This window comes from Poecilia mexicana, unplaced genomic scaffold (genome assembly GCF_051168715.1).
Source record: "Poecilia mexicana isolate PSO_F unplaced genomic scaffold, ASM5116871v1 scaffold_13, whole genome shotgun sequence".
NCBI classification, from domain to species: Eukaryota; Metazoa; Chordata; class Actinopteri; order Cyprinodontiformes; family Poeciliidae; genus Poecilia; species Poecilia mexicana.
Genome location: NW_028263382.1, coordinates 3,619,569 through 3,691,382, shown reverse-complemented (window position 1 = coordinate 3,691,382; position 71,814 = coordinate 3,619,569). Strand labels below are relative to the sequence as shown.

At 39.9% G+C, this 71,814-nt stretch overlaps 1 protein-coding gene across 1 annotated transcript; it reads right to left on the bottom strand.

The window, feature by feature from the left end:
- Positions 1-11,276: 11,276 nt before the first annotated feature.
- pou2af1 (POU class 2 homeobox associating factor 1) lies at positions 11,277-41,792 on the bottom strand. The gene is made up of 5 exons (XM_088011478.1): positions 41,640-41,792; positions 32,144-32,271; positions 16,571-16,610; positions 16,168-16,445; positions 11,277-12,738 (listed from the first exon to the last, which is right to left on the bottom strand). Exons 1-5 carry the CDS (start codon positions 41,653-41,655, stop codon positions 12,304-12,306), a joined length of 897 nt encoding a protein of 298 aa, XP_087867604.1. The 5' UTR covers positions 41,656-41,792; the 3' UTR covers positions 11,277-12,303.
- Between the last annotated feature and the right edge of the window lie 30,022 nt (positions 41,793-71,814).

Genomic DNA, 71,814 nt, shown 5'->3' with positions numbered 1-71,814 from the left:
ACACATTAATGAGTGAAAGTAAAACAGAAAACACCAGAAAAAAATGGCAGTTTTTGCTTCAGCTGGGTTTGTATTGAGTGTTGCATCAATCAGAAGAGAGAGAAATAAGGAAAAAACATAAAGTGTAGTTCAAGTTAACTTCTGAGAAAAAGAAAACCCATTACTGAATTTAATGCATCAGTTTAACTGTAAGTGTAGGCAGCAGCTTCATGAAACATTGTAAACTTGAATAATAATACCTCTTGGGGAGAGACCAGAGCCTACGAGGAAAACTCATTTCGGCCATTTTTATCCATGACCTTGTTCTTTTAGTCATGACCCAAAGCTCATGACCATAGATGAGGGTAGGAACGTTGATCAACTGGTAAATGAGTCGATCAACGACTCACTGGTGGTGGGAACAGCATCCCCACCACCAAGCATGTTCATATTTGCATTTTTCTTCCTCCAAACAGTTGAGTTGCAGCCCAAGAGGTCAGCCTTGGTCTCATCTGTCCAGCACCTTCTCCCAGTTTCTCTCTGAGTCATTAATATGTTCATTGGCAAACTTGAGGCAGGGTTGGATGCAAGTCTTCTTGAGCAGAGGAACCTTGTGTGCTCTGCAGGATTTTAAACTATTACATCTCAGCGTATTACCAATGTTTGTTTTGGAGACGGTGGTCCCAGCTGCCTTTAGATGATTAACCAGCTCCTGCCTTGTAGTTCATGGTTGATTTTTAACCTCTCGAGATCAGTGAGGCTCCACAAGGTGATATCTTGCATGGAGCCGAGGTCGATTGACAGTAATGTTGTACTTTTTCCACTTCCAAATAATTGCAGCAACAGTTGTCACATTCTCATTCAGCTTCTTACTTATGGATTTGTAGTCCATTTCAGTCTTGTGTAGGTCAACAGTTTTGTCCCTGACATTTTTAGACAGCTCTTTAGTCTGTGATGTTAGAATGTCACTGAGTCTGTTGGCAGATGGCCGTTTATACAGGTGATAATTAGGGATCGGTGTCTCTCATGCAGGCATCGACTTCACTGAGATTACGGAGAGTCTGTGGGAGCCAACGTTAGTCAAGGAGGTTAGGGGATCAAATACTTATTTCCTTCAATGAAATGCACATTATTTTTTATTTAAATATTTAAAACAGTGCACTCTGATCCTAAGGAATGTGCAACTCAGTAGAATAGCTTCATAAAATATGGATGTTGTGTTTGAGCAATAAAAATAAATCAGACTTTGTGTTTTTGTTATCTTCCATAACTGTATGTAAGCAACCATAAAATGTAGTAAAAGCTGGACAGATGTGTCCACACTCTGCTCACCTGACCATCACCGAGCTACGTTAGCAACATCTGAGCACCGGGACTCACCGAGGCTTTCCGTTCTCTCCACTATGGACAAAAACAACTCATTCCTCCATCAAGCAGCTGCTGAATATTGAAGTCTGATGCACAGAAAAGCCAGGATCTCATTGTTCGCCACTTCTTGCAGCTTCAGAGAACTCCATCAGTTCTGTGCTGTAGTGAGTTTGAAATATGTTTTTTTCTCTCTTTGCTCCTATGTCTGACCACGCCCACTCCCAATTAGTGAACTGTAGTATGTTTATGTCACATCATAGTACCTGGTCAGCATTGACCTACTACCTACTCCAGTGCAAGCACTGAAAAAGCAGATACTGGGATGGAAAATAATGCTAGTGGAAAAGCTCACAAAGCAGATCGAATAGATAGAAGCTTGGTCCATTAGAGGCAGTGGAAAAGGGACAATAGTGCATTAATGTCTGTGTAATTACCTTAATGCCATAAAACTTTGGATTGTTTTGATATGCAATGAGAACCTCACAGCAGAGTGTGTCACATATCAGCTGTCACTCTGTGTATAAGCTGATGATGTTCCATGGTTCATGTCATCACCATGTTTCATTTACTTGTTTTCCCATTTTAATCTCCTGTGTACTGAGTTCCCAGATGCCTGTAGAAGTTTTTCTGTTTTCACAGTTTTTACGTCTGCATGCGCCAACAGCCACTTCTCCTCAGACATGCAGAATCTTTCCTTCCCCCCTCACCAACCCTCCTCTCTCCCCTTTGATAGGATCTCTAATGTTTTCAGATGTTACGTTTGACAAACCTGTTGCACTTCATCTCACTCATTCAGTTTCCCCCGGGGCAACCTAAGAAAGGGAGGCCTTCACTGCCAAGAGAAAGTGAACTGATAGATAAACTGAGAGGCAGTTACGTTTCCTACACTTGTCAGTAATATAAGTTAAGACTTTATATTTCCCCACGTCTATTTTTACAACCATGCATGCATGGTGTGTTGGTCCAGCAAAACATAAAATGAAGCATTATATTAGCATCAAATTATCTGTGACCTAAGATGACAGAAAGATGGTATCTGTAAATTAAAAGGTCAAAGTTGAAACTTGAGAAAAAGAAACAAACTGTCATAAAGTGGCGGTTTTGTGATGATGAGAATGAACGCAGGGACCCAGCTTGAGATGGTGATGAAAAGTTAATAAGAAAGAGCTCAAAACAGTTTGGTTCAGGCAGCACAGCAGAAGACTTAGCAACAGCTAAATACAGGTAGCAACTAAAAAATACTGGAAACGAGAGCAGAGTCGACACAGGACTTATCAGTTCTACTGTGAGCAACGCACACAAACACACGACATAAGACAAGGATCTGACAAGAGACAGAGACAACAGGTGGACTAAATCAAGGGAACGAGACACACCTGGGAACAATCAAGGGCTGACAGGACAACACAGAGACTCAGGGAAACAGGTCTAAATACAGAAAATCTCAAAATAACTACAGAAAACATGGATCATGACACAAACAGCACTGAAATGATCTTAATCTAGTCCCTTTAGTCTGAGGTAAGGTTGGTATGCTTAAGTAAAACTAAAGAAATTGAAAAAAGACTTTTAACTGAAATAACTAAAAATGGTGGATAATGGGGGAAAACTATAACTAACTGGAACCATATCATGTATTTATAAAACTAACTAAAACATACAGAAAATACAGGTCCTTCTCAAAAAAATAGCATATTGTGATAAAGTTAATTATTTTCCATAATGTAATGATAAAAATTAAACTGTCATATATTTTAGATTCATTGCACACCAACTGAAATATTTCAGGTCTTTTATTGTTTTAATTTTGATGATTTTGGCAAACAGCTCATGAAAACCCAAAATTCCTGTCTCAAAAAATTAGAATATCATGAAAAGGTTCTCTGAACGAGCAATAAAAATAATCATCTGAATCAACAAAGTAACTCTAAACACCTGAAAAAGATTCCTGAGGCCTTTAAAAACTCCCAGCCTGGTTCATTACTCAAAACCGCCATCATGGGTCAGACTGCTGACCTGACTGCTGTCCAGAAGGCCATCACTGACATCCTCAAGCAAGAGGGTGAGAAACAGAAAGACATTTCTGAACCAATAGGCTGTTCCCAGAGTATCAAGGCACCTCAGTGGGAAGGAAGAAGTGTGGCAGAAAACGCTGCACAACGAGAAGAGGTGACCGGACCCTGAGGAAGATTGTGGAGAAGGGCCGATTCCAGACCTTGGGGGAAGCAGTGGACTGAAACATCCAGAGCCACCATGCAGAGGCGTGTGCAGGAAATGGGCTACAGGTCCCTCATTCCCCAGGTCAAAGGTCAAGCCACTTTTGAACCAGAAACAGTGGCAGAAGCGCCTGACCTGGGCTACAGAGAAGCAGTACTTTGGACCACTGTTGTTCAGTGGTCCAAAGTACTTTTTTCGGATGAAAGAAATTTTTGCATGTCATTCGGAAATCAAGGTGCCAGAGTCTGGAGGAAGACTGGGGAGAAGGAAATGCCAAAATGCCAGAAGTCCAGGGTCAAGTACCCACAGTCAGTGATGGTCTGGGTGCCACGTCAGCTGCTGGTGTTGGTCCACTGGGTTTTATCAAGGGCAGGATCAATGCAGCAGCTATCAGGAGATGTTGGAGCACTTCATGCTTCCATCTGCTGAAAAGTTTTATGGAGATGAAGATTTCATTTTTCAGCATCACCTGCTCACAGGGCCAAAACCACTGGTATTACTGACCATGGTGTTACTGTTGGCCTGCCAACTCTCCTGACCTGAACCCCATAGAGAATCTGTGGGATATTGTGAAGAGAAAGTTGAGAGACGCAAGACCCAAAACTCTGGATGAGCTTAAAGCCGCTATCGGAACATCCTGGGCCTCCATAACACCTCAGCAGAGCCACAGGCTGATTGCCTCCATGCCGCATTGAAGGCTGCAAAAGGATTCCTGACCAAGTACTGAGTGCATAACTGAACATAATTATTTAAAGGTTGACTTTTTTTCGTATTAAAACACTTTTCTTTTATTGGTTGGAGGAAATATGCTAATTTTTTGAGATGGGAATTTTGGGTTTTCATGAGCTGTTTGCCAAAATCATCAATTCAAACAATAAAAGACCTGAAATATTTCAGTTGGTGTGCAATGAATCTAAAATATATGACAGTTTATTTTTATCATTACGTTATGGAAAATAATGAACTTTATCACAATATGCTAATTTTTGGAGAAGGACCTGTATAAATATATCCTTACTTTCATGTTTATGAAAGTAAGGATTTGACTTTTCTGCGTGTTTATTTTTAGGTTTTGTTTCTCTGTTTTGTCTTTCTCCTCGTTGATTAAGTCTCACCTGTTCCTTGTCTCCCTTTGTATTTAAACCCACCTGTTGTCTTTGTCTCTTGTCGGATCCTTGTCATCGTCAGTCGAGTTTTGTCGTTTGTTAGCGTCTCAGTAGAGCCGTGAAGTCCTGAGTCACCGAGGCTCTCGTTTGTCAGTCTGTTCACTGTTGCTACCAGTGCTGAGCTTCCTGCTGTGCTGTCAGATTCTTGGACTGTGTTTGAGCATCTTCACTATTAAATCTACGTTTCATCTCTTACTGGGGTCCATGGCCTCCTTCCTCACTGCACCCCAACACCACATCATGACAATGAATCAATTCATTAGACTTTCAAACTGAAGTCTAATGATTTTTTTCTGTCCCCACACAAGCAGTTTAAATCATCTATTTACAAGTTACTGTATTCCATCACGGTGGCATTTAAGCTAGTCCACCAAATGACAACAGCAAAAGTTGGGAGAAAATTATAGTTTATTGTTCAAGGATAATAGAAAACACTTTTTGAAAACGGTTTCTTCTGTTGAGTATTATCCATTCAATGTATGCTAAATCACAATACTTTGATCTTTTTGAATTCTGCACCTAAAAATTAACCAAAATATGAACAAAACTAATTCAACCTAGAAAGACTCACAGAGAGAGAGGGTCTTAGAAAGTTTAATTGACAAATGAAAGTCTTTGGCGCGCTCAGAGCCCAGGAGGAAAACGCTGCCAGAATGTATGAAGATTAGAGACGTCTGGGGCCGGACACTGGAGATGGAGAGGATGCCAAAGACTGAATGGATATCGAAGAAGTCACGAGCTTCTGAAGGTGAAGGAGGGTTGAAGTTCGGCCAAGGAGCGAGAGCAGACGGACAGCTGGACCTTATTGAGGCAGCCATGCTTGCCCCACACCAAACAAGATGGAAGATTCAGAGCTTCTTGTTCCACATTCTCCAAACTCACAAGGCATGTATGCATTTTATTTTTATAGATGACTGGGACCAAGCTGAAACCTAAGAAACAAAGAAAACTAGAAACGCAGAAGAGGAAGACTGAGAATACCTGCTAAGGGGATGAATAAACTGCATGGTTAAAATGGAAGAGGAGAATTGGACTGTAAGAGTCTGAAGGCAAGTAAAAATCAAAAGATTGCAAGAAGAGAAGAAATGCCAGGATTAGAGAATGCCACAGAGCCGCTGAGGTAGAAGGAGAATGCTGTCAAAGTAGTAGAGAGAGAGAGACTTGAGTATGTCTGTCAAGGCATTGGTAAAAACTGAGAATGTTTGCATGATGTAGCCATTGTGTTGAAAGGCCTGAGAAATTAAAATCTGAGATCAAAGTCAGAATTTTATGGTTCTGTAAAACTATAATGTAGCATATCTGTGTTAACAGTATACTATATTTCTAAATAACTGAAAATAGATCATGACCAACAAGGTCATCAATGGGCTAGTTCTCAGAAGTCAAGATACGACTCAAAGGAGTAGACAGATGTGAGTGCCTTGTATTCACAGTGATTAATTATCTACATTACAATAAGAAAGGAAAAAAAAACATTCAAATGGCCATATTAAATAGAAGAAAATAATACACAAGGAAAAACAATTAACAAATCAAAGAAACATAAATCAGTTCTGTAGTTCCGGCAACAAGCCACACCATTCAGTTCATAAACCCCCCGAACTAGGGTGGTTCAGTGTGTTTTTCAGGTGAGTTGATTAGTTGCTGCAATTAATTTGCTGACAAAAGTCAGATCAGAGTGGGAGCAGTTTTGTTCATGGGCTGCAGGAAGTCTCCCAGCCTGGTGGGGAAACCAAATCTTAACACCACAGGTGAAATCCTTTTAGTAGTGATGGGTCCAGCATCACCGACGCACCGGCGCATGTATCAAGCCCACAGACCAACACCTGTGTCAGTGGGCGTATTGGTTTCAGCAAGTCACGTGACCAATACAGGAACTGTTTCGAAATGACACTGGATGCCAAACTGTGTTTATAAGGAAGCGAATCTGTCAAAAGCATTTGCCAAACAAATTCTTGATCTTTTACATTGTCATCTATGGAGCAGCTTCAAACAAAAGGTTTCCAGAGTGTGGGACCATTTTGATCTTATGTTGGAAAATAAATTTGTTTTCATTTTTGTTGTTTCATCCGGTTCCAGTTTCTACTTGATCTGAATCCAAATTCAGCTGAATTTAGTTTACTTTCATATTTTGTTCTGCAGGTTAAGTGTCGCATATATTTGACTAAACTGTCTTATTTAAATAAATCCACCTTTTCAATGCTGAGGCATTTTGAGGCCAGGCATGAGAATGAAGTCCAGATAAACTCAGATATACAGCCATTCTACAAATTACAGTTGCTTTTTATAAATTATTTCACATACAGTGAACCCTCGCTGTAATGCGGTTCACTTTTCACGGTATCGCTGCTTCGCAGATTTTTTTGTGCAGTTTTTTTCCTACAGTGTTCTTCGCCCTGATTGACCGCTGGTTGATTGACCATATGATGGGTAAAAACAATCTCCGCGCTACCTGAGTACCAATAACGTTACGGTGTTTAATACAGATTGGCCACTCAGGAGATTGAAACTGAAACTTTCAATGTCTGCTGGAAAAAAATAAAAAAATCTGTGGCCAGAGGCAGCAGAACCCGACCGGAGGCTCGCTTGACGAGCTCCATCGCTCTGCCATAGATCCAGCTGTGAATCTCTGGGGCAGATTGGAGGAGACACTTTAATGCCACGACTGCGGATCAGATTAAGGCCCGATTGATGAACACGCACATCCGCTGACCTGAAAACAGGTTTTGTTCTTTGGTTTCAATGTAGAGTATTTATGTATGCTGTGTAATAACTGTAAAAAAGGATTTCGCCTATCACGGGTTATTTTCGGAACGCAACCCCTAAGAAAAACAAGGGTTCGCTGTAAATGTAGTGTTTACTTAATTTTTTTCTACAGCAGAAGTTTTGTCAAATAAGCAAAACAGGCTTCATTTCATAAGGTTGTAAAAACGTTTTAATAAAAATGTGTGGGAAAAACACATCCTCATTCCAAACACATTCACTTAAATTTTCACTTTATGGTTCATGTTCACATTCTTTATTGACTGTATATCAAATATATTTTAAATGTAACTGAAGATATGACATAATACAACGTATAATATTCAATAAAATACAAAGACTTAAGTCTTATTGTATAGACTGTCATCAAATCACTATGTTGCCTGTAGGAATTTTTAATGTCCAGCAGGTGTCAGTATTGAGTGACACAGTATCGACACAGTATCAATACAGTGTTGCTATGAGTCAAAACGCCTCATGATGCCTCATCTACCCATTACTACCTTTTAGGCTCTTGGACCTGATTCTTCAGCTCGCCATCGAACCTGGCCTGTATAATAAAGCAGGACCAGTCTCAAATATATATATATATATAATCAAAACATTCCAGTGTGCACACAAAAAGTAATGATTGGCACTCATTGCATTATGAATAATTCTGATAATCGTTTTGCCAATCAATGCATTTCCAAATACAAAATTTCTAGATAAATCCTATTCATAAAAAGTCAATAAATATGCTCCATACAAAATCAACAAACAATGTAAAAACATCAAGTTAGGCAAATACTTTAATAAATATTTAAGGCACCTCATTGTTCTCCAATTTGTTTGTTCAGAGTCGCAATAGAGCATCCGGATTGATATCAACTAACGCCAAGTCTTCATAAAATGACTCACCAATTCCGCAGTTCATAAGGCATACAAACGGTTTTGTGTTTCTATTATCCCTCAGCTCACGACCGGAGACTCCTAAAGTTAGTACAATTTTATCAGCATCATACAAGATTAAAGAAAAACACAATGTTGCGCTAAACCAACCAGCAGCTCTGCTCTCCCAAACTTGTTCTAATCCTCCATGCTTTTCGCTCCAGCTAATATACCCAGCAAATGAGCTGACGGTGGTACATGTGACTCAGACACTCAACAATGATTGGCTGCTTAGTAAATCTCGCGAGATTTACTGTTGTATATCAAACTATCGCCAGATTATGGAAGGCAAATGGGATAAATAGTAGCGATCCAGAAAATGGAACTCAACATTTCACTTGGGCTACACCCTCCCCCCTTAAATCCATGCAACGGCGATGCATGTTAAATTATCTGAACATTAGAACATACAGGAGCAGAGACAGGTTCAGCAAAGGTTTCCCCGTAAGCAGTAGCTAAACTATGCAAAAGAGTTTGCACTACCGAAATTAATGGATTACCCAAAGAAGCATACTGAAAGCGCTTAATTGGTTTTGGTTGTCAACTAGTTCGACGAATTGGCTGTTCAGCTTCTAACCCATTATTGGTTTCAGGAATAGCTATAGGTGATTCAGGGGAATGTGGTGATAACATGGTTGGCTTTGGTAATGTCTCTACTGGGCCATGGGATTCCAAGCCTTCTACAGATGGACTCAGGTCAGGAACTTGTTCGGGCTTACGTGAACTTCCCGGGTTCATCTCATCTTCTGAAGGAACCTTCTCCAGGGCCAGAAGTGGATCCACGGTATCCGACAGCAGAGACGACTTGTCAACATCCGGTGAGGGGATCTGCCTCTGTTTCAGCTTCTGGAACCCTGATCATGGACTGGGTAGGGTTTGTTCCCTCAACACTGACCTTCACAGGTGACAAAGCTGAGAACCGAGGCACACTCCACTCCTCAACATCCTCATCCAGGCTCTCCTCAAGGTCCTCTATTGGTTCCTGGAGACTGCGGGTATGAGGTCTACGTGCAGGCGTAGAAAGTGGCTGGTCAACTTCTTCAATCTGGGGAAGAAATCCACAGGAGAGAAGAAGGTCGCAGTGCAGAGTTGGGGTCCCTCCAGAGGGATCTGCTTCTGGTCTTACAGTATACACAGGAAGATCACCCACACGACCAACCACCACATAGATATTTGTCTCTCACTTATCCTCCAGTTTATGCTTTCCTCTGAGCCTCACATTTCAACAAACACAAAACTATCTTAACTTTGGTTTGAGGTACATTCATAATAACATGTTCATAATGTTCTTGTGAGTAGATAATTTAGAATGTTATATCTAGTCATTCTCAGGCAACATAATACATACACTGTCAATGTCAATTTATTTATAAAGCACCTTAAAAACAGCCATTAACTGCACCAAAGTGCTATACAAGGGAGGTCCAGTGTCAGGTCTTTTTAATAAACCATTAATTATACACACCTGGGGTTTTTTGTCTTTAAATTGTTTGGAAATGTATTGTTACACCCCCCACCTGTAACCCTGGACTACCTTGGGGACGTAACAGCCATTTATAGCTTTATAAAACAATAAAGGAGTTTCAAAACCAATCAGAGAAGAAACTGGCAGTCAGTGCAGAGAAGCCAATACTGGGGTTATGTGCTCTTGTTTCCAGGTTCCAGTTAAGAGTCCAGCTGCAGCTTTATGAATCATTTGGAGACGCTGTAAAAAAGATTGGTCCATAATGCGTTGTAGTAGTCTAAGCATGTAGTAATGAAGACATTGAGAAACTTATCCAAGTCTTTGATAAAGAAGCTAGATGATGAAAAAGGCTTGGCTTCACTACAGAGCTCACCTGCTTGTTCAATTTCAAGCAACTGTCAAAAATGACACCAAGATTCCTAACAGAAGACTGATTAAAAAAAGAGCAAGAGAATCAAGGGGGTACAGGCAATCAGCAGCAAGAAAAATGAATTGGCTGCTTTGCAAATACCAGCGCTTGTCAAGTAGCATTGCTGGCAGGTACTGCAGTTTCCCAAATTGCATTTAATTTCTTTAGATCTGTAAAAAGGAACAAGTTTCCACAATTAATTTGCAGTTACAGTCTACATAAAAATCTGCAAATAAGTGAATCTGCAAATACATGCTCACATCACAAATATAGCTTTTTTTCCCCTTCTGCCTGAAGGTAAGAACATTTCGGAGTCGTCCAGCTGAAGCCCTGACTTGGATCTAGTAGAAAATCTTTTGAGGAAGTTAAAAGAGGCTGTTTAACCTCAAACATGGAGGTTATCAAGAATAAATAGACAAAAATACCACAGGACACAAGCAAAAGGTACCAGCAATACTGACAATGCATTGTGTAATGCAAGGAAAAATGTATTCATTGATAACTTAAAAAAGTATCGACAATTTTCAACTTTTCAACTAAAATATAAAAAACCCTTCTTTTATTGTTAAAATTCCTACTCCATTTACATTGTTTTATTGTTTTCAGTAGATTGTTTCTCGTTTCCTAACAGAAATTGAGTTTTGAATCTGTTATTATAAATCTAAACCTGCCATACTTATAATTTCAGCTGCTTGTGGAATGAAAAGCCACAGCCAGATTGCTTGCTTGATAAGGTTGACAACATTTTAATTGAATCAAGAGATGTCAACATGACATTAATTGGTGTTATACTTATACATTATTGTTATAAGCAAACAAAAATATGTAAATTCATGTAAATGCTTGTTCTCTCTGCTGCCCTCTAGGAAAAGGTTCAGCAGCTTTAAAAGCAGAACAACCAGATTCCACAACAGCTTCACCCTCAGGATGCTACGCTCCCATTAATTTCATCTTTTATTATATGTATTTACATTCATACTTTTGTTATTGGAGCCTTGAAACAAAATTTGTTTCAATTTGTACATTTTTACATGTAAAATTGCCATGTGTGCCACAAAGAGTTTCCTACAATACCTTCTCTGAAGGAACACTTGAAATCTCACTTTCCCAGATAATTATGTGACCTTAAACACACGTTTAATGGTGTTTAGCATATTTTTCTACACTAGACATAGACAAAGTATGTCTATGTCTAAATATTAACAACTGAATATGTTATCAGTTCTTATAGTTGTGGTTGTAGACAAACCTTAAATATACCTTATTTGTGCCTTTGATTAAAACATAACACGTTCCAATACAAATATCTGCATACTACATATTTAGGACAAAACCTAAGACCATCACCTTTTCACAACCTCCACCCTCCACAGCTGCAGTCAGTAACTGGAATAATTAACCTGTGAAGAGAGGATGACATGTTGCACCACTAAAACCAAAAGGTTTACAGACAGAGAACAGTTTCTTATTTTTCAACTGAAGACAACTATTGACTTTAGTGAGGCTTTTCTTTATTTTTCAGAGAACGTGAAGAGTGCTCTAGGCTGGACACAGGTACAAGGCAGGAAAGATCTACTTTCCATTTGTGTGAAGTTACATCCAAGTTTCCATAAAGAAATGCTGTGCCTTAATTGTTGATGTTTTTTTCCACATTTTCACACAAATAAAAATGAATTTGGGATTTTTGGGCGGGGACAGATTTCTGTAAAATTGTGAAGTATGAGACAGAAACATTTGTCATGCATTTCTGTTCATTCCAGTGCCAATACCAAGTAGAATCAAATTTTACTGCAAATTAATCTTTGTGAAATTAATCAGTTTTGTGCATCTAGTGCTGAGATTTTCGCTAAACATTTCCAGCTCTGTCTGATTTAAGGTGGATTGTCTGTGAACTAAGGCAAGAATTGAGCAAAAGTTAATGCCAAAAATTTCTGCAATGTCATGACCACCGAGTTACAAAATAAAATAAAATAAAATCTGTTTCAATGGAATGAACTGTTGTGACTTCAGACATTAGGTAAGAACATGGAGCTGGAGTATGAATTCTTGTCTTCCTCGTCATCGTGCCCCTTCTGATCTTCCAGAAGTTTATCCAGCAGATTAGGGGACACTGGCTCTTCTTCAGGATTTTCTTCCAAGGAGTGATCTTGTGGTTCTTGGTCCAGCTCATGCTCTGAGTGCTGTTGGATGTCCAGAATCTGAGGGTGAGGGTCCACCGCCTGGGTCTCTGGTTGAGGAATCATGGCGGTCAAAGACATGGGTAAAGGCATATGAACCAAAGGGGGTCCAGGCAGAGCTGCAGAACCTGAGGCAAACTGAACTCCTGGGTTGGGCATGGCAGATATGGTGGTAAGAGGCTGTGCCCACAAGGGATAGGCCAGCCCGGGGTCTGGGCGCTCCATCTGAGCGAGGGGGCTTTGACCTGGAGCCACTGGGATGGTCTGAAAGAACAAACACATTCCAAGTTGTATTTCAAATGCACTGAAACAAAGTTAGGAATCTACAATCCGCTGCTGATACAGACTAAGAGCAAACACTTAAAATTTTTGAAGTAATAGATGACAAACAAAACTGGCGACCTGTCCAGGGTGTACCCCGCCTCCCTCCTGACCCCACTAGGGACAAGGGTGTTAGAAAATGGATGGATGGATGACAAACACAGAGAGATTACCATTTGGAAAGAAAAGTTTACCAAATGGAAGAGTGGCTGTGGGTTGACCTGTTGATCTGTGATGTGGAGCAACCAGCTTGTGATCATATTTGAAAATCAGCACCAACTTTCAGTTTTAGCTTGTACTCTTTCCACTTCGACCAGCATGGTTAAACATTAATAATCAATTTTATCTTCTTTTTCACCTTCAGCATCACTCTTTTCTTTTGAACAAATTAGTTACTGTTTTCTGCAGTCCACCTGTGTGAAATATCCCAGTCCATAAATCAACATATTAGCAAACAGTCATTTGGAAGAAGATTATCTTCTTATTTTTCGTAGCAGAGGATTCCCACAACATAGTTAGGAAACTATCCTGTTACTGTATCAGATACATGATTACACACACACACACACACACACACACACACACGCACACACACACACACACACACACACACACACACACACACACACACAAGTTAAAGATACAGTATAAAAAGACTGTAAACCAGGTGATGTTAATATTTTGCCAAAAACGGTGCTTTTCTCCACCTGGTTAACAACTTGATAAACCATAAAAATAATGACTTATTTACAAAATTTATTGAAAGATTTTAATGAACAAGCCTGAGCTTGCTTCTGCTTTGCTTCAGTTCAGTCCTTTCTTAGTGATTCTAGTTTATTATCCATCCATCCAACTTCTTCCACTTATTCGGAGTTGAGTTGCAGGGGTAGCAGCCTAAGTGGGGAGGCCCAGACTTCCCTCTCCACAGCCACTTGGGCCAATTCCTCCGGGGCATAATCTCAACGTGCTCCCAGGCCAGCCATAGTCCCTCCAGTGTGTCCTGGGTCTTTCCCCAGGCCACCTTTTGGTAGGAAGTGACCAGAACACCTCAGCAGTGAGGCATCCGGGAGGCATCCTAACCAGAGTCTGAGCCACCCCAACTGGCTCCTCATCTCTGCGGCCACATCTCTGATAAGCCTCCTTGACATTGGAGGCATGGAACATAGTTGACTCAGATTCGATGTTCCCCACCTCCCCAGGAACGTATTCAAAGTTCTCCTGGAGGTGGGAGTTAAAGCTCCGTCTCTTGAGAGGCTCTGCCAGATGTTCCCAGATGGGAGCTGGCAGGCCCATAACACATTTGGGCCTGAGAGGACAGCTCCACACCTCTCTTCACCCGAGTGTCCAAAACAGGAGGTCACAGATCCGACGAGATGACAAAGTTGATCACTGAATAGTGGCCCAGGGTGTCCTGTTACCAAGAGCACATATGGACACCCTCATGCTTGAACATGGTGTTTGTTATGGACAGTCTATGATGAGCACAGAAGTCCAACAGAACACCAATCGAGTTCAAATCAGGGGGGCTGTTCCCCCCAACTACCGCTTTCCAGCGAATGTTAAGTCACTTTCAGATGCATCCTACAGTTCTTACATTTAGTTTAGTTTCATTTATTGCATAAAGTCTGTTTTCTTAGAATTTTGCCACTTATTTTTGCTAAAATATAGATAAAAAATATATTTTTGGGATAGAATAACTTCTCCTGTTAGTACCAACTCTATATCTATATCTATATCTATATATATATATATATATATATATATATATAAAAGAAAATTCCCTTCTCACCCTCCGTGGGTGGTCTCTTTCATCCTCTGAGCTCGGGTCCTCTACCAGAGGCCTGGGAGCTTGAGGTTCTCCTCCAGTATCTTGGCTGTGCCTAGAACTGCACATTTCTGGACTGAGATGTCTGATGTTGTTCCTGGGATCTGTTTGAGACACAATAAATCGCCTCTATTTTTCAGTAAGAATGAAATTGCCCTGCAGATGCATTTCATGCGCTTCAGCGCACAGAACAATTACATCTTTATGAGACAAAAACTGAGGAAATGTAGTATTTACATTCGGGTGAGGTTTTCACATCCTTTTATTTTTATTTTCTTTATTGCGAAACACTGCGTTAATGCAACCCCTGGTGCCAACATATATTCATGTCATTGTAAGACAGGAGCTGCATTTGAAAAATAAGTAATCAAGAACACTATAGTAATTGAGCCCAAGCGTTGAAATTGCTTTGCGCCTTTCAGAGCAATCAATATTCACTGCTTGGACAGAACGCAACCAGACTTTCACTCAGGGCACAGCTTAGATGACAAAGTCCAGGTTCTAGACAAAGAGAGCTGATAGAGGGGTGAAGGAACCAACACTGAGCCCAGGGTTGCTGTTTCAGCTTTAAAGCATCCACAAACCTTTGAAACTCATTCCAAAGAAATATAAGCATTCCCATCTTGGTTCAAGTGGCCAAGCACACAACCCTATTCAAACCAAAGACCAAAACGAATCAGGTATGGGACATTTATTTACATGTGACTGGAAACGCTCCAGAGTCGATGGGCCTGCTGCCTAAAAACACAAACAAAAAAAAAAAACAGGAGCTCCCAGTTTCAAGCTGCTCAACTTTGAGACCCCAATAATTTTCACAGAAAATAAAGAATTCTGTACTTAAACTTCCCCGTATACAGTAGCTCCTACTTACACCAGGTTTTGTTGATTGCAAAAGCTTTGACACCTTTGGCTTCCCATATTTCTACCATTCATACTATAATTATGCATTCAAAAGGTTTTCTCAATATTATCAGTCTGTGGCCTTCAGATTTGCTTTTGTTTCTGTTATTGCATAGGAATGTTAAATATAGAGGTAAGTATGTATGCCTAACATTTTGACTGATTGCATAAAGCATGCCATGTCTTGGTTGCACCTCAGCATTAATAATGCACCGCCATTGCTTTGGTTGTCACATGACAAGTCCACCTGCAAAACGGAGCGCCTTGTGGATGTATATAAAATCAGTCCCATATTAGCAAAGCATTAACTGACTTTTTGTTTTCAGAAGTAATTTATGCATTGTAGTACAGTTGCATCAAGCTGATGATCACTGAACCATGTGAACTATGCTGCTGGATTCTAAAAACAACCAAACTTTCATTCTTTCCAGACTACCTGAGAGTGTTTGAGATCTCAGATTTCCCAGGTAAATGTGAGTTGAATCTTATAGTTTTATGTGTTTTATGCAAACTAGCACCAAGTCTGTCAACCCACCAATCCAGTTGTGTTTTCATCGCCTTCATTTTTTGATACATACTCAAGAGTTCAGCACCTTAGCTAATATTCTGAAGCTGGTTTGAAGTTTGCACTGAGATTTCTTACTCACGCCAAAGTTAGTTAGCAGCGGTGTGTGTGTATAGGTCAGCATGGTGTAGCTGGGACACAGAGTCTGCATGTATACATCAGCAGTGAGGGCAGAGGCAGCTGGGTAGGCCAGAGTCTGAGCTGCGGAGTCCTGCTGGTTGTAGTCAGATGTAGACCACGGCATCACAGCAGGCTGCAGCCCAGAGGTGGTGGTGGGGGGAGCAGGTTTCCACCCGGCACCCTGTAGCCCTCGGTCTGCTGCCCCAGGAGACTGCTCAGCAGGGGAAGCACTGGCAACATCTAAACAAAAACCACCTAGATATCAAAGATCAGTCCGAGATTGAACACTTACTTTTTTTTTTTACATACAGTTTTCTTTGTTTTGGTTAATGTGTAATGGAGTCTCATGCAGGTGAAGCACGTACCTTGTGTAAACGATGACTGATTGCTGTAACCCACCACATCCTGGAAAAAAAGCAGACAATATCACAAAATATTTTTTTTTATCTGGAATTGTCACAGCAGCAGAACAGCAACCATCCATGTCATGTTGATATGTAAACATAAAATCCAGGTGGGAGCTGCAGCTGGGACGAGGTATTAATTACACTGTAGGAGTTTCTGTGCAACATATGGTAAAGTGAAAGCATGCAGAAACAGTAACAGAGAGATTTACCACATCTGTTGTTTTCATTCATTTATCCACTATTAACTATAGTTGAGTTTTCTAATCTATACATAAAACCCCAGCTAAATTCAAAACAGGCTAACAAGTACAACACAATTCTATCCTGTTCCAAAACTGACCTTTATTATAAACTATTAGTCTTGGCTTCATCATGCAGTCCTGAAGAAAATCTTAAGAACAGGGAGAAACTAATTAGAAAATATTGCCAAAACCCTTTTGCAAGGCTTCAAAATGTTAAAAAGAAAAAAACAAGAACAGAACAAATAGAGTATGCAAATGTCTGCACAGTGTGTTCAAACTCAAACGGGCGACTTTTCAGCTGGTTAAACGATTCAACTCACTAACATTGAAGAACAACCCCCTGTCCCTAACAAGAGACAAATGGCCAGACCAGTGATTCCCAAACTTTTTCTCCTGGGCCCCACCTATGGATTACAAACAGCTGTCTGGTTGAACGATGTGTGTGTGTGTGGGGGGGGGGGGGGCGTGGTGGCGGAAATCGACTTTTTTGGGGGCAAAATTAATGTACGTAGCTGGACATAGACAACAACATCGGTAGGCTACTTGTTAAGCTACAGGTTCTGTATTGATATTAGCTAGTCATCTTTTAGCTAACATTACCTGCATCCATCCAACAGCTTTACTCAACTCAGTCGGTTAGTTTGGAGGAAAAACTGTGAAAAGTTCTTTGCGTTTTGCTGGTTTGCTGCCGTGATTCTAACACAAACCTACGTAGCTCCGCCCAGCAGCAGCAGGTCTCCTTCACAGGTGGAAACCCAGCGCGAGCGTCGTAGCGCTCATGTTGCGTTTAAAGGCGGCTCAGAAAAACAGGTTACAACATGTTAACAACGGATTAAACAGTTTTAACTGCTGATAAAAGTGACAGAGGACACAAATATGGGAAGTGTGGAAGCCTCTACTGTATCAAATTGACAGAGGAATAACAGAGTTGGCCATTCTAAGGTAAAAACCCAGCGCATACATTGTTCATGTTTTTTTTTTGTTTTTTTTCATCCAGACGGCTTCCCGCGCCCCCCTGTAATGGCACACACAATGGCCCCACAGTTTGGGAACCTCTGGGCCAGACCATCTGTGTTGGGCTCCACAGAATTCCTGGTACATAACAATCAAGGATTCACACCTGCAGTCCAATCAAGCCTCTCTTCTCTGACCAGAACCATATTATAAAAGGAAGCCAGAGTCTACTGTTAGTCAGAGCAGATTTGAGAGACTCCTTTGACTCTGTTTTTGTTCTCACCTTGCCAGGTGTTTAATAAATTTCTTATTTCTTCTCATCCAGATTCTTGTTAAAGTATTTTTTCTGTGATGCTCACTTTTTCAAAATTTCCCTCAAAGTTAATTATTATTTGGCTGATTAATGAATAAACAGTGTCATGTAATCTCCCTCACCCTCTCTGTATGCCTCAGAGATTGTCAAAAAACACCCGGCTGTTTTATGATGATTATATGTACACAAATATATCAGAAGAAGTCCTCCATAAGAAACACTTCTAGCTGTCTTCTCTAACAGTAAGATCCAGGTCCATATGGTCACTCAGGACACATTTAGATACCAAGTCTGAATGATAGATTCAGTGCAGAACACTTAAACCTGATGATGTCAATGCCAGGGCTGAACAGGATCCCTGTCATTCCAGGCCTTGTTATATTGTGTTTTGGTAACCCTCTTTGCCCCCTGAATGACGAGGTGCCACTTGCACAACACACCAATGTAGCAGACGCACTTTAGAGACGTGCCTCTAAAGTGTGTCTGCTGAAAACTTTGCTTTCACTAGACTCTCGGTTTGGAGAAGCCACAGAATCAACATAGCTGATGTCAAGCACACACCTGGATCAGATTAGGAAACGCAAAAAGAAAGACCTAGAATTACAACTGATAATGCAGTTTGTGACAAATGGAAGACTAAAATATGAATCTAAAGTGCCTGATAAGCCTAGCCATGTTATACAGTAAAACATGTATCCTCTACCTAATGGAATAAAATGAAAAGCTGAAAAAGCTTTGAAGACAACCAGGATATTTTAACACAGCAAACACCCTTCAGTTACAAAACTAAAGGCATCCAAGATACATGGTATAGTCCAATCCAACTGATGCTAGGTGGTAAATTATGGACCCCATCTTCATAATAGCCTGACATTGCCTTAGTGAGAGGAACTGACTTTAGAGGGATGCCGGCTCATGACATTCTACATAATTTGGTTTTGACGCAATACAATGAATCTGTTGAAGGAAGTTACTACTGTTTCAACAGTATTACTAGCAACCTCTACGCCAGTGTTTTTCAACCACTGTTCCGCAGCACACTAGTGTGCCGTGGGTGATCGTCAGGTGTGGTGTGGAAATTATCCAATTTCACCTACGGTACCGTATTTTCCGGACTATAAGCTGTTACTTCTTTCCTAAGCTTTGAACCATGCGGATTGTAGCCCGGTGCGGCTTTTCTGTGTATTTTTCTTCAACCACCAGGGGGCTCTATAGCAGGAAGTGAATCATTGGAAGTCAAAATTGTAAATCAAAGAAGAACGCGTTAATTTTCATTTAGAACAACCACATGCTAGCAGCAGGCACGACGGAGAAATGTTTTCAAACTCATATGATGCAGCTTTTAAGTTGAAGACTGTCGATCTGCCACTACAGGAGGGAAATAAAGCCGCTACACGTAAACTCGGCGTGAATGAAACCATGGTTTGGCTTTGGAGATGGAGGGCTGCGTCCTCAATATATCCTGCAGATTTATTAGGATGCAGCCCTCTGCTGGGTCCTTATAGAAAACCGAGAGCAGCAGAGATACCAGCGGCCTGTAGCCCGGAGTGGCTTATATATACACATTTCCAGACCCCTCCTCCCCAAAACATTTGAAGGTGCGATTTATAGTATGGTGCGCTCTATAGTCCGGAAAATACGGTAATTGGTCTTAAAATATTTTTTGAAAATGAATTAACTGCAAATAATGCCATCTTCGAGTGTCTGCTGTAGTAGTGACTAGTGGCGTAATCATGTAATTTTCTTACCACTAGATGGCAGTAGGTACAGAGCATTTTACATTAAAACAAGAGAATTAGTGATGCATTAATGCTACAGGTAGCGGTGAGAGCATCGTATCTAGCAAGACTGACGACAGTGATGGAAAAGAGTGAAGCTCAGCAGTAGTTGTAAAGAACATGGGCCACAACATGTCTGTGTGAACTGAGCTTCTCAAGCCTGGTTACTATAAAAACTAAAACCAGAGAGACTCAGAGCTGATGAGGAAGACCTTCGTCTTCAATTTCTGCCAGGAAATCAGCTGTTTTCATCCAAACATGCACAGGTTTCACACTAGCTGGGTAAAATATACAGATATTGATATTTTGTACATGCAGATCTTCATATTGTTACAGTGAAATCTTTCCCAAATATTATTGCTTCTTTCAGAATAAGAATGATTTTCTGTATTCCGGCTAAAAGAATGCTTGTGGATTAGTTTGTAAAACACTGAAGTTTTCTACAACTTCTTTAAATTTAACACCACAGTGTTGTGGCTGTTCAGGTGTATTTTTGAAGTGGACATGTTACGTGCAATTTGAAATAAGAAATGTAAAATGTGATAAAAATACATTTCTGTGTTTATTTGATTCCTATTCAAGACACTTTGATAAGAATGACTATATACGTATATAATATATAGTATCTTTGTTTACATTTTTGGTTGGTGGTGTGCCTCGACATTTTTTCAATTAAAACAATGTACCTTGGCTCAAAAAAAGGTTGAAAAACACTGCTCTACGCTAGGGGGAGCATCGAGGCAAAACATAGCAAACACCCTTAAGGTCGCTATTGAAAGGACATCTTTCAATAGTGAAATGTGTCCTGTTTATGTGGACCTAAAAGAGTATACATGCAGAATTTCACATAGAGAAAAACCTCTTTTTGTGTATGGCGCCTGATAATTGAATCTGCTCTGCTTCCACTGGCTGGAGGTTATTTTGCAGGATTTAAACATTCAACAGATTGGGACATCAAATCCATCCCAGCATGTATGCTACACACTATAACTGCTTGATTAAGACTATTTTAGACTTATTGAAACAAGATGTGGATGAATATAAAAGTCTGATTCATATATATTCTTGAAACCATTAGGCATCGACCTTTTGATATCTTTCCTTAGACTTTTTTAGCCTACCAAATTGCTCTACTGAAATTATTACATCATGATGCTATTAATATTAAGATTAATTCAGTTAAAGCAAACTAAATTTGTTCTTTGAAAAAAGTATGGGTTGTTTTGTTCCAATCGATTGTCTGTTTATCCATGTTTGGGTTGTGAATGTAACAGTGAAGTGCTCAGATTTTCTTCCTTGTAACACCATCCAGCTCCTCTTGGAGGAGGTATTGTGTATTATGTATGGTTTGTGTCAACCAGCCATCTATGGGATTTTTTAAATATAGTTCAGAAATACTTTGAGAGGAGAACAAAAGGTAAGATACATAATTATAATTTGCCCAATAATTAGGTTACTACCTCTCAAAGGTGTACAAAACTTGGTCAATATTTCGCTAATATCGAAAAAACACACTTTTGCAATTGCAGTGTTTCCATTAAGAAATACAATTAAAGTCACACATGAATAAACTTATGAAGTAGGTTATTAAATAAACATGCATCAGCATCCTCCAGCTATTTCTTGTCATCCGTAGTTTGTCAGTAGTAACATCATGTGACTTGTGTGATGCAAAAATGTATTTCCATTTCCGTTTTGCAAAAAAAACCCCTGAAAGTAGTTATTTGAATAAGAAACAGGCAAAGATGTGTGCAATTATATACACTGCTCTTAGAAAGGACTTGCATGTCGTAGAAACAGCAGAAATTGGCTTTTTTTTTTTACAAAACAGCAACAAAAACTGATTTGTAATGATCTGTAAAAAACAAACAAAAAAAAAACATGAAATAAATGACAAAATATTTACTCCATTCTTCCTTGCAAAACTGTCCAAGCTTTGTCAGGTATGGTGGGGATTGGCTGTGAACAGCCCTTTTGAAGCCTACAGCAAATTCCCTATGTGACTAAGGTGTGGGCTTAGTGCACCCATAGAAATGTTAATACAGCCAAAAACCACTTCACTGAAACCTTTTAATGAAAACGTGAGAAAATGGCATGTTTCCATTAGGCAAATTAATTTTCAAAATGTCAAAAATTTGGTCATTAGTTGTGTTTACATAGTAAATGAAAACACAACTAATGACCTAATGACTTTGACCACCATTATTATTGTGAAAAGTATGCTATGAGGAGACTTTTGTGTGTAGTTCTGACTTCAGGATTGCACCACACCTTCAACTGACCAGTTCACAGCTATGTGGGATATCTCTATCACCTCTTGTGATTTATGAATGTCTAGCACAGTGCTTCTCACTTCCAGTCCTCACCTCCCCCCTACTCTGCATGTTTCAGATGTGCCTCTACTCCAGAACAGCTGATTCAGATGATTGCATGACCATCAAGTGCTGCAGAAGCCTGTTAATCACCCAGAGATACAATTCAGGTGGGTAGCAGAAGGGAAATACCTAAAACATGCAGGACAGGGGCGGTGAGGACCAGAATTGAGAAACACTGATCTAGCGGGAAAGTAGAGCAGGGGTGTCCAAAGTCGGTCCTGGAGGCCCGGCATCCTGCATGTTTCAGTTCTCTCCCTAGTGGTAGTAACAACCTCCTCAGCAAGTCAATGTTCTCCTTAAGCCTTTTAACGAGCCATCATTTGATGCTGGTGTGCTGAACCAGGGAGAGAACTAAAACATGCAGGATGTCGGGGCTCCAGGACCGACTTTGGACACCCCTGATCTAAAGCACTCTTTCTGCTGATAGTGACCCCTCTTCTTGACCTCAGTGGAGAACACAACAAGGTCTCTTAGGATTAGAAGAAAATTTTATGAGGACTGAAAAAGTTAGCTGAGAAGCTACCAATAAAACAGTACCTGCAACAACTCTGGCAGATGGTCCCAACATCCCGAAAGGACACTTTGAACCTAGTTTATTAGTTGTAAGCTTTTAATACAAACAACACAGAGCTTTACATCTTTGTCTAAATGTATTTTCATAGACAAAAAGTGGTCATTTAAACAGTTTATACTCCAGAGTCATACACACACTAAAATCTCAGTGAGCTCTTTAACAATATATACCGCATATTGACTGGATTCCTGTGTTAGATGCTTTAGGAAATTGTTGCTGTTTTTCTTCATCTGTCTTATGTCTCTATACACCTTGAGTTCTGCATTTTCAATTCTGTTGTACTTGCACAATAAAAACATTCATCCATTCATTGTAATAGTATTTGTATTCTAACACAATCACTCAAAGTGCTACTACACCCGAGAGTCTCATTCATCCAGCCATGTTTTAATATGCAGCACACTAATATATAGGCAACCAAGGCCTGAAAGGGCACATCAACATGTGATCTGGGAAGCTGGAATTGAACTCACAACTTTCCTATTGCAAGACAACTCATTTTCCATGCGAGATGGAAATTTATGAAGTGTGGCGCAGTGCAATTTTTAACACATGCCATAGATCCTCATTTTGATTTAGGTTTGGACTTTGAGTCATTCTAACACATGAATAGTCTGTTCTTTGGTCTAAACCCTTATAAAAAATACCTGAAATGATGCTTTGATTCTTTAATGCATGCTGAAAGCAGCGTGTCATACAGAGCAAGAGCTTCTTAAAGTGACAGAGACCCAGTGTCAAGGCATCAAATTGCAAAGTCAAAAATTTTAACGCTATTTTTGATATATACTGCATTTTTATAACTGAAGGTAACATAGTTGCTTGATTATGCTATTAAATGGCACTATGTGCTTGGAAAATACATAATGCTGCCCCTTTAAGAAATTTCACAAGTAGGGTTTGACTTTTTTTTTATCTTACTGCCATATTGTCTGAACGTTTTATAGAGATCTTCTTCCAACAATGCAACAATGCTACAAAAACACATGTCTAGTGCACCAAGTTTTTCCTACAAAACCAACCCTTTGCAAGGTTCACAAAACAAGCGCGACATACTCAATTTTCTCTTGGGAGGAACACATAGAAACAGAAAATAAGGTTGCAGAGGAGTTGAAACCTGGCAGCAAAAATATGTTGCCACTCCCCCACTTTGATCCAGAGTACAAAAATGAAGAAATTATCAAATGCATACATGTTTATGCTTGCTTTGTATTAAGAGCACAGAATAAATATTTTGTAAGTCATTAATTGCAGTGAGTCTCTTTCTGCATGCATAGGGAATATAAGCATTTATAAGTCACAACATTCTTTTTTTATAAAAGTATTTTTGCTTGATTTCCCATGTATTCTGAGAAACTGGATTTGTACAGAAATTGTCAGGATCTGGGTTTATTAAAATGTCTCTCCCCATTGGCTCCCTGCTGGGAGCGGTCTGGAGCAGAGCTGCACACCTGCAGCTTGTTGGGATCACCAGCTAGAGAGGATTTAAGGAGCTGCCAGACCTCACCTCTCTGCTGGATGATTACTCTCTCACGGTATAAGCCAGGCCCCCAAACCCGTAATCCCACCTGCAGCTGCGAACCTCAACTGCCTAACCGCTCCAGCCCTCAGTTCATTCCTGTCGGAGAAACTTGCCTCGGACCTCCTGATTGGTTGCCCGGATCCAACTTCCCGTTGAGAAGCCTTCCAGGAGATGCAAGCCAATTTCTCCTGCTGTCCTAGAAGCAGTGTTGTGGTCAAGACCACCTAACCCGAGACCAAGACAAGATCAAGACTTTTAGGGTACGAGACAAAGTCAAGACCAAGACCAGCAGCCCACGCTACATGATACGATAAAATGTGAAATATGATCAAAGTTACTTCTCAAATTGATCTGAAAGATCCATATTTCCATAAAAACACCTAGATATTAAATACTTAATAAATTTAACCAATATTAAAAGCAGGACATACTCTTTGTTCTGCTTTGCTTCCATCTCTGTGCTATGATCCGCAGTGGTCTCGTGCCATCCCTAAAAAGATAACGCCCAGGGTGTTTGTTCATGTTGCTCAGAAACCACCACTGTCTGCACCATTAAACATAGCAATTGAGGCAATGCCCTGACGCTCAACTATGAACACTGACCAAGGAGCAACAAGCAAGAAGTAACCAAGCACAAGACGCTCATTGTGACTGTTCTCACCCTCTCTCCCGCTACATGAAGCCAGGTAGTCTGACACCATGGCAGACTACCATTACAGCTGCCACGTTGACCGAAAACAATCAAAGAGCAATGTGCATGCTCTGTGTGCTCTTTCGTTCTTGTGTTTTATTTATTTGTTAATGAAAAAATATCAATGTACATAATTAAATAAAATAATAATAGATACTGCAGTGTACGCAGAGGATTACAAGAACAAAGAAGAGTGTTCTGTCAGGTCAGCATATGCTGTCAGATCGTCATACCTTAGCACAAACTCACGGCTATATCTGTCAGACACTTCATTACCATATAATTTTATTTAATTAGCAACATAGAAACATGATGTAGATCATCATACACTTTATTAGCAGTTGTATGGCATCCTGACTTAGTGGTTAAGTAGGTTAATGAGTTTTACAGGGTGTGTGTTGTAGCTGACTGCAGCTGCAGCCAGACCCTGCTTTAAATACAATTTGAAAAAACGACAACGCATGTATATCTATAAAGTTATCATGGAAAACAATTTAATGACTTATTTTCGTCATAACTTGTTGTGTATGGTGAACTGACAACTCCTCTGACTGTCGGACTTCTTAATCCGCAGGCATGGTACTCACTGCATGTTTGCTATTCTGACAGTGTATGGTAATCTCATAGAACGACTCTCAGGACTCCAGTCCTACCTAATAAATAAAGAGACGAGCAGATGAATCGTACTGTTCCTGAATGTCGCATCAATATATTGCAGACTTTTGGACACAGTGTTGTGAGATGTTGACAAGTCAGTCAACATCTCCGCACAATAATTCAGCGCAGTGAGTGACTTTTTTTCATCACAATGCTTATGTGTCTCTATACAGCTAGCTTTGCTAACATCACGTAAACGGAGCTTACCGTCTTTGAGCTACTTTTCTAAGTGACGAAAAAAGTTAGACGTTGTCTCCACCATCTGTGAAAGCGAAGCGCTGCTGAGTTAGCGGTGGCCATCGGATTTCTTATGATTTATGCAGCGCTATTATATTACTGACGATTAGACTGACATCTTCTGCCGCTGAAAGAAAGCCACTGCGCATGTCTCAGAGCGCCGCGTGCGAGTGAAAGGTGGGGAGAGGAAGGGGAGAAACAGAAACACATTATTGCTTGGATTTTAATCGGTGCGTTTTGCATCCACTGAAAGCAAATATGTTAACAAATAAACTGGACAGTATGCTGTACGTTTAGTGGTATTTTCACTGTTGCGGTCTCGACTGGTCTTGAAATAAAATGCCGAGTCCTCAGAGCCCGAGACCGAGACAAGACCGAGACCATCAAAAAATGGTCTCGAGACCCAGACCGTTCTTGAGTACTACAACACTGCCTAGTAGACATCCTATCCACCCTTTGCACAGTCATTGACCTATCTCTCTGCTTCCAGACGAACCCCAGACCAGATCCAAAGGATCACCTGCAAGACACCTGTGATTGTACTTTGTAAATAAATTCTTAACTTACTGTTGCTTCCCGGGTTTGATTCTGCATAAGTCAGAAGCCTACCCTCGAACATGACAGAACTATTTGTAATTATTCCCATTGAGAGTCTAAACGCAAAATTAGTTGACAAAACTGAAAGCTGTAAGGCTACGGAGCCCACCAGGGGACATGGGGAATTTTTTTTCTTTTGCGTTCCCTTGCAAAAGGTTTTGCGTTCCCTCGCAATAATCTACTGATCAGTTCATGCAGCATAATTGATACTGTAAGCCTTTTTTACGGTGGAAGCCGTACTTTCTGCTTTAATACAAGCTTATAAAGTTTTCCCATGGACTATTGAGTTATTATCGCGGGATAATAAGTCATCTGATTGTGTCTCCATTGTGTTCGTGTCTGAATGGTTTAAAGCGCTGCTTTCTGTTCCATCTGAGCCTTAACAGACATAAACATGCAGTAAATAAATCGATTTTCAATCAGTTTTTTACACCAAAGCGTTAATAATAATAAACACTTTTTCACTGAGGCTCTATAAGAGCAATATGAATGAAATAAGTAATTATTGATATGACAGGAGCAGCGGCTTTGACACCTGGTGGTGGGCGTGTCGATGTGGGAGTGACTGTCATGAAGTATGAATGGGAAGGTGACGCTGCTGGCTGTGTATATGAGGCAGCGGGTGAGCTGGGGGGTCAGTCCTCGAAAGCTTGGAGCATAATAATCAAAATGAAATAAATCGATAATTGTGACAGAACAAAGAGGTTTGGAGTTGATTGATACACGGACAGATGAGATTCCCCGAGTTAATCCAGTGCGGCCGTCTACCACCATTAGTTTGCTGTGTTTTATAATAATAAAATGTGTTTATGTGTTTATATTGGTACACATGTGTATAATGTCAGGACCTACAAAAAAGTCTATTGGAGCCATGGTGCAAACCCAACAGGAAGTCGGCCATTTTGGATCAAAATCCGCCATTTCTTCTTTTTAATAGACGTCGCATCTGATCTATCTCCTCCTACAGCTTTTCAGAGACAGACTTCAAACTCAGTCAGCAGAGAGTTGAGACATTAAAGGTCAGAAGTTATCACAGGAATTTTTGTATGTCAAAGCATGTGGGCGTGGCTTAGTCCCAAACTTTGACTATTCGCCATAAATCATTAAAGTGAGATAACATGCACATACAAGGTCAGAGCTGCATCAGACTTTCTATGTCTCATTACAGACCAGCCCTTATCACAGTTAGGTGGTCGATTGATGACATCACCTTAGCCCCGCCCACGTCCGACAGGAAGTCACCTGTTTTTTCTACTGTATGTCTTACTTTTATTCTCTAATTCATATGGGTTTCACCCTTTGCAGACTGACATAAAATGACATGAAGATGAACTCTGTCAATGCCTACTGACCCGTGGGGGCGTGGCAAAATGGCTGTCCTTCGCCATATGCATACAATCGTCTCTTATTCACAAACACATCATCCGATTTACACCAGACTTTTTATGAGTGACACTTGTGAACCTCTAAGGAGCCCAATAGAGTTTAATTGCAATTTGACTCCACTGCGCCCCCTAGGTTAATCAAAGAGCTGTATCTCCCTGCCACATGGCCCAATCTGCTCCAGATTTGGGGTGCATCGCCAGGGAACACTGTCGAAGGCATCAAAGCGGATCGCATGGAGGACGGCGCGCAAGCGTCGGCGGTGCTGGAACATCCGCGGTGGCTATAGGCCTGAGTGGCGCTTGGCTGCGAGGGCCGCTTGAGGCTCCGCGGAGCTTTAATTTAAAATTGTCATTATGTTGTGACAGTATGGTATGAGAGGTAATCTATGAAAAATGTATTTCCTCTGCCTTCTCTCAGTGCTAGTAACAACCAATCAGTGGCAGGAGAGTTTTAGCGCTGTCAATCACAATCTCATGTGGTGCTGCTCATCCTTCCTCCCCTTCGATTTGTGCCGTGCTGCAGCTAGCATAGCACAGATCTGTGCAGATTCAAACTGTGAATGCTCAGTTTAGCTAGCATAGCTACCAATGACGGCAGATAAACGGTTTCTGTAATAAGTTGTTTCTCCACCATTAGCACATTTAGTAGTGAGTGAATGAGGCTAATTGACAGCGCTAAGACCCTCCTACTGGTTCTGATTGGTTGTTTTGGTCAGAACGGTGCATTACTTTAACCAGTAATAGTAATTCAGGAAGGAGATGGAGGAGATTGATTGTTTTCACAGATTATATGTCTCATAACAAACTGCTACAACATGGTGACAGCTTTAACAAATATGGAGAAAACATATTTTTTATTAAAGTTATGTACTGCAGCTTGAATAAAATAAAACTACAAAGCATTTTTGAGAAGTCTGGGTTGCTGTAGTTGCACTTTTGACTGTTGCTCATGGGGAAACATTTCAGTATCTAAAACTAATAGAAAAAATTTAAGGGTAACACTTTATTTGAAGGGGGGTGAATAAGACTGTCATGACACTTTCATAAACATGACATAACACCTGTCATGAACATGAATAAGCCTTCATGAATATTTATGACTGTTGTCATAAAGCGTCATTCGGTAAATTATGACACTTTTAATACAAAGTTGACATTATTCAAAATGTCTTTGTTATGACAACTTGACGTTAACCAAGAAATCATTACTGTTTAAACTTTACCTTTAATAACATAAAGTTACCGAATTTTTAAAGTGCAATCAGTAATACTTTTATAACAAATTTATATCAGTTATGATTTCAGGTGTTATGTCAGTCTTATTCACCCCCCTTCAAATAAAGTGTTACCAATTTAAGCAACCTACTTGCATACTGGATGTGGACTGGATGTTAAATTCATAAGCAGTAAATATTGTGCTAGTTATCTGTATTGAACCAAAGAAAGCAAGGCAGATGCAAGTCTTTAAAATTGTGATGCTTTTTATGGGTCAAATAGACAAAAAAAATTGTAACAGTAGCTACGCGGGGGGCCCAAACAAATTTTTTGTCAGGGGGCCCAAGATTTCTGGCGGCGCCCCTGCTCTGGAGTAAGGGGAAACACTGTTCATGATATACTGATATAGATTGTGTGGAGTGAATTCAGACAAAGTCGAACGCGACTTTCCCTGCTGGGAGTGGTCTGGAGCAGAGCTGCACACCTGCAACTCGTTGGGATCACCAGCCCACCAGTTCGTTCCTGATCAACATGTCAGGAACGAACAAGTAGAATTCATGAATATATTGGCAAAAACAGCTTGGTAAAACAATTACATTCGCTCTACTCAATACTCCCGTCACTCATTTCCGACATCCGTCATGGCGCATCGAGTGATTAAGTGGTGCAGTTTCTTTGATTAGATCAGTCATCTTTCTGTTTAACTTTAGTTCAGTCCTTCCTTAGTGATTCTAGTTTATCATGTTTATTTCTTGTGTCTAGTTATTCTTTGTTAGTCTAGTTTCATAGGTCTAGTTTCTTTTTAGTATTAGTTTCATTTTCCTAGCTAACCTGCCATGTACTCTCCCTCTCCTCCTTTGCCATTTTCTCTCTCTCTGCCCTCACACCTGCAACCTGTCAGACAACAACCTCGCTCTATAGGTCCAGCATTTACAATCCCGGTATTGAATCACCTCTCTCAATCCTCCTTTGGCTCTTCCTATTAAATCTTGTTAAATCATGTTTCATCATTTTTTTCATTTAAAACTTCAATATTAACTTCATGCCTCAGTCTCTCTGCATATGGATCCACTTTAACCTCAGAGCAACGTGACATAATCAGTCCAATGAGAAAAACATTGGAAAAACATTTAAATATTAGATTTTTTAATGACTTGGTGAATGATGAGTGGATGTAAAATTCAGAGTTAGAATTGTACCACACCTAATCAGTTGTGAACCGGTATCTTTCTGACAACTCTGTGTGTGTGTGTGTGTGTGTGTGTGTGTGTGTGTGTGTGTGTGTGTGTGTGTGTGTGTGTGTGTTTTGCCATGTGTTTGTAAGTGTGATAAGTGTTAAAAAAAAAAAAAGCTAAGTAGGAGGGCTCTTTGGCAATAGTCCGAGTTATTTTGCATAGGGCTGCATGCCCAGCCCTGGAGCCATACAGAGAATGGCTGTAACTGTCATGGAAAAACACCTGGAACATATAAGGACAAAATCCCCCTCCGAGTACTCACAACCACATCAGCCCACAGGGGTTCCTTCTTTCACATTTCAAGTGCCACACATAATTTGTCAAAAGACAAATTATGGTCCCACACAGAACCATATATGTTCGGCAAATTGGTATTTTCTGCTTAGAGTTTGTTTTTGCAAACTAACAGGAGACTTTGATATCTTTGTTGGCCTTCCTAGTGCAGAAATCATGAAAATAATTGGTGCAATCCATCATGACATTCCTGAGATAAGAGTGCTGTCACAAGTGTGTGATTAAAAAGCAACATTAAGAAAAATAAATCTCCTAAACCAGTGTTTCCCAACCCTGGTCCTCAAGGCACACTGCCCTGCATGTTTTAGATGTTTCCCTGCTTTAAACACCCCATTTAAATGATTGCAGTTCAGAAAAAGCTTGTTAATCAGCCATCAATTGAAATCATGTGTGTGAAGCAGGGAAATACCTAAAACATGCAGGGCAGTGTCCCTTGAGGACCAGGCTTGAAAAACACTGTCCTAAACAATATGCCAGTGGATATGTTGGTGTATGGATGTGATTTTAAATAATAAATGATGTTATTTTAAGTGTTCTACTGAGTCCATGCAGAAAATATCCCAGGATTAGAGCTGTTTGAGTTGTGTAACAGCACCAAATTGAGTCATGGTTCTATGTTTTTTGTTACTGCAATAAATGTCATACATCAAATTTAAGTGAAAGATGAAATCATGGGATACTGCTTATTTTACTGTAGGAGTAAAACCTTCTAGGAAATCTTTATGATGAATGATATGTATAACTCAACAAATGTCAACAAAACGAAGGTGGAGGAATGCAGAATGTGTGATTTCAAAGTGTACAGCACTAGTTCTTAAGGCCCAGTGCTCTGCAGGTTTCAGCTGTATACCTGCTCCAACGTAGGAGCAGGTATACAGGACTACTAGTTCCTGTTGTCCTCTTCTTCAGTCAGTTATCGGCTGTGTGAAGCTGGTTTTCCAGTGACTTTAAAACTGTGCAGTTGGAGTTATGAAAATAAACTGTCTTAATGCAAGTATGCCAATTTCGAAAAAACACTTGTTTTTTGATAAAAGGTTTTTGTGCTAGGATGACGTGTTTTTCTTTGACCATATCGATCTTGGTGTGTTCTGCAAAACTGCAATGGAAACAGTTTAGTGGCAACATCCAGGTGACCAACATCCAGATGTTGAAACTGGTGGAAAAGACAAAGCAGTCGACAGGAAGTGGTAGGACGATGATGGAACTGCATGTTTTTTAATTACTTATCTCACAAACAAACTTATTCATGTGTGATTTTAATTGCATTTATTATTTAATGGAAACACCACAAATGAGAAATTGTGTTTTAGATGTTAAAGAAATGAGTTTTTCACACATTTGCTATGTGTGAAAAACTTTATATCATCGATCTGATTCCTGTGTTCTGAACCAGGAAGATGTCTGAAATATTCAGAACACCATTGCAGTTTGCGACTGTCAGTTTCATGTGTGATGGTGTCCTCACAGCTGTGAAAGGTGTCGTCTTGGTGCTGTGATGCTCCAGGCTCCTCTTCCTCCTCAGCAGCTCCTTAACTGGATCCCGGACACGAACTCCCTGGTACGGCCGGGACCTTCCCTGAGTGGATGGCTGTGCTGGAAAGACCAGAATCACACCACAAACATTAAGGTGCTTTCCCCTGTAACTGCCTCTAAATTTGTTTGGATGACTTGAACAAATTCCCAAGTGGAATTAATTATCAGTAAGGTGCAAAAAACAAAAAAACAAAAAAAAAACCCCACCATATTAACTTTTTGAAAAGAATAAAGTGTGAAACTACCCGGAACCCATTATCTTTCAGTTTTGTCATATTTCAGAACCCAGCTAGCATCTAGATTGGGCCAAGAAAGATAGATTTTCAGATTTTGCAAAGGTCTGAAGAATGAAATGAGAGTGAGTCTTAACAGGCTAGTCGGTGCCATTGGTGGATCAATAATGGGCGCAGAGCTCTACTTCATGTCAGAAGCCAGCAATGTATGGGCTGGTACCAGAGGTTTTTGTTCTCCGTCATTTTGACCGACAGCATTAAAAAAAAAATCGGTCATGTTCTAGTTTTATAATCATATTTACATAGGCTATTCAGCCACATTTTTATTATTTATTTTTATTCACTATTTGAACCGTGAATCCAGATCCCATCACACATAGAGCAGATAAACGCATCTAACTTTTTCTCCATAGTGACAAAAACCACTGACTCTGGCCCCAATAACTTATAATAAATTAAATTAAACAACTCCACTTTTAAATCACTTCACCCGCTGGGGTCTGAATGCACAGCCTCACAAATTCCTCCTGGTTCGCATCTACAGAGAAATCTGCACTAGTTCATCGATCAACTGGATCCCACCGATCCAACTGACCGGTCAGATAAATTTCAAACCAATGATCGGTTTTAAATTGATTCAAACCGATCAATTTAACTTTTTTTTTTTTACCATGTGTGCTTTTATGAAGAATCTTTCGTGTGGTTTTGCTTCTCTGAAGTGGACAGATGTTACGTCTGTCCGCTCCAACATCGCATTCTCTTTAGTTTTCGCTGTTCTGTATGTAATGGAGACTGAAATTAAACGAGTCATTTCTACCAAAGGTTTGTAATGCGCTTCTTAATATTTCCTGTGTTTTATTTTGGTCATTATTGTTACACTTAGTGTTGATATGTGTGTGTTAGGCATGTCTATCGGACATTTATAGAAATACGGAACAAATCGCGTCCCGTGATGCAACATTTAACAGCCAAATAGGGACGATTCCGTATTTTAAGGGACGGGTGGCAACCCTAGCTGCAGCTATGCCATGTTTGCCCATCCATAATGAAAGCTGAAAGGCAGTCTCCTTTAAAATTTTCGCATTTAAATTGTCTACATTGGAATGGGTAAAGGCTTTAAAGCAGTAATGGTGGAACTGTTAGCAGCTGGTGCTTGATTTCAACAGCAACCGGAGAGAGAGAGAGAGACAGAGACAGAAGGGCAAACAGAGCGAACACATGGAGGGAACTGAAAGAGCAGTTTTTGATGAAAAATAGTGAAAATAATATCTAACTGCCTTAGTAAAAAAAACATCTACTAGATCCGATAAATTTGTTTATCTTCTTTAAGTCGACATTTAGCATCTCTAGTGTCACATTTATTAAACTGGCGCTAGCATTTAGTCAAAATTATATGTACAAACATGTTTTTAGTTGTACGAAAAGACGAGTCTTACACCATTGTCCACCAACTGGTTAATCCTGCCGAAAAATAACCGCTGCCTGCTTGTTTGAAGCATGCGCATTCATAGTACGTCACAACAGACTCACCCGACGTGCATATATGCACACTACGTAAAATGCAAACCGTGGGGACTCAATCACAAGTACACACCGTGAGAGTTGGTTAAACTTTTCACCATCACTGCAAAACTAACTGTCATCAATAGGTGATGCTGTCCCAACACTGGAAGCAATTCTAATTACTAATTAACTCCACAGTGTAAAAAACAACAACTCTGCATATTCAAACTCTGAAAAAGTAACACTTTTGAATTTGCTGTAAATGCTTCAACAACCTATAAAAATTTTCAAAACACATGGTACATTGTTTTTGTTGTTTGCGATGTGCGAGCTTCTGTTTGGTTTTTGCCTCGGCGGTATCCACTGAGACCCCCTCAGCTACCACCCCCAGGGTCAGCATCAGCTATGTCATTTTCGCTTTGGCGGGGTCCACTCGGACCCTGAGCCCAACTACCTAACTATCTGTACAACTATGTGTTGGGAACTGTATATGGTCAAATGAGGAATGTCATCTCGTTTATCTGAATTATTTGCATGCAAACTATATGTTGACCACACATGTACAACAGATATAGGAGCTCCAGGTCCCAGGAAACCATCATATTTATGAATTTACTTAACAGTTACTGAACAGCATGTATGGAATAAAGATACAAAGGGTATGTTGTGGCTGACAAAGTGATACATAGCAATTATTAACTTTAACCCTGTTTTAAACTTTATGCAGCCTAAAAAAGGTGTCTTTGATGATCAGTTTTGTTAAATTCATGAAGGAGTGAAATATGATTGTGGGAAGCATCCTTAATTAGTCATAAGATTGGTTGTGAAGGTGATGGAAGGACCCACATACAAACTAACTAAGCAGGTTACAAAATTATTAATCCAAGTTAAAATCCCTCACAGGCAGCCAAACCAAAGAAGAATTCAGCATACATCTGGCAAAACAGCCAAAACTCATGAGGTGTTGTTGTGTTGTATTTATACTCTGAAGAAGGAATATAAAATTCTAAGTTGGGAAAAACTGACAAGAAAACTCATTTGAATTGAAACTCTGACTTAGTTAACAGTTTAGCTTTTTACCAACTTCAACATCCAACATCCCTGCAAATAAAAAGTGGACCAGCAATTATTAAAATGCTTGCACTTCTGAATATTTAACTAGTTGAGGCTTTTTTAGATTTTGAGTGCATAAAATTCAGATGAACAGTGTTATTAGTTCCTGTCCTGTCTTTTTCTATATTTTTGGAGCTTTTCTTTGCATATCATCCAAATCTACAAATTATGGATCTAGTCAACTGGTCTCTCAATGCAATTGATCAAATTTTCTCGACGAGAAGTCTGGGCACAGGAGAGCCCTCTTGTCCTGCGGGGACACAACTGGCAGGATTCACCCTGGATTTATTCATAACAGGATTTCTGCTGTTTGGAGCTTGTGGATTCCTGGCTTATCAAAAAATTTGTGACGGACTTGGCCGAACTAGCAAACACTCAGACTGTTGGTGTGGACAGAGACGAGGACTCTAAAACTCACCAACAGGATGGAATCCATCTTGGAGAAGTTGCTAGTTTCGGTTCAGTGGAACGACCAAACTAATTTGGATGATTGGGAACTGAGATGTATCGGAGAGACTTTTGGGAAGATTGAAATTTATAATCTTCCCGACCTAAGACATTTTGTATCTGAATTGGCTTTCCCCATGTGGCCTTGGAAGGGCTGCATATTTCTAATCTCCTTAAAGATATGTAAACACAACGCTCTTTTTCACCTCACCCCCTCCTCTTTCCATGCAGCTGTGGAGCTGAGCGCTCCCAAGGACATCATTCCTCGATAAACAACACCTATATCGGACTTTGCCGGGAGCCTCAGCCACCTAGTTTCATGGCCCTTTGACATCACAGCCCACTCATGTCTCTGTTTTGCCCTTTGTTTTGTCTGAATGTTGCCATTTGCCTTTTCTTTGGTTTGTTATTTTGTTTGTATTTCTTTTTAATTAATGTAAAGCATTTTGAATTACCTTGTTGCTGAAAATGTGCTATATAAATAAAATTACCTTACCTTAGTTTGATCTGCTGAGATTAGTGTTGCTTAAACCGATCAAAGGAAGGCTGGTGGACTGAAGACAGCTAAGCTGAGCCAGGCTTAAATGATTTAATTGAATGCGTGTCAGCAAATTTCTTCAAGAGACCAATGAGATCGACCACAGATTCACGATGCTGCACTAGGTAAATTACTTAGAATACTAAACGAACATCTTATGATGGAAAATATGAGGAACTGAAGTTGCCCAGGAACAGGCCCTAAACACCAGAGCAATAGAGGCTCAGATCTACCACACCAGACAAGACCCAAGGTGTAGGTTGTGCAAGGAGGCCTCTGAGACAGTCCAGCACATAACAGCAGGGTGCAAGATGCTGGCAGGGAAAGCGTACATGGAACGACATAACCAAGTGGCGGGCATAGTGTACAGGAACATCTGTGCAGAATATGGACTGGAAGCCCCGAGGTCAAAGTGGGGAACACCCCCAAAGGTGGTGGAGAATGACCGAGCTAAGATCCTGTGGGACTTCCAGATCCAGACAGACAAGATGGTAATGGAGAACCAACCGGACATTGTGGTGGTGGATAAAGAACAGAGGAAAGCCGTTGTGGTGGATGTAGCAATACCAAGTGACCACAACATCAGACATCTCAGTCCAGAAATGTGCAGTTCTAGGCACAGCCAAGATACTGGAGGAGAATCCTCAAGCTCCCAGGCCTCTGGTAGAGGACCCGAGCTCAGAGGATGAAAGAGAGAGAGAGAGACCACTTGTGGAGGGTGAGAAGGAAATTTTTTTATTTAATACCTTGCATTATAACCATATTTGGCACCTTGAAATGATATATTATAGCATGATATAAAGTTCAAAAAGTAAAATTTTGCATAATACTCCTTTAAAATCTTGTCACGTGAACCAGGCAGGGAAAAGGCCAAGACTGTATATCAGTGCAATTTTCTATCCACAGTCAGTGCACAACATTTTTACATCTGCTTATATGGAAATATAATTACTATGGATCTTATTATTACAGTCTTCTATGATATGGTGCATTGTGTTACTGACAGAATCTTACTTTAATTGCACTGGTGTAGTGGGGTTTTCCTCAATATGCTGAAATGAAAGACAACTGTGTACATGTACAAAAATCTTGTGTTTTTTTAATTGGCAGGTGAACCATATGTAGAGTTGCAATGAGATTTTTATAGCCATTGCAATACCAAAAATATTTGTTCACCCCACCATGGAATTTCCAATCATTTACATGCCCTCTGCTATGTAAAGTCCTACATATCCATTCAGACTGCTAACATTTGTTAAGGAATAAGTCAGTTAATTCCAGCATGGTACCATAATTGGAGGATGCCAGCAGTGCATTAGATTCGGTCCTCAAAATTCCTCATTAAAGGAGCAGCATTGTGTATTTTCCAGGCACATAGTGTTATTTTATAGCACACTCAAGTAACTCTGTTATCTTCAGTCATTTATAAATATATATGAAATATGACTTAAAAGAAATGTGATTGAAAAACAAATGCTCTTCTAGAAACTCGGCCTTCAGAAAGTCATCACAACATGGTTCCTCTATTAACCCTTTAGCAACATTTTTACCAGCATTGCTCTGAGAAGTAGCAGATTGCTGGTCTAGAGTCCGCAGTGACGTGGGCACTGGACTGGTCTGTTGTGGTGAACAGAGAACTTTACTGGTAAATATAAGTTCCTTCCCTCATGGTCATGATCTTAGTTCAGCTTAGTTTCCTCGTTCATTTCATTGACTGAAGGAGCGAGGTCATGTATACAAACAGTCAAAAAGAGTCTGGGCTCTCCTTTAGAGTCAGGGTGAGAAGCCCAGTCATCCGGGAGGGACTTAGGGTGGAGCCGCACTCCTTCACATCGAAAGAAGCCAAATGAGATGGCTCGGTCATCTAGTAAGGATCCCTCCTTGGTGCTTTCCCACTAGCCCACCTTGAACCAGTACGGTCTCGGTCCGTCTCGGCCAGAGTCATTTTCCATTAGCAAATCCGGAGCGGCTCAGCCAGGCTGATCTCAGACTTCAGTACCTGCTTCAGGGTTAGAACTAGCAGGACCAATTGAGGTACAGCACCAAAGCAATTTGATTGACAGTTGACTTCTTTTGCTGATTGACTCGTGATTTATGTCACTGACAACTCCAAAACAACACTAAAGGTTAGCTCTGAAGCGTGGACATGCCGTCTGCTATCAGAGAGCTGCTCAGTATGGAGGAGCAGTTATGAAAATAATCACAATCAGCGCCTGGAACATGTGGTAAGTTTTGCAGCGAAATGATCTTGATTTAGTTCTGCTAACACCTCGTTGCTCTTAAGAAGAAGAAGCTGGTCAGCTTTCTGACGGGCTGCACTTTTCTGCTGACGACGTGAAAAACCAGAACTACATAACATTAGCTTGTGATGTGAATTTTATTTATTTTTTGGATAAAAAAAAGTTCAAGTGTGGCTGTTGGTTTACATCTTTTGGCTGCATTACATATCCAAAAGTTTGCACATTTAAGAAAATAAAGTGCCAGAATGTAATTATATTAAAATGTACACCAAAAATAATTAACTCATCTGAGTCTTTGTCATTATGTTTGGGCCAGTAATGACTTTCTATAAGATAAAATATGTGGGTTCATTTGAGTCCAGAACTACAACCTTAAGGTTCTTTTGCTGTAGACATCAACGGAGAATTGAATACAATAGTTGCCGCCCACAACAACAAGGAACAGACCATATAAATCAGGGGTGCCCAAAGCTGGACCTGGAGGCCCGGCATCCTGCACGTTTTAGTCTCTCCCTGATGGAGTAACAACCTTTTCAGCTCGTCAATGTTCTTCTTAGGCGTCTAATGAGCCATCATCTGATCCAGGTGTGTTAAACCAGGGAGAGACTAAAACATGCAGGATGCCGGCCCTCCAGAACCCACTTTGGACAGCCCTGATTTATATGGAAAAGCTCACTACATGAACCACATGGACTGCAACTGTAGCGCTTAGAGGAGGTCTAGTGGAAAAGCCCCTTCTAGGCGTCTAGATGCCTTCTGTGAAGTGACCAGTCATTAGGGTAAATATGACAAGAAAACTGAAAAGCATGATGTTGTAACAGATAGATTCCATTAAGTATAATTTACAGGCAATGCTTTTACTTAATCGCCTGTAAATTATACTTAATGGAATCTATCTGTTACAACATCATTTTTCTTGCCATATTTACAGGGAGTCTTTTAACTGACACCACCACTAATTTAGCGGGACTTTGTTCTGATACTTGCAAACTTAGTTAGTTCAGTAACTAAGTTACTTATTCAATAAAAATTTAAGTTAAAGTCTGTTCAGCAAGTGAACAATAAGAATTTAATTAAAAAAACAACATAAAATGCTTAATTTATGCTCATTCATTTGAATGTAAAAAATTCCCCTAAGTTGCAGTACTTTTAATTTCATTTTTTTCTGCAAAAAGTGGAACAATCTAAACAGTAACCATATGCAGATGTTCAACGATGCACCCAGTCCTTTGGAGTAAATTGGAGTAAATTTCTGCCAAAAACCTCAGAAATTCTCAGTTCAATCTCATAAATTTTTCAAGAAAAGAACTTTGAAATTTCTAAGTTTGAAAAGTTACAAATTTGCTAGTAAAAACAGATGTTTTGAGATTAATCTGAGAAATGTTCTAGACAAGTCGGGAAATTTCTTAGTTACAAAAGTTGATCATTTTTGACCTGAAACTCAGGAATTTTCTAGTTTTTTTCCAAGAGGATTTCTGAGATTTTTTGGCAGAATTTTTCTGTCTACAATTGCCTTAATATGCCATCATACAAATGACTGTATGCATTCCTCTTCTGACAGACGATGGAGTCCTGTGGTCCACCCCACTGATCTGTGTGCCCTCTACTTGACCTCTGTCATGACAGCCTGAGGGTCTTCTGACAGATTCCATCTGCCTCCATGGACTTTAAATAAACACATCATGTGATACTGTCCCATGCAAAGACAAGTCTGGTACCTCGCTGTAACATTATGGATATACTACCAACCAATAGATGTGCCCCACCTTCTTTACCTTCTTTAGTTGCTGTCAGACTTGTAGAAATATGGTTACAGTTTTATTTAGCTGATTATAAGTTTGTATTGAAAGTCAGTTATATTTTTTCTACTGTAGAAAACAACATCCAACTGTATGTTTTGTGTCCCGTTCCTGTTGCTTTTTGTCTCGGACTGAGGCAGTCTTTATCATGGAACAACCAGGGACTAAGTGGGTTCTGATTGTTGTACACAAACCTTACCAAATCTCAAGAATGAATTGTTCTTTTTATTTTTATTTTGAAAGTTATTGGAGCTTAAAATGATCTTACTGGGAAATCTTGTTAAAAGCATTGAGCTCAGTTTTATTATATCTGATTTAAATCTTGACTTCAGGATTAAAACAGCTTTTAAACTTATTCCAAATCACCAAATGTTTATTTTTATCTCTTTCGATGAAACACTTCTCTGGTTTCTGCTGACATGTAATTATCCCCAAACGCAAAATGAATTTCTGCAGAACTCTGAGGTTGTCCAGCAGCCAACACAAAGAAACTGTAAGGATTCCTGGCAAAGCACTACAGGAGTGGGCTTCAAACAAGGGTGTGGTGCTTACTGAGCTGAATGTTTCACAACACCAGTAAAACCAGTATCATTACAAACATGTTAAAAGTCAAGAAATCTAGTTCCTTCTACTGACACTTTTGATTCACATATTAAAAAAAGTGACTGAAATATAAACGAAGCTCCAAGTCAAGAAAGCTCCCAGTAGGTTATAAGAGGTTTGAGCAGACAGTGTTGTCTGTTTCAGACAATTACACTTGAGCACACACCAGCAAACAATCATCGCTGTACATGCACACCGAGTCAATCGACACAAAAGAGGAAGCTCTCCAGATGTGCAGCCTTTTACTGCGGTGGGGGCCTCGCACTGCATTTTGCATATCAAGATTACAGCCCAATGGTAACACACAGCCAGCTTTAAAAAGATACCCTTCCTCTTTCCAAAAGGGTGGCACGCAACAGCTTAGGCACTGGTCCCAACACAGTTCCACAACAGGAAAAGATGTCTTTCTTTTTCCCCCCATCACAATCACTAGCATTGTGCATATATACGTTTGTGTGTGAATGTCAATGTGGTACAAGACTTTGGATGCTATCCACCTGCAGGACGGCTTGGAGATGCCTTTTAAATTCAAATTATTTGTAAAGATAAGAAAACATGGGTCATAATCATAACATTTCTCTGATCCAAGCACCAAAACTCTGAATCATGGTTTGACACGAACGTCAATGTCTAACAGATAAACCCAGTCAGAAGAATATGGGTTAGAAATGTCAAAACCATGTACAAATAAAATGCTTCTGCATTTCTTAGCCAGGTGCCTTGTAGGAAACAATGTCTCAAAAATGACCAAAAGATGCAAAAATTTGGATGAATGATATTAAAAGATTTACACTTTCTATGACATTCTTATTCTCTCGTTGCCCACAAAGTTCAACATTTTTATAGAAGTACAACAAAAAGATTCTACTCTGCTCAGCTATCAATGAACAAGAGGCTATGACAAATCAGTGTACATTACAAAGGTGAAGCAGAAACAGACTGATGTACTTACATTTTTCCCAGTGCATATTGTTTATCTGGCCAAAATATCAAACAGTTAAACTGAAGAAAATCAAAGTGGCGGGATGACTGACGTGCTTTATAACAGCCTGTATCTGGCTAACAACCCCCAGGGACTTTGCAGTCTCTCTAACCACAGGTCTCCCCCTTGTACCAAGTTTCAGTCTTCATGCAGTTCAAGCTGACAAACAACAACTACAGATCAGAAATGTTCATGGAGAAACAGAGCTAAAGAAAAAGATGCACGGCTTAAAAATGTTAAAAAAATAATGTAACAGTGAATGAGACAGCCTTTAAACAAATATTCTTTTACGTACACCCTTTCACTGGTTGTCTAATCTTGGCAAGTTGGCAGAATTTCAGTTTCCTCAAGAAGGGCTTTTGAAAAATAGCAGCAAAAATAGAAATGAAAAACTAAAGATGTTAATGAATGCAAACAGAACACAGTTCCAGACTGAGTGTTATGAGTAATGTCTGTATTAGTCAGCAGAGAAAAAAGCGTCACCAGTGCCCATTGACCATAAAATGCTCAATAGTAAAATGGTAAATGGATTGTACTTGTATAGTCCATTATCAAGTCCATAGGACCCCAAAGAGCTTCACACTAGATTCAGTCATTGCCTATTCACACACACACTCATATACTGGATAGCAGCCACAGTTTGACAAAGGAGAGGCACCGGGACCTCTGACCACCACCAGGAGTCTTGTGTCTTGCCCAAGGACAAAGACAGACAGACATAATAAATGCACAAATTGTAATTACAAAAATAAATTTGTTTAATGGAAACATGCCAATTAAAAAAAAAAGAAATAAGTTTTTTGATAAAAGAAAAGGTTTTTTGTGCTGGGATGAAATTGTTTTCTGGCTATACTGAAAATACTTTATTTCACCAAACTGCAATGGAAACATTTTTTCACTTCACACAAGTTGTGATCAGCAACCCGATGTTACAACTGGTGGAAAACACAAAGAAGAAGAAGACAGGAAGTAGTGGAAGGATGACGGCGCAGAAGGTTTTAAGTTAATTATCGCTAGAACACACATATTCATGTGTGATTTTAATTGTTTCATATTTAATAGAAACACCACAATTGTAAAATTTTAATACTTTTGACATTAGCAAAATATCATCAAAGTCTTGCTTACATTTGTAATGGACATGCAGCTATTGTCTGTTTTTGAGCAGTGTTAAACGCTTATCTAAGAGATGTGTAGTTAACATTGGGTGGTTTCAGAGATATGCACTGAAACTACACGCAAAAGACTAAATCTGATCAATCCGCTTAATATGTTAACATATGATTAGCATTCTGTTCACCAAAGGGGTGAGGAACTTCATGACTCTCTCTGCCTTTCCTACCAAAGTTTGCAGTATTCCTGTCAGAAAAACTACTATTGCAGTCTGAAGATGTGAAGTATGAGCCAGGATGCTCTCATTAGTGCTCAGATAAAAGCTGGTGGGAAATGATGGAGTTCTTCATACAAGCTTCCCCTCAAAAGGTGACTCTAATGACTCAGACGACAGATAGTGGGCTCAGGACTTTGTGGACTGGCACCAACAACACTGGTAGATCCAAAGAGCTAGTGGTGGATGAACACCCACCTCATAGACACCTGTGAACATCTTGGGAGTGGACATCAAAAAAGTGGCCTCTTCTAAAAATTGGGTGTAGTCTGCTGTCACTCCAAAAATAAATACGCAACACTTTCCTGAAGTAGCTTTATGAATATTCAGCACAACTCCACAACACTTTGAACTGGCTTGTTGCTGAAAATGTGCTATATAAATAAAATTACCTTACCTTACCCAACATACAAACCAGGGCTCAAAAAAGGAAAAACTTTTTGCCACGTGCACCAAAATTGTACCATCAAAAGTATTCACATGCCTGGGTTGTGCTGTGGTGGCACAGGGGTTCAGCACAACCCACATATAGAAGAAGCCTTAGTCCTCGACGCGGCCGTCGCAGGTTCAATTCCTGGTGACCTTTGCCGCATGTCCCCTTCTCTCATTACCCTCTTTCCTGTCAATTAACTATCAAATAAAGGCCACTAGAGCCAATTCAAAAAGTATTCACATGCCAAGAAAAAAAGATCAAGAAAATATAGTAGAAGAGGGATGTTATTAATTGTAGATCAACATTGGTGCAATAGCTGTATTAAAGGAAAGGTGTCTATTTTTCAAATTCTTTTAGGGTGTTTGAACAAATTTATTTTCAGTCACTTTTTTTAAATAAATAATACAAGTTTAATAAATTAAATAAAACCTGGTGAAGCAGCGTTATCTTTTCAGTAGTTGTCTGAATATATGTGTTTCCACTTGTTATAAAAGTTTGGTTGTAAAAAGTGTTGCATTTAACATCATCTATTGTAAGAAAATGATGTCAATGAAAATTTGACCCTACTTAAAAAAAAAGGTTTAATAAACCAAATTGTATCATTCTAGAGCTGGAGTTAGGGGCCACAAATGGCCCCCGGACCACACTTTGGACACCCGACACAGACGCTCCATCACTCATACTGACAAGTTAAGTAAACATGCTGCTGAAAACCTCACAAGGAAACTCAAAAGAGAAACAGAGTGAAGATTTTTGGTGAATCGGGATTTACTTTAGAAACTCTAGATCATTCCTCTCCTCACTCCATTTTTACTTCATCTATTTTACTCAATGTTTCAGCAAGCATGACATAATAATCTCTGCTTAACCGTCGTGCGTGTGAGGACTGAGGCAAACGTAGAGGACTATGGCAAATGATACAAGTTTTACGTGTGTGTGGTAGGTTGGACCCCATTTCTACATACAAAGGTTACGGAGGTGAGATGTTTTATTTTTGGCTTTATCAGGAATCATGTTTGAAGATGTTCTGTAGTACTTGTGTTTCACAACCATGTAGAGTTTCACATGCCAAAAGAAGAAACCGGCACTCCTGATACTAAAGCAAAGAGAAACAACCTGCTTATATATGTCAGGGCTTGTCGAGGAATCACTTTCAGAATAATTTTGAAATGAATCCTTCATCCCTGTTTTTACTTTCAGGGAGGAGCAAACCAAAAAAAAGTGATGGTAAGTTGTAAGCCGGATCTTTCTGGCTGCAACATCAGGCTCAGGCATCTGTAGCAGAATGACTTTCCAGCACTGACCTGTTTAGGCATGACACCAGTAAATTGGCCCAGCTTGCAGTGTTTGTGTAGTATGTCTGAGGTTCCTGATAAGAAATAATAACCTTTAATGACCCTTTCAAGAAATGCAGTGCTGAGTAAACATTAACTTGGTGCTGATTAGAAGACAGATGTGTCTCAGGATAACTCTGTCCTTAAGATACAAACTTAAAAGAGACTTTATCGAACCCTCATCAATATCTCACTGATTATTCCAATAATATTTGAAAGCTTTACGCCAGATTAAAAGCTATGTGAGTCAGAGACAAATGTAACTTACTCCTTATAAGTTCTCTGCGATTAGAATGTAATGATTCATCAAAGGAGAATTGGAGAAGGTGTGGGTGAGATTTATTTTCTCTCTTCTCCCACCACATTTTTCATTGCACAGTCGCTCCTGATCATAAGACGTGTTCACAGTGCGTTTTATTTAGATTTAATGTGTCAGACCAACACAAGGTAGGGCAGAGAAAGAAGAGAGAACCTTCGGAAATCTTCGCCAACAAAGGAAAAGGCTTCGGCTTGATCAGACTGGAGTTGCAAACGCAGAGATGGAAATATTTTTTATGAATGGACCTCTAAAAAAATGTGCTGTGCATTTGCATCAAGCCCCCTCTACACCAATTCCCTTTCATCAAATCACATGTAATCAGTTAGCTTCCACACTCCTCATGTTTAGTCAACAGAATCCAGCTATGTGCAGTTATACACTCCAACATCAATAAAAAATAAAAAATCCCATTTCATCTCAGAGCTCTGTTCAGTCTGCCTTACAAAGATACAAAGATGGTGAAATAAGTGTAAACCTACCAATAGATGGGCATCAAGATCAATTGAAAGGGCAGACAAGGAGAGCACGAATCACAGAAGTAGTAAGACGATTATTTCCACCACCTCCCCAACATCACCGTCATTCTCTTCTAAGGCTGCTATGCTTTGCTTCGTCCACAGGCTCTGGGCTCTCGGCTTTCAACATTTTGTTGAGGTTATACATTTTACCCAATTGTTAACATTTTGCTGTGACATGTAATGCACCAGTTCGACGCCAAGAAGCTTCCCAGAGATTGCCTGTGCTGTGAAGAGAGAAGTGCCAATCCAAACGAGGCCACTGTTAATTCAATATGTGGAAGCATGGCCAACACAGACTGAACAACTTTGTTCACTTCCTCCGCTGCCGTTGCTAAAACTACAGGCAGACTACAATTCTAAAGCAGAGCAGAAAATCTGAGTCATTGTTCACTACCTCTACTGCTTGGTAGAAAAATTACCTAGAACTATCTAAGTCAAGGGGAGCCCAGATTGTGCTGGAAGCAAGATTTTTTTCCAAGCTGTATTGCACAAAAAGGCAATGGCCAGGCTCCTCTATAGCAGCGTTTCTCCACCGTGGTCCTCACCGCCCCTGTCCTGCATGTTTTAGGTATTTCCCTTCTGCCACACCTGGATTGTATCTCTGGGTGATTAACAGGCTTCTGCCGTACTTGGTGGTCATGCAGTCATTTGAATCAGCTGTTCTGGAACAGAGGCTCATCTACAACATGCAGAGGGGGGGCTGTGAGGACCAGGGTTGAGAAACATGGTCTACAGTAAGAATGACCTTTTACCAATTCATTCTCTCTGTCAAATTCCCCATCTCACCTGTCTGCTTCTGCTCTCCAAAGCTTTTTGTTTCCCCACCGCTGAATCTCAAGAACCTCCCCAGCACATCTCATCTCGCCATTTTAATAAAAATTTCTGAATATTGCTTCTGTCTACTAAGAGCGTTTCCTTTTGTGTCAAACATTGAATTATGACAACCGAGCCAAAGAAGCCTATGAGAAGTGGGCAAAAGTCTGCCAAGGGGCTTGTGACAAGAAGAGCAAAATTATACAATTTTCATCATTCAAGGGCTCGCAGCTGCGACAATGAGTACCGATTTCGACAGTTCTGGTTGCCCATACAGAACTTCTGGGTGACAAAAATAGCTTCATCTTGTTCTCAGCCTCTCGTCGTTCACCCCTGTCTAGTCTGATGAATGTTTGCCTGTGAAACTATTGTTAGGTTAGAATTTTGTGGGTGTGTTTGTTCATACATCCACAGTTTCTCCCGTGAACAGGACTCTTCTCCTTTTACAGCAAATAACTGAACTTTCCTCAACATTTCCTCAACTTACAAATTGTGTCGTCATCTTAGAGTTACGACTTGGCTTTCTGTCATCCTTGCATGTCACATTGAGAATTTGCTCAAACACAAACCCCACCTGCCAGGGTGCAGCGGGGATGAGAGGAGATAATTCAAGCTTTCCTTGGAAGACACCATTTGATAAATGATCCAGAAAAACAATCTCCCTTGTCACTCCTTTTTCCTTCTCCAAGGCATAAATTAGAGAGCGTGCCTTGCATGCTGCAAGGCTTCTTGCCACATGACTCATTAACTTGAACCAATTTTGATCTATTAATTAGCTCCAGAACAACAGTCTAAAGAGTACTGACAGATATTAGTTCCTGTTTTTACTAAATCTTGGCTTTCCCTTTTTGTCAGGTGCAAGCTGCCACACCAAGTTCAGGTATGAAGGAAGTCCTCTGGGGGAATTTCCCCAAAACAATTTTTCCCAACTAGTGCAGATTATTAAAACAGATTTAGCTGGAGATGCTTGATCTTTTCTGAGTCAAAAAAGAAACAGCTAAACAGTGTAAGAAGAGACGGCATTTATAAAGTAGGAATAGTTATTAAATTGTAGGATGTACATATTACAGAACTTGTTACACAAAAAGCAGCTGCTTTTCTCCATCATGTTCAGCAGCTTCTGGTGAATTTCCTCTTTCCAACTCAAACCACACACTGTTCAGATAAACTAGAAACAAATATCTGCTGTCCACACATGTAGTGACTTGCAAGTTTATCCACAGTCCTTAAAACTATCACATTTTTGAGCATAGAGACTGAAGATCAATATATTTGAGAGATTTTATGTAAGACAAAAACAAAGAGTAATGCATATTTTTGAAGTGAAAGCAAAATAATAATAATAATAAAATAATAATAATTTATTTATCCCCTAAAGGAGGGGACATTTAATTTGTCCTAGCATTGCACACAATAACAACAACCATAAATAACAATGAGCATATAATGATAGTCCTAAGGACACACATACTGCTCAGTACATTAAATATATAATGAACATTTAAAACGCACAGCTCTAGAGACTATGTATGTAAAGTCTGATAGCCTCGGGCAGAAAGGACTTGCTGTAGCGTCCTTTAGCACATCTGGGCTGCAGTAATCTTTGGCTATGTCTGCTCCTCAGGCTGCCCACCAGGCTGTAGAAGGGATGGAAGGGGCTACCCTTGATAGCTCTGATCTTCTTCAGCATTCTGTCTCTCATCACCTCTTCCAATTGAGCCAGTTTGATCCCTACAACTGACTCAGCCTTTCTTATCAGTTTAAGTCTGTTTGAGTCTTTCACCTTCATTGCACCACACCACGGCATTGAAGATTGAACTAGCCACTGATAAAACATGAAGGGCATCCTACTGCAGATGTTAAAAGACCTGAGCTTCCGTAGAAAACAGAGTCTGCTCATGGCCTTTATGTAGAGCACATCAGTGTTCTTAGTCCACTGTAGCTTCCTGTCTAATGTGACACTAAGGTACTTGTATGATTGAACCTGCTCCACATACCCTGAGATGGAGATTGGGGACAAATGTATTTTCTTGTTGCAGAAACCGACAGCCATTTCCTTGGTTTTGCTTACATTAATCAGGAGTTGGTTCTTTCTGCACCAAGTCACAAAATTATCCACCTCCTGTCCCCCTTCCACACACCCCATGATAGCCGTGTCATGTGAGTACTTTTGCAGATGGCACAGTTTGGAACAGTACTTAAAGTCTGCAGTGTATTGAAGATGGAAGGGTCTTGGTGAATAGAAAGGGAGACAGCACAGTTCCATGCTTGATGTTACATATTAGACGGTCTGATTCGCAGCTCTGTAATCTCACATACTGAGGTCAGGCTGTCAGACAGTTGATGATCCAGGTGATGAGTGATGCATCTATGTCCATTTTAGCCAGCTTCTCCTGTAGTAATCCTGGCTGGATAGTGTTGAAGGCTGATGAAAAGTAAAAGAAAACGATGCGGACAACGGTGTCAAGGGAGGAATACGCATTCTGCAGCAGGTGTATAATTGCATCATCCACTCCTAAGTGGGGCTGGTATGCAAACTGGAGAGGGTCTTGGTCTGCATCCACCTGTTACCACAGATGTACCAGAACCAGCCTCTCCATAACCTTCATAATGTGAGAATTCAGAGCAATGGGTGTATAGTCGTTCAGTGTTTTTGAAACATCTTCTTTGGTACTGGAACCAAGCACCATGTTTCCATAGTTCTGATTCTCTATGGAGCTTCAGGCTCACGTTAAACAGGTACTGTAGGAGTCCACTTAGCTGACCTGAACATGTCTTTAGGACCTTAGGGCTGATATTGTCCGGACCAGGAGATTTCGCAGGGTGAAGTTTCTCCAGATGTCTTTTCACCTGGTCAGCAGTAATCGTAACACTACAAGCAGACAATGTGTGGGAAGAGGGACTATAACTAGGGACTGGGGAGTCAAACCGGTTAAAGAACTGGTTCAACTCGTTTGCCCATTTGAGATCCCCCCCAGCAGGGCAGTTAGCTTTCCTCTTCAGTCCTGTGATCTCTCTCATCCCAGTCCAAACCTCTAGCATTGTTATTTTTGAATTTTTCTCCCAGCTTTCTCTTATACACAGCTCTGTCTTCACACAGTTTATGTTCAGCTGTTTTTTATGCTTTAGAGTTCTGACTGATCACCAGACTTAAAGACTTTCTTTTTGTTATTAAGTAGAGTTTTAATGCATGGCCTAAGTAGTTTTTTGTCTGTTTTTTAATAAAGGTCAAAAAGGTATGGCATAACATATTCAGCTACATACAGTCAAATTTTCAATGTTCCTGTCTCTCCTGATGAAAAGCTTCCCCACATGTTAATGCTGCCATTGCCATTATTCGCCGTTGGGATGGCTCTTAGGGGTCATGTGGTTCCTGTCACACAGCTTTAGTCATCTCATCTGACTAAAGCACATTTTTTCTCTCATTTGCTGTGTGCACTGCAAGGCTTGTGACAAACTTTAAATGAGACTTTTCTTTTCTTGTACCATTCATCTAAGAAAGGCCATATTTCAAGGCAAAAATATTTATAACATATTTCCCATGCCCAATTTAAGTCTTAAGTCTTTGAATGGCAAGTCAAAGTCAAGTCTCGTGTATTTTACTACAAGTCAGAGTCAAGCTTCAAGTTTTTCACAACTGAAAAAAGATTTTTCTCATCTGGATCAACTCTAACTCTGCATTGATGCGGGTTAGGTTTCAAACTCATAGAAAAAAATCCAGCAGCTTCTTTTGTGTAACTGGAGACTTTTCACCTGGACCGTGCAGAAACCTTTGGAGGGGTGGGGGCTCAAAGTTAAAAAGGGGAACATTGAACAAAATCCTAAAACATTGGTTTTAGGCCAAATATTGAAGCATTGAATAAGCTTACACAAAAATGTCACAATTTGCAAATGCAGCACCTCTAAAGGTGCAGTGTCTAACTTTTATTAAAAAAAATACACTTCTTACATGTTTGTTCAAACTGTTGCATGTCGTAAAAGTATATTATGAGACAGATAATCTGTTAAAAGATCGATTTCCAACACCTGAGCTACTATTGCTGTTTGAAGAAATGCACTGCTTCCAACCAAAAACAACCAGTCAGAGCCAGGAGGAGGGTCTTGGTGCTGTCAACCAAACTCATGTACTCACTGCTAAATGTGCTAATGGTGGAGAAGCAACTCACAATTGGAGACAACCCGTTTATCCACTGTCATCGTTGGCCATGCCAACTAGCTTTAGCATTCATAGGATCTGCTGTAGGGAAGAGGTGGCAGTGTAGAAGCAAGCAGGGTGAGAGGGGGAGGTGGGATGAACAGCTCGACCATTAGGGCGACTGACAGCCCTAAAACCATCCTCATGACTCAGATTGGTTGTTTCTAGTTAGCACTGACAGGGGCGCCTGCAGGATATTATCAGAAGGTACGCACAAAACTATCATTGCACCTGATCCACATGAACACCGTCACCTTCCCAACACGCATAAACCGCACAAATCTAACCCACACCGATATGCCACACGAGCACCATGCGCCTGGCACAGAAACCGCAGACCTGATCCACACTCTGCCCAACTGTCGTACACAATGTGACACGCACACAAACGTATTTACCCACATAACCTTTTAACCACTTTTATAAATAAATTATACTAAATAATAAAGACAGAAAAGCAAAGCCTACCTGTATGAGGAGCAAGATACTGATTCTCAGGTTTAGGTGGTTTTATCAGAGACTTCCAGAGGAGGACATGAAGCAACAATAATTGCTTCATTTCTACTCTTTGTGACAAATGTTTTGACTAGATTTAACTGTTTAACTCTCCCAGTCTAGTGTGATGCTAAGGAAGAGCGCGGAAGATGGTACGGTCTGTCAATGGAGAATCGATGGAGTGTCTTGTCAGCAGTTTAGTTCCCAAAACCACACACACACACACACACACGCATGTGCACACACACACACACACGCACGCACGCACGCGCACACACACACACACACACACACACACACACACAAAATAAGTCTTAAAAGCATAAACGAACTGTGCAAATGCTGGTTAAAGAGCTCAGTTGGGGTCAGTGAGACCCCTCTTAGAACTGCAACAGGGTTAAAGGTCCAGTTATTAATTTTTAGCTAGCTTCACTGCATGGTCACATTAGCTCACAGAAAGGACGCCACACTGCTAAATTAACAAAAGTAAACTGACCAATAACATTCAGGTTTAGGATGCACATGTGGCCACAGACTCACACAGATGTGGGCTACATACACAAAAGACCATTTTTATTTTTTTTCCCACAATTTTGTTAGTAGTAAATGGGGAAAATAATAAAAAGTACAATAACTGTCATATTTTTCTTTTACTCTGAGGATCGCAGTGCGTTCTGCCGTACAGCTGCAGGGAGCGCTGGGAGAAGGTAGTGGAGCTCAGTTTTTTTTTTTTGACAGATTATTTATTTCGTACTATACTGTCACAACATAATGACAGTTTGAACAAATATGTAAAAATATATACTCTGCAACTTTAAAACCCCATTTATACAGCTTATCTGAAAAACATCGTTGATTTGGAGTTTAATTATTGTTTAATCTCTCAGCTGCTCTGTCAGAGTATCAATGTGCCACCAGGTTGCATCTGTGATTAACACCCTTCTTTTCAGGCCTGTCAGTTCAGATGGACATCAATGCCTTTGTAGGTTTGCAATTGTTTGAAATACACAGTCTATACAGAAACACCTCAAAAAAAAGAACACCCACATACTATCCGCAAATATTCCAAGAATTCCCGGTCAATCACCTCAGAGGCATGGAAAACCATCAGATTTGAGCAAAATGCCTTTGTATGACATTTTTGTCTGTCTCCTTGTGTTGTAAAATGTAAGGAGCCTGAGGTCAAATACTTGCCTGGAGTCCAACTCAGCACTAATATATGCTTATGAGTCAGTCTGCAGCTTCACTGTGTGTCTGCCTTAAAGACGAAGCACAGAAGCAGAACATGTTGCCACATTTTTTAGTCTGGCCTTTTAAAAATTCAGTGATTATGTAAATGTCCAATAAGTGTATGATATTCTGTAAATGGTGCTAAAAACAGGATTTTCTAATCTGGCACTGCAGCTCCTGCAAAGGAAGTGCCCACTTATATGCAAAAAATGGGGGTAAAAAATAAATACCCTAGAGAAAAAAAATATACTTTATATATTTCAAATATACCATATTTTAAGCACTATAAGGCCCACCTAAAAACCTTCAATTTCCTCAAAAGCCGACAGTGCGCCTTATAATCCGGTGCGCCTTATATATGGACCAATATTGAGCCACAACAGGTCTAGCAATCACAGTAAGCAGCCGCCGACTTCATTTTCGCCCGTAGAAGAAGAAATGCACGGTGCATGCTGGGATAGTTGTCAGAACGCTGGATGTAATCTATTAATAAAGTTTGACTGACCTATATACCTACTGACCATCTAGAATCAGGTCATTTAGCTCCACGTTCTCCACCAACATTCTGTGCGCGAACCGAGAAGGGTGACCATCGTCCGGCCACGACCCGGCCCAGTCGCGGAAGGCTCTCCTTGACATTCTTTATGTCAACAAAGTGGCTTTAGACATTAATCCTTTACTGCAGCTCCATCTAGTGGATGCATAATGTAACTCCAGCCTTACTGTAGCGTCTATTCTATGCGCCTTATATATGAAAAAGGTTTTAAAATAGGCCAGTCATTGAAGGTGCGCCTTATAATCCGGTGCGCCTCATAGTGCGGAAAATACGATACTTACATTTGTGTAAGAACATTTTAAGTATACTAAGTATTAAATGTACTACCTAGGGCTGAAACGATTCCTCGAATGATTCGAGTACCTCGATTACTAAAATTCCTCGAGGAAAATTTACCTGCCTCGAAGCTTCGTTAATTTATGTTTTATTAGTTAGCGCACCGTATTCCGGCCGGGACTTCATTTGCGTTGCGCGGAGCTCTCACTTCCGCCTCTGAGTTGTTGACAAAAGCTAAGTCTCAGCGGCATAAAGTCCAATCTTCAAGATTGGCCCGTGGGGATTTTATTGATTGATGATAATGCCCGACTTTTTATCGTTTTTGGGGAACCAATAAGCATCCTTAAAATGACTGGGGGATGCCTGGAGTATGGCAGCATTTCTCCTCCGGGGCTGCTGGTTGAAAGCGAACGGCGGGAAGAGCGCTGAGGTGAGCGGATAGACTGAACAGGGCGGGCGGCTGAGTAGCTGATGCTTACCGTGTAAATGTAGCTTTACCGACGAACCGCACAATAAATTTCATATCCCGGTCTGAAGAAACGGGTGGCGGAGCGCATCGTACATGGCTGGTAGATGAGTTTCTGAGTGTGACCAGTGAAGGTGTCGTAAATATCCCGTATTGCTTCCCCCCGTGTTCGTCCCCCGGTCTAACGGTTCGTCAGTCCGCTGGTCTATTTCCTCCCCTCCACCCCATGTTCGTTCATTCGCCCTCTCCTCCCACTCCAGGCGGCATTTCCCGTATTTTCAAACCCAAAGCGTGACAGGTTAGGTGGCAAGGTGAGTTTAATTAATCTATTAAACTCACTGAAGATGAATACATAACAGTGATTCTTGAGAATAGGGACAAAATGGGTTTTAATTTTCCCATATTTTTTAAAAATTATTTCTCAACCTTATGTATGCAAATATGACAAATAATGTTTAGAAAATATGAAGATGCTAAGGTACAGGCTCCCAGTTGCGAATTTTTAAAAAAAAATTACATTTTTAATCGACCTGACCCAAAACTTTGTCATCACCATCTGACAAAAATAAATCTAAAATGATTTTTAAAATACCCCATTAGTGATATTTTTACTCAATTTACAGACAAATGCTTCTCAAGAAATAAAATAAATATTATTTAAAACAAAAAACAACAAAAAGGCCATCTGACGGAGTTGACACAGAACTGAAGGTGGTGACAAACTAGTGAGTAAAATGAAAAACTTGGTACATGTGAAGTAATGCAATTCATGTAAAATACATTAAAATGAATTAATTGCACAATTAAGTGAGATTTGACAACAATTTCACTGAAAGAGTCAGAAAAACTCTGACGGAGTTGACGAAATGCCAAACTACCTCAATTTATATGATGTTATTCTGAAGGAGCCATATTGTAGCTAGTCAGGTCCATGAAATCTTTACATTATACCAGAATTAAGCTTTTATTTCGCAAAATTTCATCAAAGTTTTGTAAATTGTCAGTTATGGAGTTGACACATCATGGTTGTGACAAACATCTTAGGAATAAAACAGAAGAAAAAACTAAAGAATAACTTAAGCTAACCGGAGCTAACTAGCCCTCCTAGCAAAGGAAGAGAAAAGACAACGTCATGGGGTCCTCAGAAGTTCTGGTGCCCCCCAATAATGCCTGATTTTTTTACATTCTTTTCATTTCTGACGGTGTTGACAAAAACTAAGGACAAATTTCAACAGAGTTGGAAAATATCTAAAAATTATTTTTAATTCAATTTATCGATACTTTTATAATTATTTATATGACTACTTATACTTAATTGTCATAATATATAATTTTAGTATTTCTTTAATTGTTTTAAACTATAAGAATGTATTGAGTTCTGCTCCTGGACAAGGGCTTTTACAGGCATCATCCACCAACTACAATGTTTAAAATAAAAAAATATTCAGCAAAAAAAAGAAAAATATACATTGTTGTGCTCACATGACCCAGGTTAGTTTAGTTAGATATTTGAAAAAAATATATTTTGTGTATATTTTATTCAAATTTCATGCTTTATCCATAGGACCTGTTTTGTCCCTATTCTCAAGAATCACTGATAAACTAAAAGCTGGATTGTAGACATTTTTTTATAAGCATATTTGTGAGCCTGCCTCTTTGTTATTAAATTCAATATAATTTCAGATTTTTCTATAACTTTTCTTCTGGTTAACTTAGAAAGTGAGCTATTATTGTTACAGGTTAGTTTTCTAAACTACAAAAAAGCAACTGTTAGGGATGCTCAAATATGAAAAATTGGACTGATATTGATATCTGATAGTAACACCGGTATTATGCCAGATTTACCAATATTTCATTTTATAATTTTTTTTATCCGATTACTCGATTAATCGTAAGAATAATCGATAGATTACTCGATTACTAAAATATTCGTTTACAACAGCCCTAGTACTACCTATAAATACGAAGTAGAGGTGTGCCGATCGATCGGCCACCGATCATAATCGGCCGATTTCCGTGAAAAAGTGTATGATAGGTGATCGCCGATGATGGTTTCTTGTTGTCAATCACCAAAATGATCACCTGTATCTCACTTCTCAGCCTGCGCAGCAACAAATCCTGTCATGTGGAACTTTAACACTCTGAGTGAATGGGGAAGTTTGCGTGTTGCGGTGGAAAATTACCTCGGGAGTGAAGCACGTCAAAATGCATCAACACAACGAATCTAATATGGCATTTAAAAAACAAACACTTGACGAAGTTTGGCTACATTGAGGCTCAACGCAGGAAAAAATGACATCTGGAGCGGCTGGATAGCAGGTAAAGCAGATGCTGGTTCTGCTCCCATTGTTGGACCAGAACGTCTGGTTAAAGCCGCAGCATGTAATGTAAACAACAACAACAGCAACAATTTCACATATTAAAACTTTCGCCATGTCCAAATATGAGAGATAACTTATGAAAATAAATATATAATAATAATCGATCTCCTCTGCCTCGTCCCTATTTCTGCGGAATTACTCAGCTCAGTCAGAAACAACCAATCAGAACCAGCATTGATCAGCTAGATGTGCTCTTGGAAAGCTTTGATTCAGTAATCAAAGCTTTTTATTTTTGACTGAGCAGCTGGCTACATTATCAACAGCAAAAACTGGTGTGTTTCCAACACTAAGTGCTTAATAAACATGATTTAGTTTTAAAATAATTGGACATAATTTATTCCCCTTGTTATTCTACCATTTCTCTTTCTCTTTATTCAATGTTAGCTTTCAGGGCCCTGTGATGGACCGTTGACCTGTCCAGGGTGAACCCTGCCTCTCATCTGATGACTGCTGGAGATGGGCACCACCAGCCCCCCTCAGCACCCTGTAAGGATCAGTGTGTTCAGATCATGGATGGAAAGATTTTAAGGTAGTTTGTCTCCTTAACCTGTTGGTCTCAGGTTGTCATTCACAATGACAGGGGTGTCAAACTCCAGTCCTCAAGGGCCGCTGTCCTGCAGTGTTTAGATGTGCCACAGGTAAAAAACAGTGGAATGAAATGGCTTAATTACCTCCTCCCTGTGTAGATCGGTTCTCCTGAGCCTTGCTAATGACCTAATTATTCTTTTCAGGTGTGGTGCAGCAGAGGCACATCTAAAAGTTGCAGGACAGCGGCCCTTTGAGGACTGGAGTTTGACACCCCTGACAGACAGGTTAAGTCCACACTTAAAACAGCTTCATAGTTAATGCCAACATCAACTGATTCTATGACATTACTGACTGACTGTTTTTTCTACTTCTAACATAAACAAGCAAAAAAACCCAGAAATGTTTTTCCACCCCAGGCATCCGGTCCCAATCATCATCAGTTCTGATGATGTCGCATACACAGCAAGTTCACAACGTCTTAAAATTGTAAGTCTTATTTTTTCATTGCCATTTTTTCTGTACTCTTTAAAATACAAATGCTTTCTCTGTTTAATTGACTTTTAATCCATTAAACCAGGGGTCCCCAAACTTTTTCCTGTGAGGGCCACATAGCTGTTCCTTTCTCTGGTCGGGGGCCGGTCTCAGTTTTTGGAGAAAGAAACCTTAGAAAATTCTTGTTGAGGGGGGGAGGAGCTGCTCTGTCTTCGAAACTGTCGAGCGGGGGGGTGGCGGCGACGACACATTCGCGATTTTTACCCAGAATGCAAATGGAAAAAACCGTGAGTGAAACGGTGACTGGGACTGACTAGTATATATTCCATTGAGGGAAAGCTAGTTTCACATCTGCTCAAAAGCCCCCTGGTGGTTGAAGAAAAATCCACATATAAACCGGAAAATACAATATATGAAAAAAAACACTGAATGCTCTCTGGTATGAGGAGACGGGCCGGATCCGGCATTGTTCAGGGGGCCGGACCAAATGACGTGGCGGGCCGGATCCGGCCCGCGGGCCGCAGCTTGGGGACCCCTGCATTAAACAGTGTAATGAATATAAATAATGATCTCCTCTTAATGTTGCAGTTTTATTACTTCTAGATTTCAGCTCTGCATTTGACACTGTAGATCATCAGATTCTCTTACATAGATTAAAACACTGTGTTGGGCTGAGGGTCTCAGTATTCGAATGGTTTAAATCTTACTTAGAAAAGAGAACCTTCTCTGATCAATCCTGTTCTGGGGCCAAACCTTTAAAGTATGGTGTTCCCCAAGGTTCACTATTAGGGTCCATTTTATTTATCTTGTATTTACTGCCTCTTGGTCAGATTTTCCAAAAAAATTATATTTCCTTTCATTGCTTTGCAGATGATGTCCAGATTTATTTGCCCCTTAAAATGCAAAATGGTACAAATGAATCTCTTCAGCTGTTGATAAACTGTTTAGCTGAAGTTGAATCCTGGATGGAAAAAAACTTTCTTCACCTCAATGAAAGCAAAACTCAAGTTCTATTATTTGGTCAGAAACTTCAGAATCCAGATCAGATTCTTGGTTCTTTAGCTCGGTCTTATCAGACCTCTGCTAGGAATCTTGGTTTCACTTTTGACAGCTTTTTAAAGCTAGATAAACAAGTTAGTTCTGTCGTTAAATCGAGCTTCTACCACCTTCGGCTTTTAGCAAAAGTTAAATCTTACTTCTGTTTCAAGGACTTTGAAGGACTTATCCATGCCTTCATAACAACTCGACTGGATTACTGCAACTCTTTATACAGAGGGATGGAAAAATCGCAGATTCAGCGACTTCAAATGATCCAGAACGCAGCAACACGGCTTCTCACAGGAACCAGGAAGCATGACCATATAAGGCCAACTCTGGCATCCTTACAATGGCTGCCTGTCTTTTATCAAATAGATTTTAAGTTTCTTTTGTTAACTTATAAAGTTTTAAATGGGTTAGCCCCCCCTTATCTTCGGGACCTTTTAAATTTCTGGTCTGTGTCCAGAACTTTACGATAACATAATCAGTTATTATTGACAGTTCCTCGGACTCGACTTAAGAGGAAAGGAGATGGAGCTTTTTCTGTTGCTGCTCCTGTTTTATGGAATAACTTACCTTTCCAGATTAGATCTGCCCACAGCCTGGACCATTTTAAATCACTTCTTAAAACTCATTTTTACTCTTTGGCATTTAATTGATGTATTGTTTTTACTCCGTTTTGTCATTTGTGTTGTCGTTCTTCTACAGCACTTTGGTGCAGTTTTATACCTGTTTTAAAGTGCTATATAAATAAATTTGACATTGACATTAATCCAACTTTTAAAGTAACTTCGCATTAAGCATGTCATTATTTACCAAGTGACACTTCATGACAACAGTCAGACATTTGTAAAGACTCTTTCAAGTTTATGACAGTGTCATGTCAGTCTTATGCAAACCCCATCAAATAAAGTGTTACCAAAATGGTAATATATTGAAAGCATAAAGTGTGTTGTAATGGATCCTTCTGTATTCTGGTACCTGTAGTGTGTATGAAGCATGTAATGTACAAAGTGGCAAAGAAGAATATTAAAAGAAATTAAGTAACTTAGAAGTGTACTTCATTAGCAATTAGAATAAACCAAAAGTCCAATTGTAACATACCGTAATCACACTACTAAAATATAAAATATGTAATGCCAGTATACTTAAAATACATTCTAAATATATTTTAAATGTAATTCAATCACAAAAATAATACACTCAAAATATACTAATCAAGCAAGTTTATATTACATAAAAAATATACTTAAGTTGTTCAAAAAAGCATGCGAAAGTACACTTAATACACTTTAAATTGTGCTTTAATACAATTCAAATACTATTAAAATACACTAAGCACAAAATTAGTTGTTCCAAAATGTCACACTTTAAGTTAACTAATCTTAAGTGAACCTGAAGTATATTCATGATTAGTCTGACTCAGGGGCGCCGCCATGAATCTTGGGCCCCATGACAAAAAATAAAATTGGGCCCCCCCTGCGCAACTACTGTTAGTTTCTTGAGTCTATCTCCATATTTGTTAAAGTTGTCACCATGTTTTGACAGTTTGCTATGAGACAGATAATCTGTGAATCTCCTTCACCTCGTCTCTGAACTGTTGTTAGCTAAAGTAATGCACCGTTCTGACCAAAAACAACCAGGAGGACGGTCTTAGTGTTGTTAATCAACTTCATTCATCCATCCATCCATTTTCTTTACACCTTTGTCCCTTAGTGGGGTCAGGAGGTGCTGCTGCCTCTCCAGCTAACGTTCTGGGTGAGGGGTGGGGCCACCCTGGACAGGTTGCCAGTCTGTTGCAGGGCAACACAGAGACACACTCACACCGAGGGGCAATTTGGAGAGACTGATTAACCAGACAGTCATGTTTTTGGACTGTGGGAGGAAACCAGAGTACCTGGAGAAAACCCACCATGCACAGGGAGAACATGCAGAAAGACCCAGGCCAGGAATCGAACCCAGAACCTTCTTGCTGCAAGGCAACAGCTCTACCAACTGCGCCACTATGCAGCCCCAACCTCATTCACTCACTGCTAAATGTGCTAATGGTGGAGAAACAACTTATTGTACAGGAAAAATGTTAATCTGCTGTCATTGGTAGCTATGCTAACTAGACTGAGCATTCACAATTTGAATCTGCATAGCCCTGTGCTATGCCAGCTGCAGCACAGCACAGGGCTAGGGGGAGGGAGGATGAGCAGCCACATAAGATTGTGATTGACAGCGCTAAAACCCGCCTCCTGCTTCTGATTGGTTGTTTCTATATAGCACTGGGAGAAGGCAGTAAAAGTCAGAAATAATTTTTCACAAATTATCTCTCATGCCACACTGTCGCAACACAATGACAGTTTCAACAAATATGTAAAAAAAAAAAAAATTTATAAAAGTTACATATTGCAGCTTTAATTTCACTTAGGAGAGGACGGATCAGGAGGGACATGGCAACAGATATCTGTAATTTAAATGCAAGTTAAGGTAAAACTGTGTGGACTGACTGCAGTCCAGACAGGAGGCTGTTTTTTATTATCGTTTTGTAATTGTAGAAAGAGCAAAGACACAGAGAAATCCCTATGGATTCCCTGGAATGACGCTAACTAGGTTGTAATTGAACACAGTGTTGCTCAGTTTTTTCACTGGGACAGGGAAGAAGAGGGTTTATGTTGGTATGGTGGTTAGAGCTGCTGCTGACTGACTCATCTGTTGTCAAGTGTGATAAGAAGTACAGGGACAATTTAAATATATGAATATGTTGGTATTTCTTTTCCTTCATTCATTAAATGCTACATTGGCAAACAGTAGTCTGTAGCTAGGCTAACTATGCTAAATGGTTGATAATCTCACACAGTCTACTCACCTCTCTTGGATAAAAACTGGGTTACAAATTCACACTCTTGTCTTTTTCTCTCTCTTATCTCTATTTTTTTTGAAAACTTGACTTTATTATTTTTCTAGGCAGCATAGGAACCGCCACAGTCGCTCTTGTCTTCTACTGACTGCTGCTGAAAACGTGTGCCAAGCAGGAACGAACCATTTAACGGAGATATAGGGGGGAGTTTAGTACAAATATGGATGTGTGCTTTTTGGTCTGGGAGGGGAAACATTTAATTTTTTCTGCTTAAAACAATTTTTAAAAACACAATAACAACAATTGACAGAGCCCAGATTTTTTTTCATTTCTGTATTTTTTTTTTGTTTTTTTATGTTGAGGGCCCCCTGTCGTCAGGGACCCTTAGAATTGTCATAACTTTCCCCCCCTGTACCTCCTCCCTAGTCTGACTTAAAGTATGCTCAAGTATACTAAAATTTAACATACTGTATATTTATTTTTCACCAGGATAGGTACAACACAAAACACTCAATGAACTTTCTTAGGGGTGGGTCAATGTGTACCACACATTGCAAGAGTATTTTGCAATGTGCCAATGTGCAAGGTGTCAACCATTGAATTTTTTCACATTTTGTCACATTACAACCACAAACTTTTGATAATTTTTTTAATGATTTTATGTGAATAGAGCCTAATTATGAAGTGGAAGGAAAAACCTTTATCGTTTTCACATTTCTGTACACCGTTTGGATTTAGCTTAAGTGAGACAATACATTGTCTCTACCATCTGTTCACATCCAGGCTGGAAATTTTTCATTCTTCTCAGATGGATAGGTCTAGGTCAACCAGACTTAATGGAAAATGCCTCTAAACAGTAATTCGTATAGCTTGCTACTGGCTATCAGTTGGATTACAGTCTGGACCTTAGACTTTAGAATACCACAAAAAAGTTCCAATATTTATTGTCACTCATATCAGATAGTGAAACTCTGGTATTCTATAGATTTATTCCCTAAATAGTAAAATATTTTTTGTAATTGTGATGACTTAGAGATAACGAATATCCTAATTCAATGTCTCAGAAAATGTTAACGTTGTGAAAAAGTTCAATTTTAGAAACTGAAGGTGTCAACCTAATCAGCCAATTGACCCACAACCACTGCAAAGTTTTACCGCAGGAAAACAGAAGACCTTGAGGGTAGGGTAGGTGTCCTCCAACCTCTAGATGTAAATCTGCTTCAAAACAGCTGAGTCAGGTCACTAGCAGGGCTCTGGAGAACTTGACTGCATGTTAAGGAGGTCACTCATCCATTTTGTTCAAAGAGCTGCAGGATCCCAGAAACTCAATGCTTGGATTTGAGGAACCCTGCTCTAAATGGTCTCTCAGTCTCAAACATTAGGCCATATAATCAAGAGAAAGACTCTTTCACACCTTCCAAAATGAGAGGAAGCTGTAAAATGTAACAGCCGGAGAAGCTTGTTCTTCAGAGTACTGTAACCAAGCATATTCCCAGAATAGCCTGTGGCAGGAAAAACTGCCACAAGCTCCCAAGGCCTTGGGAGGATCATCAAGCAAAATCCAGTTACACATTTGGGGAAGCTTCATGAGGAGAGAACTAAAGCTGGAGTCAGAACATCAAAAACCATTATGCACAGACAAATCCTACACATCGTCTACAAATGTCTTACCTGGGCAAAAGAAAAAAAGAACTGGACTGTTGCTTAGTGGTCCATAGTGTCGTCATATAATTCATGAAGAGATTCAGAAATTAGTTCATGTGCAACAGTTTTCCTTGTGAACAAACTAAATTTCTCTCACAGTCTCTCTTGGACATTAAAGTTTGTGAAAGTAGAATTAGAAAACAGTTCAACTGTCTTAGTTTGCTATGCTGACTCTCAAACATTTGCCAGGAGATCATAGATTTCTCTATCTGTATCTGAATACACCTCTATACTTACCTAACTATGAGACCTCACTGAGATTTTTGTCCCCAGTGTTCTACGTTCAAACATCATAGCTGTATAAACAACTACTATACTGTTCAAGGACGGTGGTGGAAGATTTGGGCACTGTAAAGTCCTCTGTATGGCAAGCTACTGATTAAATGTGAAATTATCTGTCTGACAGCAAAGGTTTATCTCGAAACTGGGTCATGAACAGGATGATGATGCTAAACACAGCAAATCTATAACAGCATGGCTAAAAAAAAAGAGAACAAAAAAGTTACAACGGCCCAGTCAAAGTTTAGACACATTCCGGTGTGACGGAGTACATAAAGAATGGCACTATTTCTAAACTCCATTGGACTGAGTTGTCAAAAACAGAACTACACTGACAGGAGTTAATATCCTGTGCTTTTAAAAGAAACAAAGAATGAAGAATGCACAGAAACACGTCAGTCTCTGAATTATTCTCTTTGCTATTTTAACTAATGATTCTAGAATTGAATCAGCTGCATTGACCTGAAATTATCCACACCCTGGCTAAAGTTTAAAACCAAGACTAGGCGGGTTTGGAGGGAAGCACCTGCATGTCCGTCAAGGTTCACTGACCAGCAACGACATAAAACCACAAGCAGAAACTTTGACACGTCTGCGTGTTGCACTACCTAAATGAAACATTCGCTGGGTGCAAGTATTTTGATTTTTTATTCGTTGGTATATTTAGACGCTGTTGCTGACATCCAGTTGGCCAGTGACAGACAGCTGAGACTATTTGTCTTCTCCAGTTATCACAAGGAAGAAAGCAGCCATCTGCAATACCAGAGTGGTACAAAACACAACAGACTATGTGTTGCACTTTGGTCCTCTTACACAGGGGTGCCACCAGGAATCTTCGGCCCCATGACAAAAAATTAAATTGGGCCCCCCTGTTACAATTTCTTGAGTCTATTTGACCTAGAAAAGGCGTGCAACTGCCTTGCTTTCTTAGGTCCAAGACTGATACTAGCATAATATTTACTGCTAGTGAATTTTACATGCAGCAGTCCGCATGCTGTATGCAAATAGGTAGCTTAATTTTTTTTAATTAGCTTTAGCTTACTGAAATGTCTCTCCCCACCAGCAACAGTCACAGGCAACGTGCAAAATACATAGACTTCTTAAAAAATGCTATGTAGTTTCATTTCATTCAAAATGAATATTTTTAATATTACATATTACAAATATTACATGTCACCATGTCGTGACAGTTTATGAGACAGATAATCTGTGAAAAGATCAATCTCCTCCACCTCAACCCTGAGCTACTATTGCTGTCTAAAGTAATGCAACGTTCCAACCAAAACAACCAATCAGAATAAGGAGGAGGGTCTTAGTGTTGTCAATCATCCTCATTCACTCACTGCTGTACTAATGGCAGAGAAGCAACTTATTACAGAAAACTGTTTATCTGCTATCATTGGTAGCTGTGCTAACTAGACTGAGCATTTCCAACAGGCTATGCTAGCTGTAGCACAGCACAGAGAAAGGGGGAGGGAGGATGAGCAGCCACATGAGATTGTGACTGACAGCGCTAAAACCCGCCTCCTGCTTCTGATTGGTTGTTTCTAGATAGCACTGGGAGAAGGCAGAGGAAATAAATGTTTCAAAGATTATCTCTCATACCATAGTGTCACAATAAATGACAGTTTTAACAATTATGTAAAAAAAAAAAAAAAAAATATATATATATATATATATATATATATATATATATATATATACACATATAAAAAATTCCCCTCTCACCCTCCGTGGGTGGTCTCTTTCATCCTCTGAGCTCGGGTCCTCTACCAGAGGCCTGGGAGCTTGAGGGTTCTGCGCAGTATCTTGGCTGTGCCTAGAACTGCACATTTCTGGACTGAGATGTCTGATGTTGTTCCTGGGATCTGTTTGAGCCACTGCTCCAGTTTGGGGGTGACTGCCCCGAGGGCCCCGATGACCACAGGCACCACTGTGGTCTTCACCTTCCAGGCCTTCACCAGTTCCTCTCTGAGGCCCTGGTATTTCTCCAGTTTCTCATGCTCCTTTTTCCTGATGTTGTGGTCACTTGGTATTGCTACATCCACCACAACGGCTTTCCTCTGTTCTTTATCCACCACCACAATGTCCGGTTGGTTCGCCATTACCATCTTGTCTGTCTGGATCTGGAAGTCCCACAGGATCTTAGCTCGGTCATTCTCCACCACCTTTGAGGGTGTTCCCCACTTTGACCTCGGGGCTTCCAGTCCATATTCTGCACAGCTGTTCCTGTACACTATGCCCGCCACTTGGTTATGTCGTTCCATGTACGCTTTCCCTGCCAGCATCTTGCACCCTGCTGTTATGTGCTGGACTGTCTCAGAGGCCTCCTTGCACAACCTACACCTTGGGTCTTGTCTGGTGTGGTAGATCTGAGCCTCTATTGCTCTGGTGTTCAGGGCCTGTTCCTGGGCGGCCAGGATGAGGGCCTCTGTGCTTTCCTTGAGTCCAGCTTTCTCCAGCCATTGGTAGGATTTCCTGATATCAGCCACATCAGTTATTTGTCGGTGGTACATCCCATGTAGGGGCTTGTCCTCCCATGATGGTTCCTCCAGCACCTCGTCTTCTGTTCCCCATTGCCTGAGACATTCGCTGAGCACATCGTCCATTGAGGCTTTGTCCTTGATGTATTTATGGATCTTGGATGTTTCATCCTGGACAGTGGCTCTCACACTCACTAGTCCTCTGCCTCCTTCCTTACGGCTCGTGTACAGTCTCAGGGTGCTGGATTTGGGGTGGAACCCTCCATGCATGGTTAGTAGCTTCCGAGTCTTAACATCCGTAGCCTTCATGTGGATATATATATATATATATATATATATATATATATATATATATATATATATATATATATATATATATATATATATATATATATATATATATATATATATATATATATATAAAAGTTACATACTGCAGCTTTAATTTCATGAAAACAGATATCTGTAATTTAAATGCAAGTTAAGGTAAAACTGTCTGGACTGGATGCAGTCCAGACAGGAGGCTGTTTTTTATTATAAAGATTGTTTGAATTTCTATCAATAATAAATGTTTTATTGTTTTTGTTGTGTAATTGTAAAAAGAGCAGACAGAAATTCCTATTGATTCCCTGGAATGACGCTTGATTGTCAGGGCTTATTCTGGTTCTCACAGTCTACTCACCTCTCTTGGAGAAAAACTGGGTTACAAATTGACACTCTTGTCTTTTTTCTGTCTCTTTTTTTTCTGCCACAGTCTTTCTTGTCTTCTACTGACTGCTGCTGAACACTGTCGCTGTCAAGCAGGCTTAGCAGGAACGAACCATTCCATGCAGATCCAGAGGGGTGTTCAGTGCAAATATGGATGTGTGCTTTTTGGTCTGGGAAGGGTAACATTTAAACTATTTTTAAAAGCACAATATGATTAATTTCTTAATTGACAGGGCCCCAATTTGTTCTCTATTTCTATGAACAAAAAAAATATTTTGTGGGGGTGGGGGGGGCTGTCAGTCAGGGGCCCTTGGAATTGTGTTAACATTCCCCCCATATATGGCTCCGCTGCTCCTTGATATTTGACTCAGGAGACAAATCTCTTAAAACTGTTGAGAATGCCATGCAAAATTTATCTAAGAAGAGAAAGAAACTCAAAAGCAAAAAATTGAAACTTATATTCTCACATTTCAGGCAATTCCAACAAGTCCCTAACACGTTCTTTATGGTACTAGAAACTGTGCTGCTGGAGTTTGAATGTGTGCAATGAGTGATGCAAAGCATTGCTTTATCCAGATGCAAAGAGGTTTTCTAAAACTAGGACAGTTCAGGCTTGCAACGGTATAAAATTTATTGTCTCAGAGAACCTAGTTTGGGTTTGCTTTCTTGGAGCCTGTGTACCAGAGACAGAGACAAAGGACAGAAAATCAGTGAAATAACAAAGAAAGAGAAAGAAAAAGATGAGTGAAAGATGAAGCCATTTCTTCAAGAACAATAGCAGCTTCATTTCAGCACTGATCCTATCTGATCTACCTGGGAGCTGCTGCATTTAGCTACAAAAAACATCCCTCTCTCAGACAAAGTGACTGCATCAAGGAAGCTTAACTCAACTTATCCTTTCTACTTTTCTTTAGAAGCCAACTATCCAGAAATGCTAACCGTGGCTGAGTTCAGAGCTTTGTGAAGGCCATTCCAGAAACTTAGGGTCAATTCATATTAGCCCTTTTTATCCCACTTCATTCAAACTCTAGTTTGTTTTCAGAGAAAATCTGTTTGGTTTGTGGAGGTGTGAATGTGTAATCAAACTCTTATGTGGATTGAAAAGCGAACACTCCTACAATCTCCGGTCTCAGCTTTAACTGAAGTGAACTCTGTTGTGGTTCAAATGCATATGTGAACGCCAAGCAGACCAGATACCACCCCAAAAGCAGGACGCAGGCTAGTGAGGGCAAAAGGGTAAAAACAGCTTCTACTAGCCATTCCTCCTGCCAACAAAAGAGCAATCCTAAAAGAAAAGAGCGCCACTAGAGATGGGAATTGATAAGAATTTATAAATATCGATTCCATTATCACTATCACATTGATTAAATTCTTTATCGATTCTCTTATCAATTCCCATTGACTTAGGAAATAAAATGTAGCAAAACTAAACACTAATTTAGAGTGTGCATGTTAGATTCAATTTGAAAAAAATCTGGCTTCAAAAAACAACATTTAGACATGAAATACTGGTTGAGGTGCTCCTCCGGACTGACAATTCAACAAACTTATGGAACTGGTTTAAAACCTCATATTCTTCTGTCACTTGAATTCTATTTGAATTCCCAAATAGAAATAGATTATATCCACTAATCTATAAAATATTCTATCTGATTTGGTCTATCAGGCTCAAACTGTCTGGATTTAAATAAAGGTTCAGATAAAATCTAGCTCATTTTTTGGATTTGCTCCTTTGAGTTTGCTTTGCAATATGTTCCAAGCCTTTCGGATGCCAATTGAGACTTTTACCTGGACTGTGAAATTGTTCAAAGAGGGCAAATAAGATTTCTCTTTCACTTCAAACACATACCCTGAGGTAACACGTCAGTAAATATGGTATGCTGTTGTAGTAACATCAAACACTTTACATTGAGTGTTGTGTCATGTTTAGTATGAAGTTACTGTGGCAGTGTGACAAAGAGTCTTCTATTATTACAACCCAGAAAATGAATTAAAATGAACTTATAAAACATAAAAAATATTCCAAAAGTGGAACATTTACTTTTTATTATTACTTAGAAACTGTAGAGAACTTTTACAAATTTAGAGCATATTTAGAAAGTATCTAGTTTATATACTTTGGATCAACATTGTTAGATTTTTCTTCTTCTTCTTCTGGTTTGTTATTTTGTTGGTATTTTTTTTAATTCATGTAAAGCACTTTGCATTGCCTTGTTGCTGAAAGTGTGCAATATAAATAAAATTACCTTACCTTTCCTGTTGGAACTAAATTAGGATGATCAAAAATATTCTAATAATAAGAAAAAGAAGCTTTTGAAAAGTTTTTCACAACTTTCTTTAAATTCAGAAGTTTGCATACACTTGAACTATTGCCAAATTGTAGTTAATTAGGCAGTGTGTTCATGATTGTCGTCCATTCATGCGCCAACTTCAACTTCTGCTGTAATTTCTTTAATATACATGTTTTTTCCTCGTCATGCCATCTGCTTTGTAAGGTGCTCCAGTCCTTCCTGCACACACCATGGTGCTACTTCACAGTCGAGGTCATATTTTCAGGCTCACAAGTTTCCCCATTGTTTGAGTGTCATTGTTCATTGAGGCCAAACATTTCAATTTTATTTTCATGAGACAAACATCTCATCCCTGAAAACGTCTGTCCTTGAGAACATTTGCAAACAGCAATCTGGCTTTTTGAATTCTGCATTGTTCCTTACTGAGTGACTCTTTATCCCAGGATGGTACTCTTAGGTTCAGCCAGCATTTTCACATTGTCTTTATCCTTTGTTCTGAGGAGAACATGCACATTTTCCACCAAGACATGTCTCTCTGGGACACAGAATCTAATCCAGCAATAAAGAATTAAACTTGTTTACTGTTGTTTTAATTGTTTCAACAGATGAATGTGGTTCAGACTCAGAGATCTAAGCCTGAACCAGACTTAGATGAAGTCTGGTTCAGATTTCTGTGGAATTTTTTTATTATCTCACATAAGAAACCAGCATAGTTGAGTTGCAGTTTTGACGGACGGTGACATTACCCACATTTTCAAATCCAAAACTTGACAGGTAAGATCCCAGATTGCACACAATGGTAATTCAACGTTGAATTATACTCAGAATAGTTGATTTTTGATTGAGGTTGACAAATGACGGTGGATCAACCATCAGACAATCATCCAATTCTAGCCAAGTAACCAATGTTGAAAAGATGTCATTGAATCATTGTTTTGTCGTTGAAATCTAATGAATGAAATGCCAATATCTGATCAATGTTGAATCAATGAAAGCTGATGTCGCACTACTTCTCCTCCTTTCCTCTTCTGAGTTCTGGGTTTGTATTACTGAGCAGGATTAATCACGTTTTAAATTAAGCACTGTTCAGGATAGTGGGTTGTGATTCCTTTCTCTACATTTTCTTACTTGTCCATAAAAAAATATTACCAACTGTTTGAGCGTGATATATTGACACAAAAACATCTACAAGTTACTACTAGGAGTGGAGCGGTCCACCCCACTATTTACATAAATGGGTTGTCCCAACCACACAGCCACTTTGCTGTTGGCTTGTTTGCAAAAGATGTAAATTCAATGTTGGGATTGGGAAAAACTGCTAATCAATTTTCAATCCAATTATGCTGTTTGTTGCACCCATTCCCTCTTCCCTCCTCTTCCCTGTCCTGTCCTCTGCCACTACCTCCCATCTTCACCTGCCCCCCCAAACTTTCTCCCTTTTCTCCCCCTTCCCTCCACCCATTCCCCCCAACCTTCCCCTCTTTATTGCCTCACTCCGTACTCCACCCCCTCTGAACTGAATTCTACTCTGAGTACTTTTGTGGTAAGTTTGGCAATATTCCTTTGATCTTAAATGTGTTTATTGAAAAACAACTGCATTGTTTTTTGCCTATTGTAATCCTGGTTATTTTGGGGCAAACCAGATATTTTTAATAATTGAGGTCATATCTCCCTTTGTATTTTTTTATAAGTTAGGGATAAGAGATGACACACTAGGGAACACCCTCTCTTAGGGTGTAACTTAAATAAAGGCTAACAAAGGAGATCAAAAACTCTTCTGGGATGCCATTTTGTCTGATAACCTCTTCAAGGTGGCAGGTCATAATGGACCAGCTGTATTTTGGTATTAATAAATGGACTTCATGAATTCACCTCACTGACTCTTCTTTAACTGTCGTGTGTTGTGGTAATAGAGTCCCGTTGATTTTGCTGACATCTGCTTATCCAATGCGTGGATGTGCAGAACCAGAACTACGGCATCTGTGAAAGCCCAATGTTGGTGTGCACAGTCAATACTCTACGTCCCCTTTCTTTAGCTCATGCCTATTATCATGAAACATTAAGAAGTCAAATTATGCCATAATTTCAACAGTAGCATGACAACCACATTCCATAGTATAGTATCTGGACCTGAAATAAGAACATTCATCATAACCATGACCTTAAATACAAGTAAAATAAAGACTAGGATGAACCTTTTTTCTCTTTTGTTTTTTAAACTAGTCATAACAATATTAATGATGCAGCCACATTGTAGAGCTGTAACAGCAAAGTTGCTCGGTCACAACACTTAGTCCAAGTATTTAGGATTTGGTTTAGTGACACGGTCTGAGCGTGTTCTGTAGAGATTGTTTATCATGGTCAAGGACAAATCAGTAATTGGAATTTGGACCCCACAATGCTCAGAGTCCATTTTCTGTTGTGTTTGTCCAGTAATGGCGATGGGCTTGTCTGAGGTAGGGCCAGCATCCTGATACTGAGTCATTTGGATCAAGCTGAGTTGGAGGAGGCTCAGCCACAGGTTAAATGTGTTTCCTGTTCTTCCAATAGCAGGGGTGGTCAATCCAGGTCCTGAAGGGCCGGGGTCCTGCAACTCTTAGATGTCTCCCTGGTCCAACACACTTGAATCCAACAGCTTAATCACCTCTGAAGTGAAGTCAAGGTGCCCAGAGTTCTGCTAATGACCTCATTGTTTGACTCAGGTGTGTTGAAGTAGAGATACAGCTAATGGTTGCAGGAGACTGGCCCTCCAGGCCTGGAGTTGCCCACCCCTGACCTATAGGTTTGTCCTTCTGACTGAACCAAATAAGACCTGGACTCATTGCACATTTCTTTGATGGATCCCATGCGGTCATAACCTTTTGGTGTTTGTAGCCTGATGACTTGTCCTTTCTTTAGTGGCTGAAGAGGTCGACTCATCCTGTCATAATACACCTTCTGTGCCAATCTGTTGTTGAGAAGTTGAGCACTGATGTCCTCAGGATTACACATATCTGGTGCTAGCAGTTCCTTTGAGAGCGGAAGCGTAGTTCGTGTTTGTTGCGACATAAGTCATTGCGCTGGAGATCCGAGTATGGTGTCACAAAGTGCATTCCTCATGTTCAACAGGTTGAGAAAGATGTCAGTCTTGTCTCTGTAAGATTTCTCCATAAGGCTCTTAACACTATATACAGCTCTCTTAGCTAATCCATTGGACTGAGGGTTCTCAGGGTTACTCATGACCTGAGTGAAGTCTCACCGTTTGGCAAAGTCTTTAAAACGTTGGCTTGTAAAACTGCCTGCCTTTGTCTGATATCAGAGTGTGAGGTGCTCCATGGACTGCAAAATGATATTTCAGCTTGCCAATGACTGTAACAGATGGGAGATCGCGAAGC

What these genes read in the sequence shown, in the direction of transcription:
- pou2af1 (XM_088011478.1), bottom strand. An exon ending in AGACGACACCTTTCACAGCT is followed by an intron (nt 16,611 to 32,143) that starts GTGAGGACACCA and finishes CTTTTTTTCCAG; the next exon opens with GATGTGGTGGGTTACAGCAA. An exon ending in TCAGTCATCGTTTACACAAG is followed by an intron (nt 16,446 to 16,570) that starts GTACGTGCTTCA and finishes GTTTTTGTTTAG; the next exon opens with ATGTTGCCAGTGCTTCCCCT.